Source organism: Moschus berezovskii, chromosome 23, assembly GCF_049115385.1.
Source record: "Moschus berezovskii isolate FMDL1 chromosome 23, NW_MosBer_1.0, whole genome shotgun sequence".
Taxonomy (NCBI): domain Eukaryota; kingdom Metazoa; phylum Chordata; class Mammalia; order Artiodactyla; family Moschidae; genus Moschus; species Moschus berezovskii.
In genome coordinates this window covers 2,742,043-2,813,738 of record NC_142482.1, presented here as the reverse complement: position 1 = coordinate 2,813,738, position 71,696 = coordinate 2,742,043, and the positions used below count along the sequence as shown (strand labels likewise).

Genomic DNA, 71,696 nt, shown 5'->3' with positions numbered 1-71,696 from the left:
TCAACAAGAGACTCTGAAATGCAGTACTTGGATGCAATCTTAAAAACGACAGAATGATTTCTGTTCGTTTCCAAGGCAAACCATTCAACATTACAGTAATCCAGGCCTATCCCCAAACCAGTAACACTGAAGAAGCCGAAGTTGAATGGTTCTATGAAGACCTACAAGACCTTTAAGAACTAACACCCAAAAAAGATGTCCTTTTCATTATAGGGGACTGGAATGCAAAAGTAGGAAGTCAAGAAACACCTGGAGTAACAGACAAATTTGGCCTGGGAGCACGGAATGAAGCAGGGCCAAGGCTAATAGAGTTTTGTCAAGAGATCGCACTGGCCATAGCAAACACCCTCTTCCAACAACACAAGAGAAGACTCTACACGTGGACATCACCAGATGGTCAACACCGAAATCAGATTGATTATATTCTCTGCAGCCAAAGATGGAGAAGCTCTATACAGTTAGCAAAAACAAGACCAGGAGCTGACTGTGGCTCAGATCATGAACTCCTTATTGCAAAATTCAGAATTAAATTGAAGAAAGTAGGGAAAACCCCTAGACCATTCAGATATGACCTAAATCAAATCCCTTATGATTATACAGTGGAAGTCAGAAATAGATGTAAGGGACTAGATCTGATAGATAGAGTGCCTGATGAACTATGGACGGAGGTTCGTGACATGGTACAGGAGACAGGGACCAAGAGCATCCCCATGGAAAAGAAATGCAAAAAAAGCAAAATGGCTGTCTGAGGTGGCCTTACAAATAGTTGTGAAAAGAAGAGAAGCGAAAAGCAAAGGAGAAAGGGAAAGATATAAGCATTAGAATGCAGAGTTCCAAAGAATAGCAAGGAGAGATAAGAAAGCCTTCCTCAGTGATCTATGTAAAGAAACAGAGGAAAACAACAGAACAGGAAAAACAAGAGATCTCTTCAAGAACATTAGAGGTTCCAAGGGAATATTTCATGCAAAGATGGGCTAGATAAAGGACAGAAATGGTATGGACCTAACAGAAGCAGAAGATATTAAGAAGATTTGGGAAGTATACACAGAAGAACTGTTCAAAAAAGTTCTTCCCGACCAGGATAGTCACGAAAACGGGATCACTGACCTAGAGCCAGACATCTTGGAATGTGAAGTCAAGTGGGCCTTAGAAAACATCACAACGAACAAAGCTAGTGGAAGTGATGGAATTCCAGTTGAGCTCTTTCAAATCTTGAAAGATGATGCTGTGAAAGTGCTGCACTCAATATGCCAACAAATTTGGAAAACTCAGCAGTGGCCACAGGACTGGAAAAGGTCAGTCTTCATTCCAATCCCAAAGAAAGGCAATGCCAAAGAATACTCAAACTACCATACAATTGCACTCATCTCACACGCTGGTAAAGTCATGCTCAAAATTCTCCAAGCCAGGCTTCAGCAATATGTAAACCGTGAACTCCCAGATGTTCAAGAAGGTTTTAGAAAAGGCAGAGGCACCAGAGATCAAATTTCCGACATCCGCTGGATCATTGAGAAAGGAAGAGAGTTCCAGAAAACCATCTATTTCTGCTTCATTGACTATGCCAAAGCCTTTGACTGTGTGGATCACAATAAACTGTGGAAGATTCTGAGAGAGAATGGAATCCCAGACCACCGGAGCTGCCTCTTGAGAAACCTGCATGCAGGTCAGGAAGAAACAGTCAGAACTGTACATGCAACAACAGACTGGTTCCAAATACGGAAAGGATTAAGTCAAGGCTGTATATTGTCACCTTGCTTATTTAACTTATATGCAGAGTACATCATGAGAAATGCTGGGCTGTAAGAAGAACAAGCTGGAATCAAGATTGCTGGAAGAAATATCAGTAACCTCAGATATGCAGATGACACCACCCTTAGGGCAGAAAGTGAAGAGGAACTCAAAAGCCTCTTGATGAAAGTGAAAGAGGAGAGTGAAAAGGTTGGCTTGAAGCTCAACATTCAGAAAACGAAAATCATGGCATCTGGTCCCAACACTTCACTATTAATAGATGGAAAAACAATGGAAACAGCGTGACACTTTATTTTTTTTTGGGCTCCAAAATCACTGTAGATGCTGATTGCAGCCATGAAATTAAAAGCGGCTTATTCCTAGGAAGGAAAGTTATGATCAACCTTGATAGTATATTAAAAAGCAGAGACATCACTTTGCCAACAATGCTATGTCTTGTCAAGGCTATGGTTTTTCCCGTGGTCATGTATAGATGTGAAAGTTGGACTGTGAAGAAAGCTGATCGCCGAAGAATTGATGCTTTTGAACTGTGGGGTTGGAGAAGACTCTTGAGAGTCCCTTGTACCGCAAGAAGATGCAACCAGTCCATTCTAAAGGAGATCAATCCTGGGTGTTCATTGGAAGGACTGATGCTAAAGCTGAAGCTGCGATACTTTGGCAACCTCAGGCGAAGAGTTGACTCACTGGAATAGATTCTGATGATAGGAAAGGTTGAGGGGGGGAGGAGAAGGGGACGACAGATAAATAGATGGCTGGATAGAATCAACGACTCTGTGGACATGAGTTTGAGTGAACTCCGGGAGTTGGTGAAGGACAGGGAAGCTTGGGGAACAGTGATTCATGGGGTCGCGGAGAGTCGGACACGACTGAGCGACTGAACTGAACTGAACAGACTAAAGTGTGTCGAGTACCCTTTTGCCTTTCAGACGGGAATTTGGAATTTCTCTTGATTGTGCAGTGCAAAATTTCCTCATCTCGCCTTGAGGGGATAATCTTGTGGTGTTTTTCGAGATGCGGCAGGAAGCTGGGTGTTCTTCTCGAGTTGCGACGGGGGCCTCAGGAACTAGCTCCAATTGGTACCGGGAAGTTAGGTCCCCTTTTCTGTTGGAAGTGGAACTTCTCGATTACTCTCGAGCCGTTAAAAAGAAATTGGCCTTTTCTGGAGTTGAGTCCATAAAGTGTGTTCACCTATCCGATGGGGACAGCTGTGTAGGGAATTTTCTGAGTCGCATAAAGGGTGTCAAGTAACTTTTTGCCTTTCAAGAGGGAATGTGGTATTTCTCTTGAGATTCTGCAGCGCAGAATTTCCTCATCTCGCATTGATGGGATAATTTTGTGGTGTTTCTCGGGTTGCGGCGGGAAGCTGGTGTACTTCTCGAGTTTCGACCGGGACCTCAGGAACTCGCTGTTGTTGCTTCAGGGAAGTCAGGTCCCCTTTGGTGTTGGAAGGGGAACTTCCAATTTTCTCTCGAGCCGTTAAATGGGCATAGGGGCTCATCTCGAATTGAGTCCATAAATTGTGTTATCCTCGACAATGGAAATTGATGATGTAAAATTTCTGAGTCACATAAAGGGTGTCAAGTACCCTTTTGCGTTTCAAGAGGGAATGTGGTATTTCTCTTGAGATTCTGCAGCGCAAAATTTCCTCATCTCGCATTGAGGGGATAATTTTGTGCTGTTTCTCGAGTTGCGGCGGGAAGTTCGGGGTACTTCTCGAGTTGCGACGGGGACCTCAGGAACTCGCTTGTGTTGCTTCAGGGAAGTCAGGTCCCCTTTGGTGCTGGAAGGGAAACTTCCGGTTTACTCTCGAGCCATTGAATGGGAATAGGGCCTCATCTCGAATTGAGTCCATAAAGTGTGTTCGCCTGTCCATTGAGAACGGCTGTGTGAGGGAACTTTCTGATTGGCATAAAGGGGGTCAAGTACCCTTTTGCCTTTCAAGAGGGAATGTGGTATTTCTCTTGAGATTCTGCAGCGCAAAACTTCCTCATCTCGCATTGAGGGGATAATTTTGTGGTGTTTCTCGAGTTGCAGCGGGAAGCTGCGGGTACTTCTCGAATTTGGATGGGGACCTAATGAACTTGCTCGTGTTGCTTCAGGGACATCAGGTCCCCTTTGGTGTTGGAAGGGGAACTTCCGGTATACTCTCGAGCCGTTAAATGGGAACAGGGGCTCATCTCGAATTGAGTCCATAAAGTGATTCTCTCGAATGGAGACTGATGTTACTGAAATTTCCGAGTCCATAAAGGGTTTCAAGTACCCTTTTGCGTTTCAAGAGGGAATGTGATATTTCTCTTGAGATTCTGCAGTGTAAAATGTCCTCATCTCGCGTTGAGGGTATAATTTTGTGGTGTTTCACGAGTTGCGTTGGGAAGCTGGGGGTACTTCTCGAATTGCGACGGGGACCTCAGGAACTCGCTCGTGTTGCTTCAGGGACATCAGGTCCCCTTTGGTGTTGGAAGGGGAACTTCCGGTATACTCTCGAGCCGTTAAATGGGAATAGGGCCTCATCTCGAATTGAGTCCATAAAGTGTGTTCGCCTGTCCATTGAGAACGGCTGTGTGAGGGAACTTTCTGAATGGCATAAAGGGGGTCAAGTACACTTTTGCCTTTCAAGAGGGAATGTGGAATGTCTCTTGATATTCTGCAGAGCAAAATTTCCTCATCTCTCATTGAGGGGATCATTTTGTTGTGTTTCTCGAGTTTTACTCGGAAAGCTGGGGTAATTCTCGTGTTGCGACGGGGACCTCAGCAACTCGCTCGGGTTGCTTCAGGGAATTCAGCTCCCCTTTTGTGTTGGAAAGGGAACTTCTGGTTTACTCTCGAGCCGTTAAATGGAAATAGGGCTCATCTCAAATTGAGTCCATAAAGTGTTTTCTTCTCTCCAATGGGGACTGATGTTAGTGAAATTTCTGAGCCGCATAAAGGGTGTCCAGTACCCTTTTGCCTGTCAAGAGGGAATGTGGTATTTCTCTTGAGATTCTGCAGCGCAAAATGTCCTCATCTCACATTGAGGGGATAATTTTATGGTGTTTCACGAGTTGCGGCGGGAATCTGGGGGTACTTCTCGAGTTGTGAAGGGTACCTCAGGAACTCGGTCGGGTTGCTTCAGGGAAGTCAGTTCCCGTTTTGTGTTGGAAGCGGGACTTCCGGTTTACTCTCGAGCTGTTAAATGGGAATAGGGCCTCATTTCGAATTCAGTCCATAAAGTGTGTTCCCCTGTCCATTGAGAACGGCTGTGTGAGGGAACTTCCTGACTGGCATAAAGGGGGTCAAGTACACTTTTGCCTTTCAAGAGGGAATGTGGAATGTCTCTTGAGATTCTGCAGCACAAAATTTCCTCATCTCGCATTGAGGGGATCATTTTGTGGTGTTTCTCGAGATTGCGGCCGAAAGCTGGGGTACTTCTCGAGTTGGGACGGGGACCTTTCGGAACTCGCTCGGGTTGCTTCAGGGAAGTCAGGTCCCCTTTGGTGTTGGAAGGGGAACTTCCGTTTTCCTCTCGAGCCCTTTAATGTGAACAGGGACTCATCTCAAATTGAGTCCATAAAGTGTGTTCTCCTCTCCAATGGGGACGGCTGTGTGAGGGAACTTTCTGAGTCGAATAAAGGGTGTCAAGTACCTTTTTGCCTTTCAAGAGGGAATGTGGTATTTCTCTTGAGATTCTGCATCGCAAAATTTCCTCATCTCGCAAATAGGGGATAATTTTGTGGTGTTTCTCGAATTGCGGCGGGAAGCTAAGGGTACTTCTAGAGGTGCGACGTGGACCTCAGAAATTCATTCGAATTACTTCAGGGAAGTCAGGTTCCCTTTTGTGCTGGAAGGGGAATTTTCGGATTACTCTCGAGCCCTTTAATGGGAATAGGGCCTCTTCTCGAGTTGAGTCCATAAAGTGTGTTGTCCTCTCCAATGGGGACAGATGTTAGGAAACTTTCTGAGTGGCATAAAGTGTGTCAAGTACCCTGTTGCCTTTCAAGTGGGAATGTGGGATTTCTCTTGAGATTCTGCAGTGCAAATTTACCTCATCTCTCATTGAGGGAATAATTTTGTCGTGTTTCTCGAGTTTCGGCGGGTAGCAGAGGGTACTTCACCAGTTGCGACGAGGATGTCAGGAAATCGCTCGGGTTGCTTCATAGAAATCAGGTCCCCTTTTGTGCTGGAAGGGGAACTACCGGATTACTCTCTAGCCCTTAAATGGGAATAGGGCCTATTCTCGAGTTGAGTCCATGAAGTGTTTTCTCCTCTCCAATGGGGATGGATGTTAGGGAAAATTCTGAGTGGCATGACGTGTGTCAAGTACACTTTTGCCTTTCAAGCGGGAATGTGGGATTTCATTGAGATTCTGCAGCACAAAATTACCTCATCTCGCATTGAGGGGATAATTTTGTGGTGTTTCTCGAATTGCGTTGGGAAGCTGGGGGTAGTTCTCGAGGTGTGATACGGACCTCAGGAACTCACTGGTGTTACATCAGGGAAGTCAGGTCCCCTTTTTTACTGGAAGGGGAACTTCCGGATTACTCTCGAGCCGTTAAATGGGAATATTGCCTCTTCTCGATTTTAGTCCATAATGTGTGTTCTCTCTCCAATGAGGGCGGATGTTAGGGACCATTCTGAGTCGCCTAAAGGGAGTCAAGTACCCTTTTGCCTTTCAAGCGGGTATGTGGGATTTTTCTCGACATTATGCAGTGCAAAATTTCCTCATGTCGCAATTAGGGGATAATTTTGTGGTGTTTCTTCAAATGCAGCGGGAAGCTTGGCGTAGTTCTCGAGGTGCCACGGGGACCTCAGGAACTCACTCGAGTTACTTCAGGGAAGTCAGGTCCCCTTTTGTGCTGGAAGAATAACTTCCGGATTACTCTCTAGCTTTTTAATGGGAATAGGGCAACTTCTCGAGTTGAGTCCATAAAGTGTGTTGTCCTCTCCAATGGGGACGGATGTGAGGGAACTTTCTGAGGGGCATAAAGTGTGTCAAGTGCCCTTTTGCCTTTCAAGCGGGAATGTGGGATTTCTCTTGAGATTCTCCAGTGCAAAATTTCCTCATCTTGCATTGAGATTATAATTTTATACTGTTTCTCGAATTGCGGCGATGAGCTGGGGGTACTTCTCGAGTTGCAACGGGGACCTCAGGAACTCACTTGAGTTACTTCAGGGAAGACAGGTCCCCTTTTGTGCTGGATGGGGAACTTCCTGATTACTCCTGAGCCCTTTAATGGGAATAGGGCCTCTTCTCGAGTTGAGTCCATAAAGTGTTTTCTCCTTTCCAATGGGGACGGATGTTAGGGAAAATTCTGAGTGGCATGAAGTGTTTCAAGAACACTTTTGCCTTTCAAGCGGTAATGTGGGATTTCACTGAGATTCCGCAGCGCAAAATTACCTCATCTCGCATTGAGGAGATAATTTTGTGGTGTTTCTCGAGTTTTGGCGGGAAGCAGGGGGTGCTTCTTGAGTTGCGACGGGGACCTCAGGAACTCGCTCCGGTTTCTTCAGGGAATCCAAGTCCCCTTTTGTGTTGAAAGGGGAACTTCCGGATTACTCTTGAGCCGTTAAATAGGAATAATGCCTCTTCTCTTTTTGAGTCCATAAAGTGTGTTCTCTTCTGCACTGAGGACGGAATTTAAGGTCCATTCTGAGTCGCCTAAACGGAGTCACGTAAACTTTTGCCTTTCAAGCGGGAATATGGGATTTGTATTGAGATACTGCAATGCAAAATTACCTCATCTCGCATTGAGGGGATAATTTGGTGGTGTTTCTGTAGTTGCGGCGGGAAGCAGGTGGTACTTCTAGAGTTGCAACGGGGACCTCAGGAACTCGCTCAGGTTGCTTCAGAGAAGTCTGGTCTCCTTTGGTGTTGAAAGCGGAACTTCCGGTTTACTCTCGAGCCATTAAATGGGAATAGGGCTCATCTCTATTTGAGTCCATAAAGTGTGTTCTCCTGTCCAATGGGAACGGCTGTGTGAGGTATCTTTCTGAGTGGCATAAAGGGTGTCAAGTACCCTTTAGCCTTTCAAGAGGGAATGTGGTGTTTCTCTTGAGATTCTGCAGCGCAAAATTTCCTCATCTCGCATTGAGGGGATAATTTGGTGGTGTTTCTCGAGTTGCGGCGGGAAGCAGGGGTAATTCTCGAGTTTCGACGGGGATCTCAGGAACTCGTTCGGGTTTCTTCAGGGAGTCAGGTGCCCTTTGGTTTTGGAAGGGGAGCTTCTGATTTACTCTCAAGCCGCTAAATGGGAATAGGGGCTCATCTCTAATTGAGTCCATAAAGTGTGTTCTCCTTCCAATGGGGACGGCTGTGTGAGGGAACTTTCTGAGTGCCATAAAGGGTGTCAAGTACCCTTTTGCCTTTCAAGTGGGATCTTGTTATTTCTCTGGAGATTCTGAAGCTCAAAATTTCCTCATCTCGCATTGAGAGGACAATTTTGTGTTGTTTCTCCAATTGTGGTGGGATGCTGGGGGTACTTCTCGAGTTGCGACATGGACTCAGGAACTCACTTCAGGGAGGTCAGGTCCTCTTTTGTACTGGAAGTTTAACTTCCGGATTACTGTCGAGCCCTTTAATGGGAATAGGACCTCGTCTCGATTTGAGTCCATAAATGTTTTCTCCTCTCCATTGGGGACGGATGTTAGGGAACTTTCTGAGTGGCATAAAGTATGTCAAGTACCCTTTTGCCTTTCAAGTGGGAATGTGGGTTTTCTCTTGAAATTCTGCAGCGCAAAATTTCCTCATCTCGAATTGAGGGGAAAATATTGTGGTGCTTCTTGAGTTGCATCGGAAAGCTGGGGGTACTTTTCGAGTTGCGACGGGGACCTCAAGAACTCGCTTGGGTTGCTTCAGGAAATTCAAGTCTCCTTTTGTTTTGGAAGGGGAACTTCCGGATTACTTTCAAGCCGTTAAATGTGAATATTGCCTCTTCTCTATTTGAGTCCATAAAATGTATTCTCCTCTCCACTGTGGAAGGATGTTAGGGAACATTCGGAGTTGCATAAAGGGAGTCAAGTACCCTTTTGCCTTTCAAGCAGGAATGTGGGATTACTCTTGAGATTATGCAGCGAAAATTTCCTCTTCTCGCATTGAGGGTATAATTTTGTGTTGTTTCTCGAGTTGTGGCCGGAAGCTCGAGGTACTTCTCGAGTCCCGACGGGGACCTCAGGAACTCACCTGTTTTGATTAAAGGTAGTCAGGTCCCATTTTTGTTGGAAGTGGAACTTCGGGATTACCCTTGAGCCGTTAAAAGGAAATTGGTCTCTTCTCGAGTTGAGTCCTTAAAGTGTGTTCTCCTCTCCAATGGGGACTGATGTTAGTGAAAATTCTGAGTCGCATAAAGGGTGTCAAGTACCCTTTTGCCTTTCAAGCAGGAATGTCGGTTTTCTCTTTAGATTCTGCAGTGCAAAATTTGCTCATTGAGGGGATAATTTTGTGGTGTTTCTCCAGTTGAGGCGGGAAGCTGGGGGTATTACTCTAGTTGCGAAGGGGACCTCTGGTAGTCGCTCAGGTTGCTTCAGGAAAGACAGGTCCACTTTTGCTTTGGAAATTTAACTTCTGGATTATTCTCGAACGTTAAATGGGAATAGGGCCTCATCTCGAGTTGAGTCCAAAAGGTTGTATTCATCTCCAATGGGGACGGCTGTGTGAGGGAGCTTTCTGAGTGGAATAAAGAGTGCCAAGTACCCTTTTTCCTTTCACATGGTAATGTGGGATTTCTCTTGACATACTGCAGCGCAAAATTTCTTCATCTCGCATTGAGGGGATTATTTTGTGCTGTTTCTCGTGTTGCAGCGGGAAGATGGGGTAATTAGTGATTTGCGTCGGGACCTCAGGAACTCACTCGGGTTGCTTCAGGGAAGTCAGGTCCGCTTTTGTCCTGGAGGCAGAACTTGCGGATTACTCTCGAGCCATTAAATGGGAATAGGGAATCTTCTCGATTTGAGTGCATAAAGTTTGTCCTCCTTTCCAATGGGGACGGCTTGTGTGAGGGAAATTTCTGAGTCGAAAAAAGGGTGTCAACTAACCTTTTGTCTTTCAAGCGGCATTGTGGGATTTCTCTTGAGATACTGCAGCGCAAAATTACCTCATATCGCATTGAGGGGATAATTTGGTGGTGTTTCTCAAGTTGCAGCGGGAAGCAAGAGGTACTTCTCGAGTTGCGACGGGGACCTTAGGCACTCGCTTGGGTTGCGTCAGGGAAGACAAGTCCCCTTTTGAGTTGGAAGGGGAACTTCCGGATTACTCTCGAGCCTTTAAATTGGAATATTGCCTATTCTCGAGTTGAGTCCATAAAGTGTGTTCTCCTCTACAATGGGGACGGAATGTAGGGACCTTTGAGTGGCATAAAGTCTGTCAAGTACCCTTCTGCCATTCAAGCGGGAATGTGGGATTTCTCTTGAGATTCTGCAGCGCAAAATTACCTCATCTCACATTGAGCGAATAATTTTGTGGTGTTTCTGGAGTTGCGGCAGGAAGCAGGGGGTACTTCTCGAGTTGTGACGGGGATCTAATTTACTCGCTCCAGTTACTTCAGGGAAGTCATGTCCCCTATTGTGTTGGAAGGGGAACTTCCAGATTACTCTCGAGCCGATAAATGGGAATATTTCCTCTTCTCGATTTGAGTCCATAAAATGTATTCTCTCCAATGAGAATGGATGTTAGGGACCATTCTCAGTTGCCTAAAGGGAGTCAAGTACACTTTTGCCTTTCAAGCGGGCTTGTGGGATTTCTCTTGAGATTCTGAGCACAAAATTACCTCATCTCGCATTGAGGGGATAATTTTGTGGTGTTTCTCGAGTTGCGGCCAGAAGCAGGGGGTACTTCTCGATTTGCGACGGGGAGCTCAGGAACTCGCTTGGGTTACCTCAGGGAAGTCAGGTCCCTTTTTGTGCTGGAAGGGGAATTTCCGGATTACTCTCGAGCCCTTTAATGGGAACCGGGCCTCTTCTGGTGTTGAGTCCATAAAGTGTGTTCACCTCACCGATGGGGACGGATTTTAGGGAACTTTCTGAGTGGCATAAAATATGTGAAGTACACTTTTGCCTTTGAAGCGGGAATGTGAGATTGCTCTTGAGTTTCTGCAGCACAAAATTACCTCATCTCACATTGAGGAGATAATTTTGTGGTGTTTCTCGAATTGCGGCGGGAAGCAGGGTGTACTTCTGGAGTTGGGACGGGGACCTCAGGAAATCGCTCGGGTTGTTTCAGGGAAGTCAAGACCTCTTTTGTGTTGGAAGGGGAACTTCTAGATTACTCTCGAGCCGTTAAACGTGAATATTGCCTCTTCTTGAATTGAGTCCAAAAAGTGTTTTCTCCTCTCCAACGGGGTCGGCTGTGTGAGGGGAATTTCTGAGTCGAATAAAGGTTGTCAAGTACCCTTTTGCCTTTCAAGAGGAATGTGGTATTTCTCTCGAGATTATGAAGCGCAAAATTCCCTATCACATATTGAGGGAATAATTGTGTGGTGTTTCTCGACTTGCGGCGGGAAGCTGAGGGTACTTCTCGAGTTGCGATGGGGACCTCAGGAACTCACTCGGGTTGCTTCAGGGAACTCAGGTCCCCTTTGGTGTTGCAATGGGAACTTCCGGTTTACTCTCGAGCCGTTTAATGGGAATAGGGGCTCATCTCGAAATGAGTTCATATAGTGTGTTCTCCTGTTCAATGGGGGCAGCTGTGTGAGGGAACTCTGAGTCGCATAAAGGGTGTCAAGTACACTTTTGCCTTTCAAGAGGGAATGTGGGATTTCTCTTGAGATTCTGGATCGCAAAATTTCCTCATCTCACATTTAGGGGATAATTTTGCTGTGTTTCTCGAATTTCAGCGGGAAGCTGGGGGTACTTCTCGAGTTGCAACGGGGACTACAGGAATATGCTCGGGTTGCTTCAGGGAATTCAGGTCCCCTTTTTGTGTTGGAAGGGTAAATTCAGGATTACTCTCGAGCCCTTAAATGGGAATAGAGCCTCTTCTACTTTTGAGTCCATAAAGTTTGTTCTCCTCTCCAATGGGGACAGCTGTTAGGGAACTTTCTGATATTCATAAAGGTGTCAAGTACCCTTTTGCCTTTCAAGCGGGAATGTGGGATTTCTCTTGAGATTCTGCAGCATAAAATTTCCTAATCTCGCATTGAGGTTATAATTTTGTGCTGTTTTTCGATTTGCATCAGGAAGCTGATGGTACATCTCGAGTTGCGACGGGGACCTCAGGAACTCGCTCGGGTTGCTTCAGGGAAGTAGCTCCCCTTTTGTGAAGGAAAGGGAACTTCATGATTACTCCCCAGCCGTTAAATGGAAAAGGGCCTATTCTCAACTTGAGTCCATAAAGTGTGTTCTCCTCTCCAATGGGGACGGCTGTGTGAGGAAATGTTCTGAGTCGCATAAATGGTGTCAAGTACCTTTTGCCTTTAAAGCAGGAACTTGGGATGTCCCTTGAGATTCTGCAGGGCAAAATTTACTCATCTCGCATTGAGGGGATAATTTTGTGCTGTTTTTCGAGTTGCGGCAGGAAGCTGGGAGTACTTCTCGAGTTGCGACAGGGACCTAAGGAACTCTCTCGGGTTGCTTCAGGGAAATCAGGTCCCCTTTTGTTAAGGAAAGGGAATTTCGGATTACTCTCGTGCCGTTAAATGGGAAAAGGGCCTCTTATCGAGTTGAGTCCATAAAGTGTGTTCTCCTCTCCAATGGGGATGGCTCTGTGAGGGAACTTTCTGAGTCGCATAAAGGGTGCCAAGTACCCTTTTGCCTTTCAAGCGGGAATGTCGGATTTCTCTTCAGATTCTGCAGCGCAAAATTTCCTCATCTCACATTTAGGGGATAATTTTGTTGTGTTTCTCGAGTTTCATCGGGAAGCTGGGGGTACTTCTCGAGTTGCCAAGGGGACTACAGGAACTTGCTTGGGTTGCTTCAAGGAATTCAGGTCCCCTTTTTGTGTTGGAAGGGTAACATCGGGATTACTCTAGAGCCCTTGAATGGGAATAGGGCCTCTTCTCGAGTTGAGTCCATAAAGTGTGTTCTCCTCTCCAATGCGGACGGCTCTGTGAGGGAACTTTCTGAGTCTCATAAATGGTGTCAAGTCCACTTTTGCCTTTCAAGCCGGAATGTGGGATTTCTCTTGAGATTCTGCAGCGCAAAATTTCCTCATCTAGCATTGAGGGGATAATTTTGTGCTGTTTCTCGAGTTGTGGCAGGAAGCTGGGGTACTTCTCGAGCTGCGACAGGGACCTCAGGAACTCGCTCGGGTTGCTTCAGGGAAGTCAGGTCCCCTTATTTGCTGGAAGAAGAACTTCCGGACTACTCTCCATCAGTTAAATGGGAATAGGCCCTCTTCTCGAATAAGTCCATAAATTGAGTTCTCCTCTCCAAAAGGGTCGGCTGAGTGAGGGAACTTTCTGAGGTGCATGAAGGGTGTCAAGTACCCTTTATCCAATCAAGCGTGTATATGGGATTTTTCCTGAGATTCTGCAGCTCAAATTTACCTCATCTCGCATTGAGGGGATAATTTCGTGGTGTTTCTGGAGTTTCGGCTTGAAGCTAGGGGTACTTTTCTAGTTATCATGGGGACCTCAGGAACTCGCTTGGGTTGCTTCAAGGAAGTAAGTTCCTCTTTTTTGAAGGAAGGGAAATCGGGATTATTCTCGAACCGTTAAATCGGAATAGGGCCTGTTCTCGAGTTGAGTCAAAAAGTGTATTCTCCTCCCCAAAGCCGACAGCTGTTTGAGGGAACTTTCTGAAGCGCATAAAGAATGTCAAGTACCGTTTTGCCTTTCAAGCGGGAATGTGGGATGTCTCTTGAGATTCTCCAGGGCAAAATTTCCTCATCTTGCATTGAGGGGATAATTTTGTGGTGTTTCTAGAGTGTAAGTGGGAAGCTGGGTCTACTTTCCGAATTGCGACGGGGACCTCAGGAACTCGCTCGGGTTGCTTCTGGGAAGTCATTTCCCCTTTTGTGAAGTATGGGGAAATTCGGGATTACTGTCAAGCTGTAAAATGTGAATACGGCCTCTTCTCCATTTGAGTCCATAAACTGTATTCCCCTCTCCAATGGGGACGGCTGTTTGAGGGAAATTTCTGAGTCACAAAAATGGTGTCAAGTACCCTTTTGCCTTTCAAGGGGAATTTGCGATTTCTCTCGTAATTCTTCAGTATAGATTTTCCTCATCTCCCATTGAGGGGATAATTTTGTGGTGTTTCTCGAGTTGCGGGGGGAAGCTGGGGTACTTCTCGAGTTGCGACAGGGACCTGAGGAACTTACTCTGGTTGCTTCAGGGAAGTCAGGTCCCCTTTTGGGTTGGAAAGGGAAACTCGGGATTACTTTTGAGCCATTAAATGGGAACAGGGCCTCTTTTCTGAATTGAGTCCATAAAGTGTGTTCTCCTCTCCAATGTGGACTGCTGTGTGAGGGAAACTCCTGAGTCGGGTAAAGGGTGTCAAGTACACTTTTGCCTTTCAAGCGGGAATGTGGAAATTCTCTTGAGGTACTGCAGTGCAGTATATCCTCATCTCGCATTGAGTGGATAATTTTGTGGCGTTTTTGGATTTGCGCCAGGAAGCTTGGGGTATTTCTCGATTTGGGACTGCGACATCAGGAACACTTCAAGTTGCTTCAGGGAAGTCAGGTCCCCTTTTGTGTTGAAAGGGGAAGTACCGGATTAATCTCTAGCTGTTATATGGGAATAGGGCCTCTTCTCGAGTTGAGTCCATAATGCGTGTTCTCCTCTCCAATGGGGACGGTTGTGTGACGGAACTTTGTGAGTCACAGAAAGGCTGTCAGTACCCTTTTGCCTTTCAAGCGGGAATGTGGGATTTCCCTTGAGTTACTGGAGTGCAGTATATCCTTATCTCGCATTGAGGGGATAATTTTGTGGTGTTTCTCGAGTTGTGGCGGGAAGCTCGGATACTTCTCGATTTTCGACGGGGACCTCAGGAACTCGCTCGGGTGCTTCAGGGTAGTCAGGTCCACTTTGGTGTTGGAAGGGGAAATTCGGGATTACTCTCGAGCTGTAAAATATGAATACGGCCTCTTTTAGACTTGAGTCCATAAAATGTGTTCCCTTCTCCAATGGAGACGTCTGTTTGAGGGAACTTTCTGAGTCACTTAAATGGTGTCAAGTACCCTTTTGCATTTCAAGGGGAATTTGGGATTTCTCTTGTAATTCTGCAGCGCCCATTTTCCTCATCTCTCATTGAGGGGATAATTTTCTGTTTTTTCTCGAGTTGCGGTGGGAAGCTGGTGGTTTTTGTTGAGTTACGACGGGGACCAATGGAACTCGCTCGGGTTGCTTCAGGGATGTCAGGTCCCCTTTAGTGTTGTATGCGGACCTTCGGAATTACTCTCGAAACTTTAAATAGGAATAAGGCCTCTTCTTGGGTTGAGTCCATAAAGTCTGTTCTCCTCTACAATGGGGATGGCTGTGTGAGGGAACTTTCTAAGTTTGAAAAAGGGTGTCAAGTACCCTTTGCCGTTGAAGCCGGAATGTGGGATTTCTCTTGAGATTCTGCAGCGCACAAGTTCCTCATCTCGCTTTGAGGGGATAGTTTTGTGGTGTTTCTCGAGTTGCGGCGGGAAGCTGGGGTTAATTCTCGAGTTGCAACTGGGACCTCAGAAACTCTCTGGTGTTGCTTCAGGTAGGTCAGGTCCCCTTTGTATTGGATGGGAAACTTCGGGATTACTCTCGAGCCGGTAATTGGGAATTGAGCCTCTTCTAGGTTTGAGTCCGTACCATGTGTTCTCCTCTCCAATGGGGACAGCTGTGTGAGGGAAATTTCTCAGTTGCATAAAGGGTGTCAAGTATCCTTTTGCCTTTCATGCGGAAATGTGGGATTTCTTTTCAGATTCTGCAGCGCACAATTTCCTCATCTCGCATTGAGTGGATTTTTTTGTGGTGCTCCTCGAGTTGCGGCGGGAAGATTGGGGTCCTTCTCAAGTGGCAACAGGGACTTCAGGTACTCGCTCGTGTAGTCCCTGGGAATTCAGGTCTCCTTTCATTTTAGTTGGGGAACATCGAGATTACTCTTGAGGCGTGGAATGCAAATAGGGCCTCATCTTAAGTTTAGTCCATAAATTATTTTCTCCTCTCAAATGGGGATAGCTATGACAGGGGATGTCTTGAGTCAAATAAAGTGTGTTAAGTACCTCTTCGCTTTTCGAGCGGGAATGTGGGATTTCTCTTGAGACTCTGCAGGGGAAACTTTCCTCATCTCATCTTGCGTGCACAATCTTGTGTTTCTTCAGAAGTAGCTTCAGGAAGCTTGGGGTCCAGCTAAGGGGCGACAGGGACCTCAGGAACTCGGTCGTGTAGTCCCTGGGAAATCAGGTCTCCTTTGGTTTGGTAGGGGAACATCGTTATTACTCTCGAGGGGAGGAGTGGTAAGAGGGCCTCTGCTAAAGTTGAGTCCATAAATTGTGTTCTCCCCTCAAGTGTGGACAGGTATGTCAGGGAATGTTTTGTGTCGCATAAAGTGTGTCGAGTACCGGTTCGACTTTCAACCAGAAATGTTGGGTTTCTCTTGAGACTATTCAGGGGAAATTTTCCTCATCTCACCTTGAGTGAAGAATCTTGTGGCTTTTGTCGAATTGCGGCCAGAAGCTTGGTGTCCTTCTCGAGTTGCGACAGGGACCTCAGGAACTCGTGCGTGTAGTCCCTGGGAAGTCAGATCTCCTTTCCTTCTGGTTGGGGAATATCGGGATTACTCTCGAGACGTGGAATGGGTATAGGGCTTCATCTAAAGTTGATTCCATAAATTGTGTTCTCCTCTCAAGTGGGGACTGCTATGTCAGGGAATGTTTTGAGTCGCATAAAGGGTGTCAAGTACTCGTTCGCGTTTCAAGCGGGATTGTGGAATTTCTCTGGGACTATGCAGGGGAAATATTCCTAATCTCATCTTGAGTGAAGAATCCTCTGGTTTTTGTCGAGTTTCTGCGGGATGTTGGGTTCCTTCTCGAGTTGCGACAGGGACCTCAGGATCTCGCTCGTATAGTCCGTGGGAAGTCACGTTTCCTTTCTTTTTGGGAGGGTACATCGTCATTACTCTCGAGGCGTGGAATGGGAATAGGGCTTCATCTTAAGTTGAGTCCATAAATTGTGTTCTCTTCTCAAGTGAGGAAAATTATGTCAGGGAATGTCTTGAATCGCATAAATAGTGTGAAGTACCCGTCCGAGTTTCAAGTGGGAACGTGTGATTTCTCTTGAGAATCTGCAGTGGAAAATTTCCTCATTTCACCTTGAGTGCAGAAAATTGTGGTTTTTCTCGAGTTGCAGCAGGAAGCTTCGTGTCCTTCTCGAGTTGCAACATGGACCTCAGTTACTCGCTCGTGTAGTCCCTGGGAATTTAGGTCTCCTTTCGTTTTAGTAGGGGAACATCAGGATTAATCTCGAGGCGTTTAAAGCGAATAGGGCCTCATCTAATGTTAAGTCCATAAATTGTGATCTCCTCTGAAGTGGGGACAATATTGTCAGGGAATATCTTCAGTCGCATAAAGGGTGTCAAGTACCCGTTCGCGTTTCAAGCAGGAATGTGAGATTTCTATTGGGACTCTGCAGGGGAAATTTTCCTCATCTATCCTTGAGTGCAGAATCTTGTGGTTTTTCTCAAGATGGGGCGGGAAGATTCGGGTCCTCCTAGAGTTGCGACCGGGACCTCACGACCTCGCTTGTGTAGTCCCTGGGAAGTCAGGTGTCCTTTCGTTTTGGTAGGGGAACATTGGGATTACTCTCGAGGCGAGGAAGGGGAATTGGGCCTCATCTAATTTTGAGTCCATTAATTTTGTTCTCCTCTCAAGTGGGGACAGCTATGACAGGGAATGTCTTGAGTCGCATAATGGATGTCAAGTACCCGTTCGAGTTTCAAGCAGGAATGTGGGATTTCGCCTGATACACTGCAGGGGAAATATGCCTGTTCTCACCTTGAGTGCAGAATCTTGTGGTTTTTTTCGAGTTGCAGCGGGAAGCTTGGGGTCCTTCTCAAGTTGCGACAGGGACCTCAGGAACTCCCTTGTTTAGTCCCTGGAAGTGAGGTCTCCCTATGTTTTAGTAGGGGAACATCGGGATTACTTTCGAGGCGTGGAATGGGAATAGGCCTTCATCTTAAGTTGAGTCCATAAATTGTGTTCTCCTCTCAAGTGGGGAGAGTTATGTCAGGGTTATGCGACTTGAATCGCATAAAGAGTGTGAAGTACCCGTCCGAGTTTCAAGGGTGTCTGTGGGATTTCTCTTGAGACTCGGCAGGGGAAATTTTCGTCATCTCACCTTGAGTGCACAATTTTGTGGTTTTTCTAGAGTTGCGGCGGGAAGCTTGGGGTCCTTCTTGAGTTGCGACAGGGACTTCGGGAACTCACTCATGTAGTCCCTGGGAAGTCAGGTCTCCTTTTGTTTTGGTAGGGGAACATTGGGATTACTCTCGAGGCGTGGATGGGAATAGGGCTTCATCTTAAGTTGAGTCCATAAATTGTGTTCTCCTCTCAAATGTTCAGAGCTATCTCAGGGAATGTTTTGAGTCGCATAAAGGGTGTGAGATACACGTTCGAGTTTCAAGCGGGAATGTGGAATTTCTCTTGAGACTCTGCAGGGGAAATTTTCCTCATTTCACCTTGAGTGCAGAATCTTGTGGTTTTTGTCGAGATGCAGCGGGAAGCGTGGGGTCCTTCTTGAGTTGCGATAGGGACCTCAGGAAGTCGTTCGTGTAGTGCCTGGGAATTAAGGTCTCCTTTCCTTTTGGCAGGGGAACATCGGGATTACTCTCAGGGCGTGTAATGGGAATAGGGTCTCATCTAAATTTGACTCAATAAATTGTGTTCTCCTCTCAAGAGGGGACAGCTATGTTAGGGAACGTCCTGTGTCGCTTAAAGGGTGTCAAGTACCCGTTCGCCTATCAAGCGGGAATGTGAGATTTCTCTTGGGACTCTGCAGGGATAAGTTCCCTCATCTCACCTTGAGTGAAGAATCTTGTGGTTTTTCTCGTGTTGCGGCGGGAAGCTTGGGGTCCTTCTCGAGTTGCGACAGGGACCTCAGGAACTTGCTCGTGTAGTCCCTGGGAAGTCAGATCTCCTGTCGTTTTGGTAGGAGAACATAGGGAATACTCTTGAAGCGTGGAATGGGAATAGGGTCTCATCTATAGTTTAGTCCAGAAATTGTGTTCTCCTCCAAATGGGGACAGCTATGGGAGGTTGTATCTTTTGTAGCATGAAGGGTCTCAAGTATCCGTTCACGTTTCATGGGGGAATGTGGGGTTTCTCTTGAGACTCTGCAGGGGAAATTTTCCTCATTTCACCTTGAGCGCAGAATCTTCTGGTTTTTCTCGAATTGCAGCGGGAAGCTTGGGGTCCTTCTCGAGTTGCGACAGGGACCTCAGGACCTCTCTCTTGTAATCCCTGGGAAGTCAGGTCTCCTTTCATTTTGGTAGGTGAACATCGGGATTACTCTCGAGGCGTGGAATGGGAATAGGGTATCATCTAAAGTTGAGTCCATAAAGTGTGTTCTCCTCTCAAGTGGGGAGAGTTATGTCAGGGAGTGTCTTGAATCACATAAAGAGTGTGAAGTACCCGTCTGAGTTTCAAGGGTGAATGTGGGATTTCTCTTGAGACTCGGCAGGGGAAATTTTCGTCATCTCACCTTGAGTGCACAATTTTGTGGTTTTTCTAGAGTTGCGGCGGGAAGCTTGGGGTCCTTCTCGAGTTCTGACAGGGACGTCGGGAACTCACTCATGTAGTCCCTGGGAAGTCAGGTCTCCTTTTGTTTTGGTAGGGGAACATTGGGATTACTCTCGAGGCGTGGATGGGAATAGGGCTTCATCTTAAGTTGAGTCCATAAATTGTGTTCTCCTCTCAAGTGTTCAGAGCTATCTCAGGGAATGTTTTGAGTCGCATAAAGGGTGTGAGGTACACGTTCGAGTTTCAAGCCGGAATGTGGAATTTCTCTTGAGACTCTGCAGGGGAAATTTTCCTCATCTCACCTTGAGTGCAGAATCTTGTGGTTTTCCTCGAGTTGCGACAGGAAGCTTGGGTTCCTTCTTGAGTTTCAACAGGGAAGTCAGGAACTCCCGCGTGTAGTCGCAGGGATATCAGGTCTCCTTTCGTTTTGGTCGGGCAACATCGGGATTACTCTCGAGGCGATGAGTGGGAATAGGGCATCATCTAAAGTTGAGTCCATAAATTGTGTTCTCCTCTCAAGTGTGGACAGCTATATCAGGGAATGTCTTGAGTTGCATAAAGGATGTCGAGTACCCGTTCGCGTTTCAAGCAGGAATGTGGGATTTCTCTTCAGACTCTGTAGGGGAAATTTTACTCATTTCACCTTGAGTGCAGAATCTTGTGGTTTTTGTCGAGATGCAGCGGGAAGCATGGGGTCCTTCTCGAGTTGCGATAGGGACCTCAGGAACTCGTTCATGTAGTGCCTGGGGATTAAGGTCCCCTTTCCTTTTGGCAGGGGAACATCGGTATTACTCTCAATGCGTGGAATGGGAATAGGGTCTCATATAAATTTGACTCATTAAATTGTTTTCTCCTCTCAAGAAGGGACAGCTATGTTAGGGAACGTCCTGTGTCGCTTAAAGGGTGTCAAGTACCCGTTCGCCTATCAAGCGGGAATGTGAGATTTCTCTTGGGACTCTGCAGGGCTAAGTTCCCTCATCTCACCTTGAGTGAAGAATCTTGTGGTTTTTCTCGTGTTGCGGCGGGAAGCTTGGGGTCCTTCTCGAGTTGCGACAGGGACCTCAGGAACTCGCTCGTGTAGTCCCTCTGAAGTCAGATCTCCTGTCATTTTGGTATGAGAACATCCGGATTTTTCTCGAGGGGTGGAATGGCAATAGTGTCTCATCTAAAGTTGAGTCCATAAACTGTGTTCTCCTCTGATGTCGGGAAAGGTATATCAGGAAATGTCTTGAGTCGTATAAAGGGTGTGAATTACCCATTCGAGTATCAAGAGGGAATGTGGGATTTCCCTTAAGACACTGCAGGGGAAATTTTCCTCATCTCACCTTGAGTGCAGAATTTTTTGCTTTTCTCGACTTGCGGCAAGAAGTTTGGTGTCCATCTCGAGTTGCGACAGGGACCTCCGTAACTCGCTCGTGTAGTCCCTGGGAAATCAGGTTTCCTTTCATTTTGGTAGGGGAATTTCGGAATTACTCTCTAGGCGTGGAATGTCTATAGGGCCTCATCTAAAGTTGAGTCCATAAATTGTGTTCTCCTCTCAAGTGGGGACAGCTATGTCAGGGAATGTCTTGAATCGCATAAAGTGTGTGAAGTTCGCGTTAGGGTTTCAAGCGGGAATGTGGGTTTTCTCTTGAGACTCTGCAGGGGAAATATTCGTCATCTCACCTTGAGTACAGAATCTTGTGCTTTTTGACGAGTTTCAGCGGTAAGCTTGGGGTCCTTCTCGAGTTGGAACAGGGTCTTCAGGAACTCGCTCATGTAGTCCTTGGTAAGTCAGGTCTCCTTTCATTTTGGTAATGGAACATCGGGATTACTCTCGAGTCGTGGAATGAGAATAGGGCTTCATCTTAAGTTGAGTCCATAAAGTATTTTCTCCTCTCAAGTGGGGAGAGCTATGTCAGGGAATGTCTTGAGTCGCATAAAGGGTGTGAAGTATGTGTTCGCGTTTCAAGTGGGAATGTGGGATTTCTCTTGAGACTGTGCAGCGGAAATTTTTCTCATCTCACCTGAGTGAGGAATCTTGTGGTTTTTGTCAAGTTGCGGTGGGAAGCTTGGGGTCTTTCTCAAGTTGCGACAGGACCTAAGGAAGTCGCTCGTGTAGTCCCTTGGAAGTCAGGTCACCTTTCGTTTTGGTAGGGGAGCATCGGGTTTACTCTCAAGGCGTGGAATGGGAATAGGGAATCATCTAAAATTAAGTCCATAAAGTGTGTTCTCCTCTCAAGTGGGGACAGCTATGTCAGGGAATGTCTTGACTCGCATAAAGGGTGTCAATTATCCGTTCGTGTTTGAAGCTGGAATGTGGGATTTCTCTTGAGACTCTGCAGTGGAAAATTCCTCACCTCCCATTGATGGAATAATTTTGTCGTGTTTTTCGATTTCTGGCGGGAAGCTTGGGGTTCTTCTCACGTTGCGACTGGGATCTCAGGAACTCGCTCGTGTTGCCCAAGGAAGTCAGGTCTCCTATCTTGTTCGAAGGGGAACTTCGGGATTACTCTCGAGCCATTAAATGGGAATAGGGCCTCATCTCGAGGTGAGTCCCTAAATTTTGTGCTCCTCTCCAGTGTGGACGGCCATGTTAGGGAACTTTTTGAGTCACATAAATGGTGTCATGTACCTGTTCAAGTTTCAAGCGGTAATGTGGGATTTCTCTTGAGATTCTGCAGAAGAAACGTTCCTCATCTCGTATTGATGGGGGAACATTTTCATTTTTCTCGAGTTGCAGCAGAAAGTTAGGGGATCCCCTCGAGTTGCGATGGGGACCTCAGGAACTCGCTCATGTTGCCCCAGGTAAGTCAGGTCTCCTGTCATGTTGGAAGGGGAACCTCGGGATTCCTTTCGAGGCGCAGCAGGGGAATAGGGCCGCATCTAGTGTTGAGTCGGTCAACTGTGTGTTCCTTGTTTGTGACGACAGGGATCTCGGGGTTGGTCTCAAAATTCACCTGGGAGGTCAGGCCTCATCTCATGTTAAGATATCGAACTGCGCTTTCTTCTCGAGTAGTAAAACGGGTGTTAGGTCACATTAGATTTGAATTTTTACCTGGAGATTTTATCGTGTATGCTCTGCGAGTCAGGTGTCCACTCATCCTGTGAATTGATACTCAAAAATACTTTTGAATCTGTGCAGTAGAATCAGACAATATCTCGAGTGGGTGTTGACATACATAACTTTTCCATTTCTGTTTTGAAAACCAGGGGATCCTCCTGAGTTTCAACGTGGTACACACCTCCTCATACTCTGTGACTGGAACACCTGAATTCCATTCCAGAGAAAGCAGAGGAATCGACTCTCATCTGGAAATGAGGACTGAAAAACAGGACAAGTTGTCAGTGTGGCAGGTAACTCGGTGTTCCTCTCGATTGGGCTGTGCATGTTGGTTTAATTTTTGAGTCGCTTAAAGGATGTTAAGTAGTAACCTGTCGAGTTTCAAGCGGGAATGTGGAATTTCTCTTGTGAATCTGTAACGGAAATGTTCTTCATCTCGCCTTGAGGGCCGAATCTTGTGGTTTTTCTCGAGTTGCCACGGGAAGCTTGGGTTCCAACTCGTGTTGGGCCATGGACGTCTGGGACTCACTCCAGTTGCTTCAGGGATGAGAGGTCTCCTTTGTGTTGGAAGGGGAACTTCAGGATTACTCTGGGGCCCTTAAATGGGAAAAGGACCTCATCTCACGTTGAATCCATAAACTGTGTGCTCCTCTCCAGTGGGGACATCTATGTTAGGGAACTTCTTGAGTCGCATAAAGGGTGTCAAGTACCCGTTCGAGTTTCAAGCGGGAATGTGTAATTTCTCTTCAGATTCTGCAGCAGAAATGTTCCTCATCTCCAATTAATGGGGTATTTCTCGCTTTCCTCGAGTGGCGGCAGAAAGCTTGGGGTTCCTCTCGAGTTGCGACAGGGACCTTAGTAACTTGCTCGCGTTGTCCCAGGGAAGTTAGCTGTCCTTTACTGTTGGAAGGGGAACCTCAGGATTCCTCACGAGGCGCCGGAGAGGAATAGGGCGGCATGTAGTGTTGTGTATGTAAATTGTGTGCTCCACTTCAATGTGGACAGCTATGTCGGGGAAGTTTCTGGGTCGCATAAAGTGTGTCTAGTACCCGTTCGAGTTTCCAGCGGAATGTGGGATTTCTCTTGAGACTCTGCAGCGGAAAAGATCTTCATCTCGCATTGAGGGGAAATTTTGTGGTGTTTCTCGATTTGTGGCGTGAAGCTTGGGGTTCTTCTCGAGTTGCGATCTCAGGAACTCACTTGTGTTCCCCCACAGAAGTCAGGTCTCCTATCCTGTCGGAAAGGGAACCCCGGGATTCCTCTTGAGGTGCAGCAGATGAATAGGGCCTCATCTAGCTTTAGGTCGGACAACTGTGTGTTCCTTGACAGAGGTGACAGGGATCTCGCGGTTGCTTTCAAAATTCACCTGGGGAGTCAGGCCTCGTCTTTTGTTCAGACATGTGACTACGCTTTTTCTCGAGTTGTAAAACGGGTGTTAGGCCACGTTAGAGTTGAATGTGTACCCAGAAATTATATGCTCGGCGTGTCAGGTCTCCACTCCTCTTGTGAGTTGATAATCGAGGACACATGTGAATCTGTGCAGGAGAATCAGACAATATCTCAAGTGGTTGGTGACATCCGTACCTTTTCCATTTGTGTTTTGAAAACCTGGGGATCCTGCCGAGTTTCAGCGTGGTACACGCTTCCTCGTACTTTGTGACTGGATCGTCCGGATTCCATTCCACAGAAAGCAGAGGAATCGACTCTCATCTGGAAAAGAGGACTGGAAAACGGGGTAATTTGTCAGTGTGGCAGGAAACTCTGGGTTCCTCTAAATTGGTACTGTGTATATCAGTTTAAATTTTGAGTCGCATAAAGGATGTTAAATAACCTGTTGAGATTCAAGAGTTAATGTGGAATTTCACTTGCGAATCTCTAAGAAATGTGCTGTGGTTTTTCTTGAGATGCGGCGAGAAGCTTGGGCTCCCTCTCGAGTTGAGCCTGGGACGTCAGGAACTCGTTCGTGTTGCTTCAGGGAAGTCAGGTCCACTTTGTGTTGGAAGGGGAACTTCTGGATTACTCTCTCGAGCCATTAAATGGGAATAAGACCTCATCTCGAGTTGAATCCATAAATGGTGTGCTCCTCTCCAGTGGGGACGGCTATGTTAGTGAACTTTTAGAGGCGCATAAAGAGTGTCAAGTACCCGTTCGAGTTTCAAGAGGGAATGTGGGATTTCTCTTGAGATTCTGCAGCATTATTGTTCCTCATCTCTCATTGATGGGGGAACATTATCATTTTTCTCGAATTGTGGCAGAAAGCTTGGGGTTCCTCTCGAGTTGCGTCGGGGATCTCAGGAACTCGTTTGCGTTGTGCCAGGGAAGTTAGGTCTCCTTTCGTGTTGGAAGGGAAACATCGGGATTCTTCTCAAGTCACGTTAGAGGAATAGGGCCACATCTAGTGTTGTGTACGTAAATGGTGTTCTCCTCTTCAATGTGGACAGCTATGTTGGGGAAGTTTATGGGTTGCATAATGGGTGTCAGGTACCTGTTCAACTTTCAAATGGGAATGTGGGATTTCTCTTGAGACTCTGTAGCGGAAATATTCCTCATCTTGCACTGAGGGGATAATTTTGTGGTGTTTCTCGAGTTGCGGCGGGAATCTTGGTGTTCTTCTCGAATTGCAACGGGGAACTCAGGAACTCGCTCTTGTTGCACTAGGGAAATCAGGTCCCCTATCTTCTTGGAAGGGGAACCTCGGGATTCCTCTATAAGGAGCAGCAGAGGAATAGGGACACATCTAGCATTGAGTCGGTCAACAGTTTGTTATTCTCCAGTTGCGACAGGGATCTTGCTGTTGTTGCGGGTGAAATGACACAAAGACAAGACACACAAAAGACAGACAAAGACACAATTCCAGCAAAAGGAAAAATTCTGCTCAAACCCCCTTGCGGTTTATTTTTATACCCCGGTAGCTGGACACATACCAAAATCTAAGCAATGCATTTTTCTACCAAATAAGGACAAAAAGCCAAGCACATTTCAAGGACGGGAGGAAGAAAGGGAGGAAGTGACAACATCATGTTTATTACAAAGCCTGCCGAGAACTCCAGCCTCTTCCTTATTTTTAAGGAGCTCATGTTCCCTCGTATGCAAGCGGACCATTAACCTTGGCTATTGTGTGCAGACTTCCTGGCAGAACATCCTGTTTCAAGCATGCTCTGCCCAAGCAGAGAGTCTTGTTTGCAGGCTTCCTTAACCAGTCTTTCTCGTGGTCACTGTCGGGCTCCTACATTTCCCCCTTCTTTCTGAGAGGCAGAAGCAAACTGCAAGACGGCAATAATGCATTGTCTGTCCTTTTATAGTTGTTGCCTTCTCCACCAGCACCAGAAGACTAGAATAATAACACAGCATAATAGTATTAAGAACAAAGTATTCCCAAAGTAGTTCCAATTAGAGTAGAAACATGCCCAAAATGATTCAAATTTTTCATCCCTTCCTGCAAATCCTTTAACAGATTGGACCCAGTAATATCAGGTAGCGTTTTGCTAAATGTATACAAAATTTGTTGCTCTAATTCCATAATTTCCCTGGTTAGGTTTTGATGCCCTGTTAAAGACCGTTTCACATTTTCCCAACCCTCACTCATGTTGAAAGGCACAGGTGTTATACATAATTGAGAGGAGTTCCAATCACATTTCAACACATTTCTTGTGGATAAGACAGTTAATTGATCCCCAAGCCCCAAGCCAAGAAACAATATGTTGTATATTGTGCACATAATTTGCAAGTTGGTTATCCAAATCTCGTTGTTTTTGCCATAATAAATGAGAGTCATTATGCCATTGCCGCACAAAGTCTGCTGTTTGGATTCCTTGATGCAAAGCAAGTCCAGTCATGGCAGCGGTTTTAGTAACTGAAGCCACTGCAAGAACTGAAGCTATGATTACTCCAAGCATGCGTCAGGATCAATGAAGCAAAGTCTGTACAGCAGTCACCAAATGAGATACAGCAAAAGAGTCTGACCAAGGCCTTTTCAAACTTACAGGTAGCCATATTTCGGTTTGAGTTTTAACTACCACCATAGAAAACTTAGAATTGCGATTTTGTATGTCAAAATTTTCCCACCATGATTGATTTACACATTGTGTTAAATTACAATGATTACACGATATAGATCCCTCAGTTGCATTTCAAGTCCAATTCCCATACAACAATGCAAAGGTGTATTTTAAACAAGCCGTAGCAGAATAAGATTTATTAATGTGCAAGTTAACATGTAAGGGACCTGAACTGTCACTTGTATCCAAAGTATAGTTTTCCGACAGTATAGTGAGATTCCCGGAAACTGCCCACAATTTCCAAATATTCCCTTGGAAGTGAGGATACCCTAACAATTGCAACTGAGGGGGAATGAGTGCAAACTGCTGCCATTTTACGGTTTCATTACTGTTACCCATTAAAGTACCAATAATTCGATGCCATTTGAGAGTTTTTTTAGACCATTTTCCCAAAATTTGGCTATGATCAGGGCTCTTATCTACAATAACAAATCCAGAATAGGTCATGACTTTGAAACGCCAATGACCTTGGCAACTTTCCCATTCCAAAGATTCTAGAGAAGAAATAAATATTTAGAAGGGCATAATGGTATAAAGGTATCAGAATGATGACTCATTGGTGTCTTAGAGGTTTTGAATCCCCTGGTGGAAACAAGCACAGTAAAGACAGCAGGATGATAATTATTATATTATACCCCGCAGGTATTATAAGAGTGATGATTGTGCTTTTCTGTCGAAAGGAAAAGGGTTGTCCTCTAATGCACAAGGGGAGGCCCTCCACTGCAACAGTAACATTCTTTATGTGTTATTGCTTATTATGGTGATACAAATGCTCAATTTCTCCACACGCGGGTGGTGGGAAGAATACAGTTTCATTGGTGCATACCTATACTTCAGGTTCACCCCAAGAGACAGCTCTCACAAGAGGAAGATTAGGAACATAAGCCCAATAAGTATATTCTATCGCTTGCGCATACATTACCTGACAGGTAACCACAGCCATCATAGCCAACAGCCAATTAGTAGGATTGAAAGGTTGACCAGCATTACCGAGGGTTTTTTCAGCCTCCTGTGTAAGCTTCTTCAGTTGCCCCCATGTTGGAAGGGACGCAGATAGGGTAGGGAAAGTAAAGCTCCGCTGTGCAGAAAGCTCTTCAAATTTTCTCACAAAGTGGTCATCCATGATGAATCTTGATCAACCGAGTTGGTGTCCAAAACCAAAAATTATCAACAGATGTGAAAGCATAACCTCGTCCTAAATATATCAGTGATGCTGGAACCCAACCTTTTTATCTTTATACCGAAGGAGTGTATTCAAGATCTTCTTATCCTCATCTTTTCTTCGAAAATGCAATTCTGCTGCTGATAGAATTTCTTTGTGTCAAATATTCAAAAAAATTAAAGTAAGTAAGGTTTTATTCAAGATATCTTTTGGTTTCATAAATCTCTCCTGTTCCCCCTTTTTTTTATTTTTTCAATATATTTACGTAAAGTACGATTAGCTCTTTCAATGGTACCTTGTCCTTGACTATTATAAGGGATGTCAAAAGTATGAGTTATATGATATTGGGATAAAAAGTGAGCTAATTTAGCCGATTGGTAAGCAGGTGCATTATCAGTTTTTAATTCAATTGGTATTCCCATAATTGCAAAACAAGATAATAAATGAGTAATAGCAGCGTCATCTTTTTCAGAATGTAATGCAGTAGCCCATTGGAAATGTGTGCATGTATCTATAGTATGATGGACACATTTTTGTTGCCCAAAAGATGAAATAAAAATAAGATCCATTTGCCATATCTGATTTGCTTGTAGTCTTCTTATGTTGACACCTGGTTGGATAAATGGTAAAGTAAAAGGCGCACATTTGGGACATGAGCGAACAATATTTTCAGCTTGTTTTTGAGCAATATCATAAGATATTTTTAATCCTTTAGAGTTAGTGTGTGGCAGATGATGCTTTTGTTTTGCTACTTTTATATGATAAAATATTGCATGAATTGCAGCATTTCTGAAGGACAAGGGTCCAGGAAGGGCGGGATGAGAATGGGTATGGGTAAAGAAAATTGATTTTGAATGTTGTAGAAGCAATTGCTGCACCTGATAAAACAATTTATCAATATCTGTCTTAAGAGGTATAGGCAGGGAGACTTGAGGAAGTTGAAGACAAGAGAGAACAGCATATCGAGAATTTGAAAAAATGTTAACAGGAAGGTGATGAAAATCTTGCAAAACTAAATAAATAACCCACAACTCAGCAGGCTGTGCAGAGGAGAATGAATGGGGAAGAACTTTAGAACGTTCAAAAGTAAAATGTCCAGCGGTGTTTTTATTTGCATCAGTAAAAACAGTGGGTCTTTTAACTGGAACATCTGAAATCGTAGATTTCATGGCGTTGGCTCGAAGAAAATCAATCAATTTAGATGACGGATAATGATTCGAAAATGAACCAGGAAATGAAGCAAGGGAGATTTGCCAATTTTTATTAAATTGTAAACATAAAGATATCTGAGCATTTGTTAATTGAGTGAAAATTTGGTGTGTTTTTTTTTCTGATAATTGTAAAATACGATTGTGACCCATTTGTATAAGAAAGGCTAATTTATCCATATATATATATATAGTTAATTTTTTAGACAAACTATTAGGTAAAAAAAAACCATTTTATTAATCCTTTTCCTTGAGCAATTGCACCAGATGGAGAATGAAGGGTATGAAATATTACGAATGCAATAGGTTGAGACGCAGAAATATATGTTAAAAAGCCATCATTTAATCTTTGTTCAACAAACTGAAGCTCTTGCAAAGCCAAGGGTGTTAAGATTCGGGGACTATCGAAAGCTGTGTCTCCTTTTAAAGTAGAAAATAAGTGTTGAAATTGATAAGTAGGAATTCAAAGTACCGAGTGAAGCCAATTAATATCTCCTCATAATTTCTGGAGTCATTTAAAGTTTTTAAATGGTATCTTTTAATTTGCAAATTTTGAGGCCAAATTTGGTGTTGTTCTAATATGGTCCTTAAATAAGAAATGGGAAAATCCTTTTCAATTTTCTCTGTCGCTATCAGCAAGTTATATTATTTCAAAGCCTCCTGTACTTTTCAGAAGAATTTATCACGTTCAGCGATACCGGGAGCTGCCAATAAGTGATCATCCATATGATGATAGAGAATATAATTAGGATATTCTTGAGGGATAGATTGTAAGGAACGAGCTACAAACTCTTGATATAAGGTAGGACTATATATCATTCCCTGTGGCAAGACTGTCCAATGGTAGTGCTTAATGGGCTGAGCGTGATTAAGAACAGGAACCGTGAAAGGAAATTTATCTCTATCTTGTAATTGTAAGGGAATAGTAAAAGAAAAAAAACAATCTTTAAGATCTAATACCATTAAAGACCAATTTTGTGGAAAAAGAGCAGGAGAAGGAAGGCCCAACTGTAAGGCTCCCATGGGTTCAATACATTTATTAACTTCTCTTTAATCAGTCAACATTTTCCATTTTTCAGATTTCTTTTTTTATAACAAATACAGGAGAATTCCAAGGGGAGTAGAAGGCTCTGTATGGCCAAGTTGATGTTGTTTATTATTAATTACTCTAAGGCCTCGATCATCATTTTTGATAATGGCCACTGCTCAACGCATTTAGGAGTATTAATTATCCATTTTAATGAGAGTGCTCGAGGAGTTTGAGCAGTGGCGATTAGTTTCCCAACGGAATGCTTACAGAGGCTCCCATGGGAGAGAGAATATCTCTTCCCCATATATTAATAGGTATACTAACAATATAAAAAGTGACAAAAACTGTTTTTCCATTATGGAACTGGCATTGTAAAGGACGAGTACTTTTTCAAACATCTGCAATGGAGACTATTCCGGTCAACATTAGAGGACTCTTTTCTTTGCTCCAGTCTTGGGGCCGTTGTTGGGAGGATATGACTGAAACATCTGCCCTGGTGTCTATTAACCCTTCAAAGTTCTTTCCTTGTATGGTCAAGGAAAGGACAGGACTAGAATCCTTGATGAGCATCTCCCAAAATATATGTTGCCCAGTACTTTTAAAACCTCCTGACCTTTCATAAGGAAGAACAGAAAATGGTAGATAAGATAAAAGAAGTACTTGTGCTATACGTTCTCCAGCCAATAGTGTAACTGTAACAGAAGTAGAGACCAAATTATAATTTCTCCAACAAAATCAGAGTCTATTACTCAAGGAATTATGGTTAGGCCTCTTAGAGCGGCACTATTGCGGCCCAATGTTAAGCCAAAAGTGCCTTTAGACAATGGGCCAAATACGTTTGTTCTTAATTTATAAATTCCACAGCCCGGAGACAAAAGAATATTTTCAGCGAGAGGCAAATCAGCAGCAGCTCTTCTTGAAGTTGCAGAGCGTAAATCTGACACCATTAGAAGTTTGGTTTTTCCTGTTGTAGTGGTCATCTCTAAGGGTTGTTGGGAAACAAAGGAGCTACTTGAGGAGCAGGAGGCATGGTTAATTGCATCCCCGGCATTGATCCTGGGACCCAGTGACTGAGGCACGCTAAGTTTTTCCGAATGTGGGTTACCAATAGGATTGCCATATTTATTAGTTTTAGAGAGGCATTCATTGGTCCAATGAAGCCCTTTACCACATTGGCGGCAAAGCCCATGGGGCTTATTTTGTTTTGTATATCCTTGCTTTGCCTTTATTTTTTTGCTATCCTCTTTCATATGTCCAGGTTTCCCACAATGGTAACAATTTTTGCCCTGAGAGGGCTTCATAGCTTGAGCCAAGGCAGTAGCAAAAACAGTACCACTATGTTCAGTTCCTCCCACTCCCGAACAAGCTCTAATATATTTAGCTATAGAAGCCCACTGTCCCCTTAAAGGACCTAAAACACGTTTACATTCCGGGTTTGCATTTTCGAAAGCAAGTGTTTGTAAAAGTATCTGTGAAATTTCATCACGTCCAACAGCCCCTCAACAGCCACCCACATTCAAGCAAGAAAATCAGTATAAAGTTCATTGGGTCCTTGTAAAGTTTTTGAGAAAGAAGGCTGAGCGTGGCCAGTAGGTACAATATGGCGCCAAGCCCTAAGAAATACTTGGCACACCTGTTGTAAATCCTGGTCAGAATATTCAGCCTGATCTCTTAAGGCTCGAAATTGTCGTTCTCCCATCAATTTATCTTCTAAAGGACCAGGAGGGTTCTGTCCCTCATTATTTTGAGCCTGTGTTTGGGCTTTTTCTTCTCCCCAACTCTTTAATTGCAACCACTGGGATCCTTTAAGCAGAACCTGGGCTATGGACTCCAAATCGAAGGGAAGAATCAATTTTGTCTTCTCTACAGAATCTAACATAGCTAATACAAAAGGGGATTGGGGACCATATTGAGCAAAAGCAGCTTCAAGATCCTTGAAAAATTTATATTTAAAAGGTGAATATTGAACATTAATCATATTGTTGGGAGCTGCTTGCCGTTGAATTGGAAATAACTGTGGAGGATCTGTAAAACCACCAGAGGGCACAGGGATATCATCATCATAAAACACGGACTCGGGAAATCAGAAAGAGGGCCCCTCTTGGCCTACATCTGGAGAACTCTGCGATACCGGAAAAGAGAAGCATAGGGAGGGGCTGTAGGAGTAGGAACCCTCTTTGTTCCTTCATTCTGTGTTTTCCACCATTGTTGAAAATTTCGGGTCACTTTATCAACATCGTCGTTCCCTTCGGACGACGAGGAGATATCACTAGCATTATCAGATTTGGTGTCTGATTCCCCATCCCTGGAATGCAAAGCAGTGGCCACGGAAGTGTCATTTAAAGCGACACCATTTGATTTTTTGTTTGTTTGTTTCTCAATAGGACTTCCTCATAAATTACCTCAGATTTTGTAGATTTAGTTTCACTATCGGAGGAAAGCAATGCAAGTGCTTGAGTGATAGCACTACATAGAGTCCACAATTTCAAAAGAATTATGTTACCCTTCTAATGCTGTTGCCGAAATTCTTTCTGTATTAATTTCCATTACTTTAAGTTTAATTGTACTTTAGGTTGGCACTTAAGCCAATAACAATGCTGCTCCACAAGGGGAAATAACTCTGATAAACGACGACTAGATGCCTTTACCCCAATGGAGTGGAGAAGTCCTTTGACTAGCTCCATGTATTGTGCCTGTGCTGATGGGGAATTCCACATAATTTTCCCGAAAGTTCCCCTGCCTTGGACCTACAATGCCCGAGGGGGTACTCACCCTTTTGGTTTCGCTTGGGCCCCACGTTGGGTGCCAGATGTTGTGGGCTAAATGACACAAAGACAAGACACACAAAAGACAGACAAAGACACAACTCCGGCCAGAGGTAAAATTCTGCGCAAGCCCCCTTGCGGTTTAATTTTATACCCCGGTAGCCGGGCACATACCAAAATCTAATCAATACATTCTTCTACCAAATAAGGACAAAAAACTAAGCACATTTCAAGGACAGGAGGAACAAAGGGAGGAAGTGACCACATCATGTTTACTGCAAAGCCTGCCCAGAACTCCAGCCTCTTCCTTTTTTTTTAAGGAGGGCATGTTCCCTTGTATGCGAGAGGAACATTAACCTTGGATATTGTGTGCAGGCTTCCTGGAAGAACATCCTGTTTGCAAGCATGCTCTGCCCAAGCAGAGAGTCTTGTTTGCAGGCACATCTCTGCTTCCTTAACCATTCTCTCTCGTGGTCACTGTCAGGCTCCTCAACGTGGTTGCTCTCAAATTTTTCCAGGGGATTCAGCCCTCGTCTCTTGTTCGGACATGGAACTGCTCTTTCTTCTCGAGTTGTAAAACGGGTGTTAGGCCCCATGAGAGTTGATTTAGTAACTGAAGATTGTATCGAGTATGCTCACGGAGTCAGGTCTCCACTTGTCTTCTGAGTTGATACTCAAGCCTACATTTGAATCTGTACAGTAGAATCAGACAATATTTCCAGTGGGTGGTGACATCCGTACCTTTTCCATTTGTGTGTTGAAAACCTGGGAATCCTCCCGAGTTTCAAATTGGTACCCGCCTCCTCGTACTGTGCGACCAGAACATCCGGATTCCATTCCAGAGAAAGCAGAGGAATCGACTCTCTCCTCTGGAAAAGAGGACTGGAAAATGGGGTAATTTGTCACTGTGGCAGGAAACTCGGTATTCCGCTGGATTGGGGCTGTGTATGTCAGATTAATTTTTGAATCGCATAAAGGATGTTCAGTAACCTGTCGAATTTCAAGTGGGAATGTGGAATTTCTCTTGCGAAGCTGCAACGGAAATGTTCCTCATCTTGCCTTGAGGGCAGAATCTTGTGGTTTTTCTTGAGATGTGGCAGGAAGCTTGGGGTCCCTCTCGAGTTGGGCTGGGGACCTCAGGAACTCTCTTGTGTTTCTTCAGGGAAGTCTGGTCCCCTTTTGTGTTGGAAGGGGAACTTTGGGATTACTCTCGAGCCGTTAAATGGGCTTTAGTCCTCATCTTGAGTTGAGTCCGTAAATTGTGTGCTCCTCTCCAGTGGGGACGGCTATGTAAGGGAGATTTTTGAGTCGCATAAAGGGTGTCAAATACCTCTTCGAGTTTCAACTGGAAATGTGGGATTTCTCTTGAGATTCTGCAGCAGAAAATTTCCTCATCTCGCATCGATAGGGGAACTTTGTCGTTTTTCACGAGTTGAGGCGGAAAGCTTTGGGTTCCTCTCAAATTGCTATGGGAACGTCAGGAACTCACTCGCATTGTCCCAGGGAAGTTGGGTCTCCTTGCTGTTGGAAGGGGAACCTCAGGATTCACCTAGAGGCGCGGGAGAAGAATAGGGTCGTTATCTAGTGTTGTGTAGAAAAATTGTGTGCTCCACATCAATGTGGATGGCTATGTTGGGGAATTTTTTGAGTCGCATAAAGGGTTTCAAGTACCCGTTCGAATTTCAAGTGGGAATGTGGGATTTCTCTTGAGATTCTGCAGCGGAAAATTTCCTCATCTCGCATTGAGGGCATAATTTTTTGTTGTTTCACGAGAGCGGTGGGAAGCATTGGGTTCTTCTCGAGTTGTGATGGGGACCTCAGGAAATCCCTCGTCTTGCCCCAGGGAAGTCAGGTTTCCTATCGTGTTCGAAAGTGAACCTCCGGATTCCTCTCGAGGTGCAGCAGAGGAATAGGGCGGCATTTAGTGTTGATTCGTTCAACTGTGTGTTCTTTGCCAGTGGCAACAAGTATCTCGGGGTTGCTCTCAAAATTCACCTGGGGAATCAGGCCTCGTCTATTGTTCAGAGATTGAACTGCAATTTCTTCTCGAGTTGTAAAATGGGTGTTCGGCCACATTAGAGTTGAATTTGTACCTGTAAATTGTATCGAGTATGGTCGGGGAGTCAAGTCTCCACTTGTCTTATGAGTTGATACTCGAGGATACATTTGAATCTGTGCAGTAGAATCAGACAATATCTCAAGTGGGTTTTGACATCCGTACCTTTTCCATTTGTGTGTTGAAAACCTGGGGATCCTCCTGAGTTTCAAGGCGGTACCTACCTCCTCGTACAGTGCGACCTGAAGGTCCGGATTCCATTCCAGAGAAAGAAGAGGAATCTACACTAATCTGGAAAAGATGATTGGAAAACGGGACAATTTGTCAATGTGGCACAAAACTCGGTGTTCCTCTGGACTGGGGCTGTGTATGTCGGTTTAATTTTTGAGTCGCATAAAGGATGTTCAGTAACCTGTCGAGTTTAAAGTGGGAATGTTGATTTCTCTGGTGAATCTGCTACGGAAATATTCCTCATCTTGCCTTGAGGGCAGAATCTTGGTTTTTCTCCAGTTGAGGCGGGAAGCTTGGGTTCCCTCTCGAGTTGCGCCGTGGACCTCAGGAACTCGCTCGTGTTGCTTCAGGGAAGTCTTGTCCCCTTTTGGGTTGGAAGGGGAATTTCGGGGTTACTCTTGAGCCGTTAAATGGGAATAGGCCCTCATCTCGTGTTGAGTCCATTAATTGTGTACTCCTCTCCAGTGGGGAACTTTTTGAGTTCCATAAATTGTGTCAAGTACCCTTTCGAATTTCAAGCGGGAATTTGGGATTTCTCTCAATATTCTGCAGCAGAAAATTTCCTCATCTCACATTGATGGGGGAACGTTGTCGTTTTTCTTGAGTTGCGGCGGAAAGCTAGGGGTTCCCTGCGAGTTGCGATGGGGAACTCAGGAACTTGTTCGCGTTGTCCCAGGGAAGTTAGTGCTCATTTGCTGTTGGAAGGGGAACCTCAGTATTCCTCTCGAGGCGCGTGGGAGGAAAAGGGCCGCATCCAGTGTTGTGTACATAAATTGTGTGTTCCGGTTCAATGTGGACGGCTATGTCCGGGAAGTTTTTGGGTCGCATAAAGGGTATCAACTACCCGTTCGAATTTCAACCAGGAATGTGGGATTTCTCTTGAGACTCTGCAGTGGAAATATTCCTCATCTCTCCTTGAGGGCAAATTTTTATGGTTATTCTCTAGTTGTGGCAAGAAGCTTGGGCTCCCTCTCGATTTGCGACGGGTCCTGTGGAACTTGATGGTGTTGCTTCAGGGAAGTCAGGTCTCCTTTCGTGTTGAAGGGGAACCTCGGGATTCCCCTCGAGGTGCGGCAGAGAAATAGGGCCTCATCTAGCGTTGTGTACCTAAACTGTGTGCTCCTTTTCAGTGGGGACAGCTCTGTCGGAGAAGTTTTGATTCGCATAAAGGGTGTCAAATACTTGTTCAAATTTCAAGCGGGAATGAAGGATTTCTCTTGAGACCCTGAAGCGGAAAAATTTCTCATCTCGCATTGAGGGGAAAATCTGATGGTTTTTCTCTAGTTGCAGCGGTAAGCTTGGGGTTCTTCTCCAGTTGTGACGAAGACCATATGAAATCGCTCGTGTTGCCCCAGGGAAGTCAGGTCTCCTTTCGTGTTGGAAGGGGAATCTCGGGATTTCTCTCGAGGTGCAGCAGAGGAATAGGGCCACATCTAGCGTTGAGTCTGTCAACTCTGTGTTCTTTTCCAGTGGCGACAGGGATCTCGGGGCTGCTATGAAGGTTCTACTGGGGAGTCAGTCTTCATCTCGATTTGAAGCATGGAATTCTGCTTTCCTTTCTAGTTGTAAAAGGGGAATCATTCTTCGTGTCTTGATCAAGAGGTTCATTAGGGCTTTTTCTCTCGGCTGAGCATGGGTGTCATATTTCTCATCATGTTGTGAGGGGATAGTCGGTGTTCCATTGGAGCTTTGCTAGATCATCAGGACTTACCTCGATTGGAGGTGGAACTCAGAGTCCTCAGCAGCTTCCACGGGAGGGCACTTGAGTTTCAATAGGAGACAGAGGCCTCCTCTTGTGGTGGGAGAAGAAGAAAGGATACATCTAGAGTTGAAGCAGGGTTTGAATGCTCATATCGTGAGGACGTGGGGAATACAGAGCTCTTCTAGAGCTGTGCACGGAAACTGGGCTTTTCTCTCAATTGAAGATGGATATCTGGGAGCCCCTTCAATTGTAAAAAGAGATTCAAGTCTCCTGTGGTATCTTGAGAGAGAACTCGGGATTGCTCTCCAGGCACTGTAGGAAAAAAGGGCCTCAAGTGCGTTGCCTGGGGCTTCTCGTGGTATATGGCGATTGCAAAGGGAAGTGTGGCTTTCATTTCGAGTTATGCCAGGGAACTCAGGGAGACACTCATATTGCCTCAGGGAAGAAAAGTTGTGAGGGGAAGTTCGTGATTGATCTCGAGTCAATGCAGAGGAATCGGGCTTCAATTCACATTGAAAGTGGGTAATCCCAAAGTGTTTCTCGAATTTGGGCAGGAATCTTTCGGATCCCTCGAGTTGCAAAAGGGGCCTCACGGATCCTCTCAAGTTGTCTCTGGGAAGTCCAGAAACCTTTTGTAGTGTGGAGAGCCTTTGGGATGCCTTTCGAGACAGTGCAGGGGAATAGGGTCTCATCTGGAGTTGAGGCGCTAACCTCAGTGTGCCTCTCCAGTTCTTACATGGATCACAGTGTTCCTACGAAGTTTCAAAAGGGGAGTCATGCCAAGTCTCTTGTTGAGGCATGGAACTCCACTAACTTTTCGAGTTGTAAAAGGGGTGGTCGGCCTCCTGTTGAGTTGATTTTCTGTCCTGGGGCTTTTTCTCTATGATGCACCTGGGAAATCAGGCCTCCCTGAGTGGTGTTACTTGATCCTGGGAGTTCCCTTTGAATTGGGATGGTGGAATCAGTCCTTATATTGAGCGGATGGTTAAATTGGTGTCTTTTTGAATTGTGGCACGACTCTCCAGGGTCCTCTCGAGTTTTAAGAGGGCATAGGCCTCCTCTTCAGATTTGACAGAAACATCGGGATTGATTTCCATACGAAGCAGGACAATCGATCCTCACCTTGATATGACGAGTGGAAAACGGGTCTCTTCTTGAGCTGTGGCAGGAACCTCGCTGCTCCTCTTGAGTTTAGCCGGGTATCTCGGGGAAACTCTTCAGTTACCTGTAGTGTGCCAAGTATCCTTTCGAGTTTGAAGAGGGAATGTGGGACTTCTCTTAAGACGCTGCAGCAGAAAAGGGCGTCCTGTCGCGTGGAGTGGAGAATTTCATGGTTTATCTGGAGTTGCGGCTTGAAGCTTGGAGGTATTCTTGCATTATGACGGGAACCACTTGGACTTGCTAGTTTTGCCTCAGGGAAGTCAGGTCTCCTTTCCTGTTGAAAGTGGAACTTTGCGATTCCGTTGGAGTCGCTGCAGGGCATGAGGGCCACATTTAGACTTGATTGGGTAAACTCAGTATTCATTTCAAGTGACCACATGGATCTTGGTGTTGCTCTGATGGTTGCACTGGGGAATCAAGCCTAGTCTTTGTTGAGGAGGGAGCTCTATTTTACCCCCGAGTTGTAAAAGGACTATCAGGTCTGCTTTCTCTTTTAGCAGGAAATTTGCGCTTTTTCAAGAGTCTCAGCAGGGAACTCATGCCTCCGATCATGTTGCGAGTTGATACTCCGTGTTCCACTGGAGCTGCTGCAAACACAACACGACTCATCTCTAGTTGAGTGTGAACTCGGAGTCCTTTGAACATGCTGCAGTATCTACAGTGTTGCCCTCAAGTGTAAATAGATGTGACAGGACTCATCCTGTGGTACGAGGTGAAATTGGGATTCGTCTTCAGTTGAATGTGGAACGCTCATTATCTTCACCTGAGGTGTGATCACTGGCCTTTTCTTAAATTGTGGTGGGGAAAATCGGTTTTCTTCTCTCATTGGGACTGGTAGCTCTGGGAGACCCTTAAGTGGCATCAAGGAACTCAAGCCTAATCGAATTTGGAGAAGGAACTTGGAACTTTTGTCTACGTGCTGTAGGAAAAAAAAGGGGGGGCATCATTTTGCTTTGAAAGAGGAATTTCGAGGTTATTCTCTAGTTGGGGCGGGAAATGTGGTGATCCTCTCGAGTGAAGATGGATATATCAGGGAGCCTCCTGTGTTGTTTCTGGGAAGTCAGAACGCCTTTCCATTTCCAAGGGGAACCTCGGGATTCCTTTGGAGTCACTGCAGAGAAGTAGGTCTGCGTCTAGATTTGAGTCCGTTTAACTCAGAATTCCTCTCCAGTAGCGAAAGGGTTGCTCTCAAAATTGTCTTGGGGAGTCAGGCCTCGTCTCGTGTTCAGACATGGTACTCCACTTTCTTCTCGAGTTGTAAAAGGAGTGTTAGGCAACAATTGAGTTAAATTTTACCTGGAGATTTTGTTGAAAATCCTCAGGAGACAGGTTTCCACTCATCTTGTGAGTTGATATTCCAGGATATATTTGAATCTGTGCAGTGGAATCAGACAATATCTGGAGTGGGTGGGGACATTGGTACCTTTTCCAATTGTGTTTTAAAACCCGGAATGCTCCGAGTTTCAAGGTGTTACCGGTCTCCTCGTACTGTGCGACGGGAACGTCCGGATTCCATTCCAGACAAAGCGGGGGAATCGACTTTCATCTGGAAAAGAGAACTGGAAAACGGGACACTTTGTCAGTTGTGGCAGGAAATTCGGTGTTCCTCTCGGTTCAGTTCAGTTCAGTCGCTCAGTCCTCTCCCACTCTTTGCGACCCCATGATTCACAGCACGCCAGTCCTCTCTGTCCATCACCCTTTCCCACAGTTCATTCAATCTCATGTCCATCTAGTCGGTGATGCCATCCAGCCATCTCATTCTCCGTCGTCTACGTCTCCTCCCACCCACAATCCCTCCCAGCATCAGACTCTTTTCCACTGAGTCAACTCGTCACATGAGGTGGCCAAAGTATTGGAGTTTCGGCTTTAGCATCAGTCCTTCAAATGAACACCCAGGATTGATTTCCTTTAGAATGGACTGGATCGATCTCCCTGCAGTCCGAGGGACTCTCAAGAGTCTTCTCCAGCACCACAGTTCAAAAGCATCAATTCTTCGGCGATCAGCTTTCTTCACAGTCCAAATCTCTCATCCCTACATGACCCCGGGAAAAATCATAACCTTGACTAGACTAGACGGAACTTGGTTGGCAAAGTAATGTCTCTGCTTTTTAATATGCTATCTAGGTTGGTTATAAATTTCCTTCCAAGGAGTAAGCGTCTTTTAATTTCCTGGATGCAATCAGCATCTGCAGTTTTTTTGGAGCCCACCAAAAATGAAAGTCCGACGGTTTGCAAGGATTCCTCATCTATTTCCCATGAAGTGATGGGACCAGATGCCATGATCTTCGTTTTCTGAATGTTGAGCTTCAAGCCAAATTTTCACTCTCCTCTTTCACTTTCATCAAGAGGCCTTTGAATTCCTCTTTACTTTCTGCCATAAGGGTGGCGTCATCTGCATATCTGAGGTTATTTATATTTCTCCCAGCAATCTTGATTCCAGCTTGTGCTTCTTCCAGTCCAGCGTTCCTCATGAGGTCCTCTGCATATAAATTAAATAAGCAGGGTGACAATATACAACCTTGACGTACTCCTTTTCCTATTTGGAACCAGTCTGTTGTTCCATGTCCAGTTCTAACTGTTGCTTCCTGACCTGCATAAAGGTTTCTCAAGAGGCAGGTCAGGTGGTCTGGTATTCCCATCTCTTTCAGAATGTTCCACAGTTTATTGTGACCCACACAGTCAAAGGCTTTGGCATAGTCAGTGAAGCAGAAATAGATGGTTTTCTGGAACTCTCTTGCTTTCTCCATGATCCAGCGGAAGTTGGCAATTTTATCTCTGGTGCCTCTGCCTTTTCTAAAACCTGCTTGAACATCTGGGAGTTCACGGTTCACATATTGCTGAAGCCTGTCTTGGAGAATTTTGAGCATGACTTTAGTAGCGTGTGAGATGAGTGCGATTGTGCGGTAGTTTGGGCATTTTTTGGCATTGCCTTTCTTTGGGATTGGAATGAAGACTGAACTTTTCCAGTCCTGTGGCCACTGCTGAGTTTTCCAAATTTGCTGGCATATTATGTGAAGCACTTTCACAGCATCATTTTTCAGGATTTGAAATAGCTCAATTGGAATTCCATCACCTCCACTAGCTTTGTTCATAGTGATGCTCTCTAAGGCCCACTTGACTTCACATTTCAAGATGTCTGGTTCCAGGTGAGTGATAATGTCATCGTGATTATCTTTGTCCTGAAGATCATTTTTTACAATTCCTCTGTGTATTCTTTCCACCTCTTCTTAATATCTTCTGCTTCTGTTAGGTCCATACCATTTATGTCCTTTATCGAGCCCATCTTTGCATGAAATGTTCCCTTGATATCTCTAATTTCATGGAATGTTTATGTCAGTGTCACTTTTGAGTCGCCTAAAGGATGTTAAGTAACCTGTCGAGTTTTAAGCGGGAATGTGGGATTTCTCCTGAGAGTCGGCAACGGAAAAGTTGAACATCTCGCCTTGAGGGCAGAATCTTGTGATTTTTCTCGAGTTGTGGCGGGAAGCTTTGGGTTCCTCTTGAGCTGCGACGGGGAATTCAGGAACTCGCTTGTGTCGTTCCAGGGAAGTCAGGTCTCATTTTGTGTTGGAAGGGAAACCTCGGGATTTCTCTCGAGGTGTGGCAGAGGAATAGGGCCGCATCTAGCGTTGTGTACATAAACTGTGTGCTCCTTTTCAGTGGGGATGACTATGTCTGGGAAGTTTTGAGTTGTATAAAGGGTGTAAAGTACCCATTCAAATTTCAAGTGGGAATTTGGGATTTTTCTTGAGACTCTGCAGTGGAAATATTCATCATCACGCATTGCGTGGAGAATCAGGTTGTTTTTCTCGAGTTGCCGCGGGAAGATTGGTATTCTTCTCAAATTGTGACGGGGACCTTATGAACTCGCTGGTGTTGCCCCAGGGAAGTCAGGATTCCTCTCGTGTTGAAAGAGGAACCTCGGGATTTCCCTCGAGGCACAGTAGAGCAATAGGGCCCCATCTTGCGTTGAGTCGGTCAACTGTGTTTTCCTCTCCAGTGGCGACAGGGATCTTGGGGTTGCTATGAAGGTTCTGCTGGGGAGTCAGGTTTCGTCTCGATTTGAGGCATAGAATTCTGTTTTCCTTTCAAGTTGTAAAATGGGAACCAGTACTCTTGTCGTGATCAGGCTCTTCATTAGGGCTTTTTTTATAGGCTCAGCATGGGTGTCAGGATTCCCATCACATTGTGAGGGGATCGTCGGTTTTCCATTGGAACTTTGCTAGATCATCAGGACCTACTTTGATTGGAGGTGGAACACAGAGTCCTTTATCCTTGCATCAGGAACCTCGGGAGTGCCCTCGAGTTTCAATAGGAGACAGAGGCCTTATCTTGTGGTGGGAGAGGAAGAAAGGATTCCTCTAAATTTGAAACAGGGTTTTAACGATCATATCGTGAGGAGGTGGGGAATACAGAGCTCTTCTTGAACAGTGGATGGAAACGCAGGGTTTCACTCGACTGAAGATGGGTATTCTGTGAGCCACTTGAATTGTAAATAGGGATTCAAGCCTCCTAGGTTATCTTGATAGTCAACTCGGGATTGCTCTCCAGGCACTGAAGGAAAAAAAGGGCCTCATGTGAAGTTGCCTGGGGCTTCTCGTGGTTTTTGGCGAGTTGCCAAGGGAAGTTTGGATTTCCTTTCGAGTTACGCCAGGAACTCAGGGAGACACTCGTGTTGCCTCAAGGAAGTCAATTTGCAAGGGGAAGGTCGTGATTGTTCTCGAGTCAATGCAGAGGAATCGGGCTTCAATTCACATTGAAAGGGGTAATGCCTCAGTGTTTCTAGGTTGGGGGCAGGAAACTTTGGGATCCCTCGAGTTGCAAAAGAGGCCTCACGGAGCATCTCAAGTTGTCTCTGAGAAGTCCGGAATCCTTTTGAGCTGTGAGAAGCCTTTGGGATGTCTTTCGAGTCAGTGCAGGGGAATAGGGTCTGATCTGGGGTTGAGGCGCTAACCTCAGGGTGTCTCTCCAGTTCTGACATGGGTCTCAGTCTTCCTATGAAGTTTCAACAGGGGAGTCATGCCACGTCTCTTGTTGAGGCTTGAAATTCCGCTATCTTTTCGAGTTGTCCAAGGGGTGGGAGGCCCCCTGTTGAGTTCAATTTCTGTCCTGGGGCTTTTCCTCCATGATGCACCTGCGAAGTCAGGCCTCCCTTATTGGTGTTACTTGATCCCGGGAGTTCTCTTTGAATCAGCACAGTGGAATCAGTCCTTATTCGAGCGGATGGGATAATCCGTGTCTTTTTGAATTGCGACACGACTCCCCAGGGTCCTCTCGAGTTTCAAGGGGACATAGGCCTCCTCTTCACATTCAACAGGAACATCGGGATTAATTTCCAGACAAAGAAGGGGAATCGATCCTCACCTCGACATGACGAGTGGAAAACTGGTCTCTTCTTGAGTTGTGGCAGGAACCTCGCTGCTCCTCTCGAGGTTGGTTGGGTATCTCGGGGAACTCTTTGAGTTGCATATAGGGTGCTGAGTATTCTTTCGAGTTTGAAGAGGGAATGTGGGATTTCTCTTAAGATGTTAAGCAATTAGACTATCCCTGCTGTTAGAGCTGCTGCATCCATTCAACTGTGGAAATGCAGGCTAAAAAAAACCCCGCATCTTTCCGAGAAATTCTCCAAATGGGTTTAGGAACAACACGTTTGCAAACCAGAGTTGATGACATGCATGTCCATGGAAACTTGACACCTCTCAACAAATGCACTACAAATGATTCCTAGACATACATTCCATGCAAAACGGATCACAAATCCAGAAGGAAATGGAGCAGACATTAGACATGAGCTCTGAGTCTTCACACACAATACAGAATGGCACTACACAAAGAGTAACCAGGGAACAGTGAACTTTGTCAAATCCAAGATTTGGACTCTGGGAAAGACCTTCTAAAAAATGCAAACGAGACATCCCACGTTGGGAGGCAACTGTTTGCATACACAGAACTTAGGTAGGATTTGGTTCTTAATACACAAAACACATGATCACAAACGAGCCTGAAGGAAGGGTCTGAAGGGACACCAGGTGAAGGAATGGATACGGAGAGTACACCGAATGATGCCCAGCACTGAGGGCCTGAGAAATAAGATCTAGCTGCCCTTCCCGAGACGCGTTTTACCGTGGACTAGGCCTGTTCTACCTGGAGGCTCAGAGATATGGACAGTGAGGAAGAGGAAGAGAAATCCTTGGCATTTCCATCACTCACAGCAAACACTTATAAGTAGAAGGCAAGTATCAACCCCACTGACGGTGACATTCCTTGAAAGGCAATAGCTAGGAGTCCATCTAACCCAGGAGAAAAGCCCCTGTTCTTAGAGAACTGCAAGAGATGGATGAAAGAAGGTGAAGCCCACCAATCCAGTGGAAAATAAGCTGTGCTCAAGGATCAAAATAATTTCTCCTGGTAAGATGATGTCGGTTCCCCCTCCCCCCGACCCCCACCATGGGGCAATCCAGAGTTTCCACGCTATTCCTCTCAAAATACCAACAGCTTTTATCAGGGTAATATAACCAAAGAATTCCAAAATGTCTATGGAAATATTAGGAGTCAAAGGAGTCAATGCAATCTGCCGCAAAGTCGTGAAATGGACATCACAGCCTGCCTGATAGCCAGTTAGACTATCACACTAGGATCATCAGGACAGGATGGTACTGGGAAGAAATGAAACAGGCAGAACCAGATCCATGGAATGGAATTGAGGGTCCAGAAAGAAACCCCAAGCTTCTATGGTCAATTCCTCAATGCCAAAGGAGAGTACAGGTTAAGGATGCGAACAAGAGCCTCTGCAACGAAAGACAATGGGAATTGGAGATGGTTCCATCTGAAAAATCACATTGGCTTTTGGTCTCATAATACCTCAGATTCAGTGAAACACATCAACGCAAAACTGAAGAGATGAAAATCCTGGAAATAAACAAGGGACATTGGCTCCTTAATGTCAGGGACTTCTCAACATGTGTGGGGGGTGAAGCAAAATTGGGTGTCTTCAAGTCAAGGAAACAGGAAACCAAAGGACACCAATGGGCTTGCAACCATTTGAACAGCTATGCAACAGAAAAGCTAAGCATTCACAAATCAAAATGGTAACAAACTGAACACAAAAGAATATTTGCAAGCAGAACATCGGCGAAGGGGTTCCTTCGTAAAAGAGAGTGAGAAATCCCACCACTAAGTCTCCCAGAAGTGACCACAGACGAATCCCTTCCCCTCACACAAACTCCAGTCCCAAATCATTACCTCACTCGAAAGGAAAAACTATAGCCTCACCCTAGGTCAGTATTATACATGTGTACATGCATTCACAGTTTGTGAGCATCCACAGGAGAGACAGAGAAGAAGAGACAGACTGAAATTGGACAGGTCATAAAAGAGACTGAACGAAGGACAGAGACTGAACAATGGAGAGAGGAAATGAGTCAATTTCACAGAATTTGCATGAATCTCTCTTGAGGATGGAAAAAATGACAGTGCCTATTCCCCCTCGATGATTAGACTCACAGACAAGGATGTGGGGAGCCACTGTTGGAACAGCCTCCCCCACCCCTCGAGGCTGAGTGGGACACTTGAGTAGGACGAGGAAGGTTGATATCAGAAGGGGCGATGTCTGAATATGACCTTCCAATCGTCCCAATGCGGGGGTCAAGAAATAGGCAGGAAGGGGACTGCCTTCGCCCAAATCCCAGAGCCCACCCTGGCCTGATTCTGCCCCATTCTGTGCTAGGTCAGCCCTGTGTGGAATCCTTCCTTTGGGAAGTCTGTGTCCAAGCTCCTTTTGATGGAGGCCCAAAGTTTGAACAGGCACTGGAGCTCTTCGTAAGCTGACAGACCTAGGCAGGAGATGGGAGAGGGACCCCCACTCTGCACACGGAGAGACTGGGGAAACCCTGCGGGGCACATGTCTTGCCCAGGGCCACAACACTCCTGAGAAGAAGGAGCCTGGGTTGAAAGCAGCTCTGTCCTCAGAGCTCAGGCTCTGGCTGCACCAAGTTCTCCCCAAGCCTGTTGAATGGGGTGTGTAGGTGTCACTTTGCCTGCACGTGGACTAAGGGCGTTGGGGAACAGCCAGAAACCAGAGGTTCCCTTTGGGAGCTTGTGGAAGGGACCTCAGCCACGAACCCAGGAAATGATGTCATTTCCTGGCAACAGAACCCAACAGAACCTGAAACCCATATATCCAGGCCTCCCCAGGGGAAAGGAGCCCCAGGCCAGATCACTTGCTGTCAAGATGTTCTGCTGCTTGCCCCTGCTAAGAGGCCGGGGCCTCAGGAGAGCTCACAGGCAGAGTGTGTGGGAATGCGGTCAACGCTGGCTCAGGCACCCCCCTCCTCGAGAGGCCTCTGACCTTTTGCCCGAAGGAACAGAAAGGTACCAGGGGAGCCCCAGACCGGGTCCAGCCACATCTCCCGTCCCACGCGGGGAAGACTGAGTCCTTTTGCTGTGTGTGGATGGGGGTTTCTCCGGGTGTGTCGAACTCAAGCAAGCCCAGCCACATGAGGGTCAGGAGTCCATGGGCTGCTTGTGGCCACACCCCAGGGGAGAGCAGGCTGGGTGGCATGAGGAGAGTCCGGGCAGTGCCAGCTGCCCATGCTGGCCGCACACCCTCATGAGGTTCTTCGTCCTTCCGGGTGGGTATCTGAGCAGACACTTTTGTCTCTGGTCTTTCGTGGAGCAGAAGGGCAGGCAGGCAGAAGCAGCAGCCATCCTGGCCAGGCACAGCTCAGAAATATTGAAGCAGGGCTGACTGATGGTCACTATCATTGCAGATCGTCCCAACAGAGGTGCCCCTGACGGGCACACCCTATCCACCTCCCACAGGGAGGGCTCAGCGCACCAGCCCCCTGCCCTGGAGGCTAAGTACAGGCTCCAGGTGAGAGTGGCCTCGGAGGGCTCAGCCCAAATGGCGTTGAAGAGGAAGAGGGCAAGGCCTGCTGCTCAGACACCACCCAGCACACAACCCGGGGCCCATTCTCAGGCTGCCACAAACTCAGAACAGCTGGCTCTGACCCAGAGCTCTGAGAAGCCCTGCCTCAGAGGCAGTTGGAGGACCTAGAGCCAAGCAGGGCAGAGCACAGAGGTGAGGCGGCTGGGGCTGCTCCACGTGAGTGTGGGGAGGCGGTGCTGAGCCACAGAGAGAGGAGTCTCCCAGAGCTGGGGCTGGGCCTGGACCAAAGGCTGGCCTCACACCACCCATCTTGGAGACTGCAGAGAAGACTCTGATGGTGGGCCTTCTTAGCAAATCTCTAGGAAGCTTTCTGGCCCACTTAGGCACATGGCAAGGCTGGCCTGTGGAAAACTCTTCTTCTCCCACAGCTCTAGCTCTGGCCGTCAAACTCAGCCAGCCTCCAAGTCCAAGACCCGTCACTAAGGAGGAGGAGAGAGGTCCAAGTGCAGGACCCAGGGATCCAGGGAAGGGAGACCGAGACCTGAGACGTCCCCTCCCCATGACACGGGGCCAGGCGGGTACTGGCCAGCACCCTCAGCACATTGGATTTCTGTGCCAGGATGACCCCCAGCCCCAGGCCCCGATGTCCCACCCGGCCTTCCAGAAACTCCACCTCCACGTGCACTTGCTCCTACTCAGGCTTTGGCAGCAGAACCCCAGTCAAGGCCTGAGTGACCACATGTGCAGAGGCAGCCTGCCCTGGCTCCTGCAATGGACTCAGACGCCCACCATGACTGTCCCACCCAACAGGGAGAACAGGCCCCTGCTCTGGACAGAGACCAAGTGCCCTTCGGCAACCAAATCATCCAGGGGCGCGGTTGGCGCTGCAGGCTCCATCCCTGTATGTTCTCCATGGATGCTGTCCACTTCCTCCCCACCCAGGGGGGAGACTGACTTTCCTTAACCTGAGCTGATTTTCATCAGGGTCCTAGGGATTTTTCTCCTCCTCTTTATTTTCTTTTATAGCTTTCTGTATATTTTGCTCCTAAGTGTGTGTCAAGAAAGCTTCCTTCGTTGATGCCAGTTGGGAATATGGAGGCCTTCACAATGCTGTGTAAGCATCACCACTGTCTACATAGGGACGCCCTCATTCTATCCACGCTCACTTCAAAGAAAAAAAAAAAGCCTCGATTCATGGCAAGCAGTCCCCATCCAACTCTCCTCCGACTGACAACATTGAGTGGTCTTCTCTCTGCATTTCTTCCCATCCTTTCGGGGTTCCCAGTCAATGCCAATCACTAAAATGAGAGGAAACTGGATTTTGCTGTGACTAAAGGTGAATGTTATAGTCTCTGAGTATGGTTAGTCTTGGCATTCCCGTGAATTCTACAGTCCATGGAATTCTCTAGGTCAGAATCCTGGAGTCGGAAGCTTTTCCTTTCTCCAGGGAATTGTGCTGATTCCCCACATATTGGAAGACCAAACTGGAGAATTCTGGTTTCTATGTCATTTGAAGGATCCTTTGGGTATCTGATAGGACCAGGTAGATCTTTTCAAGATGTCATCTGCCAAACGAAGCCCGCTCGGCAAATGTGTTCAGAATCTCCAGGTAGCATTGCTGTTGCAAGTGGGACACCTCAGGCACAAGAGAAAGGCTGAGTTCTTCCGCCGGCACAAACAAACTCACAGCAATAAACCAGGCAGGAGAAATGGAAAGATTAACCCACACCAACAAAGGGACAAATATTCCTCAGAACACAAGGCCAGAGAAAGACCCACCATTCTTGTGGCCCCCACACCCTGGAGAAAATCAGTGATCGGGAAGGAAACAGAAGAAACATGTGCAGGTCCAATGAGAGGCAATGCACATGGCTAGTGTAGCTCAGAGACAGCCTGACGCTTCGCATGGACATGCGGGCAAAGGGAAACACAGTGCAAGTGGTGCTGGTCACCATCTCAGAGCTAGGTGCTCAGGATGGTGACAACCAAGCTTCAGGACCACGAGAGGGAGTGGAGGGCCTAGCAGAGCCCATAGACATTTCTCTCGCTCTCTGGCAGAAGAGTGTGACAGACCCATCAAAGTCCCACAGGAGCATCTCTTGACGATAAGTTCCCACCCTCAGGGTGGATCCCACTCCACTTCTGGCACGGTTGTTCCTCTCCTCTGAAATGCTCACCTCTGGCGGTCCGAAACCGCAGGCCTGCTGGGCGCCTGTGGAGTCGAAACTCACTTCAACTACTCACACAGCCAAGGATACTCAAGGATGCTTGTGGCCTCTGGCTCAAAGATGGAAGATCAGCACCCTGTCAACCCGATCTGGGGATCGGTGCTGAAAGGGAGGCCGCACCCGACTCCCTTTTCACTGGACACAGCGTCCCTGCTGCTAGAGCTGCTGAATCCATTTATCTGCCGAAATGCAAGCTGAAAAAAACCCCATCTTTCCAAGAAGGTCTACAAAAGAGTTTATGAGCAACGCATTTCGAAACCAGAGGGGATGACATGCATGTCCATGGAAATTTGACACCTATCAACAAATGCACTTCAAATGATTCCTAGATATACATTCCATGCAAAACGGTTCACAAATCCAGAAGGAAATGGAGCAGACATTAGACATGAGCTCTTAGTCTCCACACACAATACAGTAAGGCACTACACAAAGATTAACCAGGGAACACAGTGAACGTTGTCTAACCAAGGTTTGGACTCTGGGAAATACGGTCTGTAAAACAAAAACGACACCTCCCAAGCTGGGAGACAACTGTTTACAGACACAGAACTTAGGCAGGATTTGGCTCCTAATACACAAATGACATGAACACAAACGAGCCTGAAGGAGAGGACTGTGAGGGGACACCAGGCGAAGGAAAGGACACAGAGAGTACACCGAGTGATGCCTAGCATTGAGGGCCTGAGAAACACGGTCTAGCTGCACTCCCCGAGACTCGTGGGACCCTGGACTTGGCATGTTCTACAAAGAAGCTCAGAGAGATGGACAGTGAGGATGGGGAAGAGAAATCCTTGGCATTTCTAACAGTCACTGCAAACGTTTAGAAGGACAAGGCAAGGATCAACCCCACCGACAGTGATATTCCCTGAAAGGCAATAGCTAGGAGTCCATCTAACCCAGGAGGGAAGTCCCTCTTCTCAGAGAACTGCAAGAGATGGATGAAAGAAGGTGAAGCCCACCAATCCAATGGAAAATAAGCTGTGCTCACGGAGCAGAAGAATTCCTCCTGGAAAGATGATGTCAGTTCCCCATCCCCCCGATCCCCACAGTGGGGCATTACAGAGGTTCCACGCTATTCCTCTCAAAATACCAACTGCTGCTCTCAGGCCATTATAACCAAAGAATTCCAAAATGTCTATGGAAACACAAAGGAGACAAAAGGGTCAATGCGATCTGCCGCAAAGCCCAGAAATGGACATAGCAGGCTGCCTGATAGCCAATTTGAGTATCACACCAGGATAACAGAACAGTATGGTACTGGGAAGAAACGAAACACGCAGAACCAGATCCATGGAATGGAATTGAGGGTCCAGAACTAAAACCAAGCTTCTATGGTCAATTCATTGACGCCAAAGGAAGGGAGGCGATAAGAATGGAAACAAGAGCCTCTGCAACGAAAGGACGTGGGAAATGGAGATGGTTCCATCTAAACAATCACATTGGCTGTTGGTCTCAGAACACGTCAGATTCAGTGAAACACATCAACGCAAAGCCTGAAGTGATGAAACTCCTGGAAATAAGCAGGGACCATAGGGTCCTCCTTTTCAGGGATTTCTCAACATGTGTGTATGTGGGGGGAAGCAAAATTGGGTCTCTTCAATTCAAGGAAACAGGAAACCAAGGGACACCCACCAGCTTCCATCCACTTGAACAGCTTTGCAACAGAAAAGCTAAGCATTCACAAATCAAAATGGTAACAAAGTGAACACACAAGCATATTTGCAAGCAGAATATTGGAAAAGGGTTATTATGTAAGAGAATGAGAACTCACACCACTAAGTCTCCCAGAACAAACCCCAGACATAACCCTTCCCCTAACACCAACTCCAACCCCAAACCTTTAACTCACTCAAAATGAAACCCTAAAGCCTCAGCCTAGGCCAAAAATATACATGCGTACATGCCTTCACAGGCATGCGAGCATCCACAGGAGAGACACAGAGTGGAAGAGACAGACTGAATTTGGAAAGGTCAAGAAAGAGAGGAAACGAGGCAGAGAGACTGAACAATGCAGAGAGGAAATGAGTCGATTTCACAGAATTTGTATGAATCTGTCTTGAATTTGGAAAAAATGACTGTGCCTATTCTCTTGCAAGTGGTAAAATGACCCACGATGATAGGACTCAAAGACAAGGATGTGGGGAGCCAGAGTTGGAGAGGCCTCCCCTCCCCTCGAGGCTGAGTGGGACACTTGGGTAGGACGAGGAAGATTGATATCAGAGGGGACGGTTTCTGAATATGACTTTCTGGTCCTCCCAATCCGGGGTCAAGAAATAGGCAGGAAGAGAACTGCCTTTTCCCAGGTAACATAGGCCATCCAGGCCTGATTCTGCCCTTTGCTGTGTTAGGTCAGCCCTGTGTTGAATCCATCTTTTGGGAAGTCTCAGTGTCCAAGCTCCATGTGAGAGCAGCCCAAAGTTTGAACAGGCACTGAAGCTGTTCGTAGGTTGACAGACCTAGGCAGGAAATGGGAGAGTGAGCCCCACTCTGCAGATGGAGAGACAGGAAACCCTGCAGGGCACATGGCTTGCCCAAGGCCACATCACTTCTGAGAAGAAGATGCCTGGGCTGAAAGCAGCTGTGTCCTCAGAGCTCAGGCCCTGGCTGCACCCAGGTCTCCCCAAGGCTGTGGGGTGGGCTGTGTGGGTGTCACTGTGCGTGCACGTGGCCTAAGGAAGTGGGGGAACAGCCAGAAACACAGAGGTTCCCTTGGGGAGCTTTGTGGAAGGGACCTCAGCCACGAACCAGGAAATGATGTCATTTCCTGGCAACAGAACCCAACAGAACCCGCAACCCGTGTATCCAGGCCTGGCCAGCGGAGAGGAGCCCCTGGCCACATCGCTTGCTGTCAAGATGTTTTGCTGTTTGCCCCTGCCCAGAGGCCGGGTCCTCAGGCGAGCTCCCAGGCCGAGTGTGTGGGAATGCAGTCGACGCTGGCTCAGGGGTCCCCCGAGAGGCCTCTGGGCCTTTGCCCGAAGGGAGAGAAAGGTAACAGAGGAGGCCCAGCCTGGGTCCGGCCACCTCACCCATCCCACCCGGGGAAGCCTGAGGCCTTTCCCTGTGTTTGGATGGGGGTTTCTTGGGGTGTGTCTGCCCCAAGCACTCCCAGCGGCATGTGGGTAAGGAGCCCGTGGGATGCTTGTGTCCACACCCCAGGGGAGAGCAGGCTGGGTGGCATGGGCAGAGCTGGCTGCCCAGGCTGACCTCACGCCCTCATGGGGTCTCCGACTTCCCGGGTGGGTATCTGAGACACACGTCTCTCTGGTCTTTCTGGGAGTAGAAGGGCAGGCGGGCAAAAGCAGCAGCCATTCTGGCCAGGCTCAGCTCAGAAATATTGAAGAGGGCTGGCTGATGGTTACTGTAATTGCACATCGTTCGAGGGGCACACCACATCCACCTCACAGAGGGAGGGCTCAGAGCACCAGCCCCCTGCCTGGGAGGCCCAGTGCAGGCCCCAGGTGAGCGTGGTCATGGAGGGCTCAGCCCACATGGCGATTAGAAGGAGGCGGGCAAGACTTGCTGCCCAGACGCCACCCAGTACACACCCCAGGGCCCAGTCTCAGGCTGCCATGGAGCTCAGCACAGCCGGCTGTGACCCAGAGCTCCGAAATGCCCTGCCTCGGATGCAGCAGGAAGACCAGGAACTCAGTACGGCAGAGCATGGAGGTAAGTTGGCTGGGGCTAATGCCTGTGAGCGTGGGGACGCGGTGCTAAGCCACACAGGGAGGAATCCCACAGAGCTGGGGCTGGGCCTGGATCAAAGGCTGGTCTCACACCACTCATCTTGGAGACTTCAGAGAAAACTCCGATGCTGTAATTTCTTAGCGAATCTCTAGGAAGCTTTCGTGCCCACTTAGGCAAATGGCAAGGCTGGCCTGTGGCAAATTTTTCTTCTCCCACAGCTCTAGCTCTGGACATCAAACTCAGCCAGCCTCCACGTCCAAGACCTGTCCCTAAGGAGGTGGGAACTCAAGGAGCAGGACCCAGGGATCCACTGAGGGGAGATCGAGACCTGAGACGTCCCCTCCCAATGTCATGGGGCCAGTCGGGTACTGGCCAGCACCCTCAGCACATCCGAAATCTGTGCCTGCACGACCGCCAACCACAGGCTCCGATGTCCCACCCCACCATCCAGAAACTTCACCTCCATGTGCACTTGCACCTGCTCGGGCTTTGGTGGCAGAACTCGAGTCAGGGACTGAGTGACTACTTTCGCAGTGGCAGCCTGACCTGCCTCCTACCAAGGAATGAGACGCCCACCATGACTGTCCCAACCTTGCAGGGAGAACAGAACCCTGCTCTGGACAGAAGCCCAGAGCCCTTTGGCAACCACATCATCCAGGGGCGAGGTTGGCTCTGCAAGCTCCATCCCTGTGTGTTCCCCATGGACGCCGTCCACTCCCTCCCCACCCAGGGGAGATTTACATTCCTTACCCTGAGCTGATTTTCATCAGGGTCCTAGGCATTTTTGTCCTCGTCCGAAATGCAGTATTTGGATGCAATCTTAAAAAAGACAGAATGATTTCTGTTCGTTTCCAAGGCAAACCATTCAATATTACAGTAATCCAGGTCTATGCCCCAACCAGAAACGCTGAACAAGCCGAAGTTGAATGGTTCTATGTAGACCTTCAAGACCTTTTAGAACTAACACCCAAAAAAGATGTCCTTTTCATTACAGGGGACTGGGATGCAAAAGTAGGAAGTCAAGAAACACCTGGAGTAACAGGCAAATTTGGCCTTGGAGAATGGAATGAAGCAGGGCAAAGGCTAATAGAGTCTTGTCAAGAGAACGCACTGGTCATAGCAAACACCCTCTTCCAACAACACCAGAGAAGACTCTACACGGGGACATCACCAGATGGTCAACACCGAAATCAGTTTGATTATATTCTTTGCAGCCAAAGATGGAGAAGCTCTATACAGTTAGCAAAAACAAGAACAGGAGCTGACTGTGGCTCAGATCATGAACTCCTTATTGCCAAATTCAGACTTAAATTGAAGAAAGTAGGGAAAACCACTAGACCATTCAGGTATGACTTAAATCAAATCCCTTATGATTATACAGTGGAAGTGAGAAATAGATACAAGGACTAGATCTGACAGATAGAGTGCCTGATAAACTCTGGACGGAGGTTCGTGACATTGTACAGGAGACAGGTACCAAGACGATCCCCATGGAAAAGAAATGCAAAAAAGCCAAATGGATTTTTTAGGAGGCCTTACAAATAGCTGTCAAAAGAAGAGAAGCAAAAAGCAAAGGAGAAAAGGAAAGAAATAAGCATCTGAATGCAGAGTTCCAAAGAATAACAAGGAGAGATAAGAAAGCCTTCCTCAGTGATCAATGCAAAGAAATAGAGGAAAACAACAGAATAGGAAAAACAAGAGATCTCTTCAAGAAAATTAGAGATTCCAAGGGAACATTTCATGCAAAGATGGGTTCGATAAAGGACAGAAATGGTAGGGACCTAACAGAAGCAGAAGATATTAAGAAGAGGTGGCAAGAATACACAGAAGAACTGTACAAAAAAGATCTTCACGAGCAACATAGTCATGATAACGTGATCACTGACCTAGAGCCAGATATCTTGGAATGTGAAGTCAAGTGGGTCTTAGAAAGCATCACTACGAGCAAAGCTAGTGGTGGTGATGGAATTCCAGTTGAGCTCTTTCAAATCTTGAAAGATGATGCTGTGAAAGCGCTGCACTCAATATGCCAGAACATTTGGAAAACTCAGCAGTGGCCACTGGAAAAGGTCAGTCTTCATTTCAATCCCAAAGAAAGGCAATGCCAAGGAATGCTCATACTACCGCACAATTGCACTCATCTCACTCGCTACTAAAGTCATGCTCAAAATTCTCCAAGCCAGGCTTCAACAATATGTGAACTGTGAACTCCCAGATGTTCAAGCGGGTTTTAGAAAAGGCAGAGGCACCAGAGATCAAATTGACAACATCCGCTGGATTATGGAGAAAGCAACAGAGTTCCAGAAAAACATCTATTTCTGCTTCATTGACTATGCCAAAACCTTTGACTGTGTGGATCATAATAAACTGTGGAAAATTTTGAAAGAGATGGGAATACCAGACCAACTGACCTGCCTCTTGAGAAACCTGTATGCAGGTCAGGAAGCAACAGTCAGAACTGTACATGGAACAACAGACTGGTTCCAAATAGGAAAAGGAGTACGTCAAGGCTGTATATTGTCACCTTGTTTATTTAACTTATATGCAGAGTACATCATGAGGAACACTGGGCTGGAAGAAGCACAAGCTGGATTAAAGATTGCTGGGAAAAATATCAGTAATCTCAGATATGCAGATGACACTACCCTTATGGCAGAAAATGAAGAGGAACTCAAAAGTCTCTTGATGAAAGTGAAAGAGGAGAGTGAAAAGGTTGGCTTGAAGCTCAACATTCAGAGAACAAAGATCATGGCATCTGGTCCCATCAATTCATGGGAAATAGATGGAAAAACAGTGGAAACAGTGTCAGACTTTATTTTTTTGGGCTCCAAAATCACTGCAGATGCTGATTGCAGCCATGAAATTAAAAGACGCTTACTACTTTGAAGGAAAGTTATGACCAACCTTGATAGTATATTGAAAAGCAGAGACATTACTTTGCCAACAAAGGTCCGTCTAGTCAAGGCTATGGTTTTTCCCGTGGTCATGTATGGATGTGAGAGTTGGACTGTGAAGAAAGCTGATCGCCGAAGAATTGATGCTTTTGAACTGTGGTGTTGGAGAAGACTATTGAGAGTACCTTATACCGCACGGAGATCCATCCAGTCCATTCTAAGGGAGATTGATCCTGGGTGTTCATTGGAAGGACTGATGCTAAAGCTGAAACTGCAATACTTTGGCCACCTCATGCGACGAGTTGACTCACTGGAAAAGACTCTGATGCTGGGAAAGTTTGGGGGCAGGAGGAGAAGGGGACGACCGAGAATGAGATGGCTGTATGGCATCACCGACTCTTTGGACATGAGTTTGAGTGTACTCCGGGTGTTGCTGATGGATAGGGAGGCCTGGCGTGCTGTGATTCATGAGGTTGCAGGGAGTCGGACACCACTGAGCGACTGAACTGAACTGAACTGACTGATAGCTTTCTGTATATTTTGCTCGTAAGTGTGTGTCAATAAAATTTTCTTCCTTGATGCCAGTTGGGAATATGAAGCCCTTCACAATGATTTGTAAGCATCAACACTGTCTACATTTGGACACCCTCATTCTACCCCCCCCCCACTTCCAGCAAAGCCTATATTCATTGCAAGCTGTCCCCGTTCCAATCTCCACCGCCTGACAACATTGAGTCTTCTTCTCTCTGCATTTCTTCCCATTTTGTGGGGTTCAACAATCAATGCCAATCACTAAAATGAGAGGAAACTGGATTTTGCTCTGACTGAAGATGAACGTTATAGTCTCTCAGTATTGTTAGTCTTGGCATCCCCATGAATTTTACCATCCATGGAATTCTCTAGGCCAGAATCCGTGAGTTGGTAGCTTTTCCCTCCTCCAGGGGATTGTGCTGACTCCCCACATATTGGAAGACCAAACTGGAGAATTCTGGTTTTTATGTCATTTGAAGGATACATTGGGTATCTGAAAGAACCGTGTAGGTCCTGTCAAAATGTCATCGGCCAAACGAAGGCTTCTCAGAAAATGTGTTCAGAATCTCCAGGTAGGTATTGCTGTTGTAAGTGGGACACCTCAGGCACTAGAGAAAGGCTGAGTTCTTCCGCCAGCACAAACAAACTCACAGCAATAAAACAGGCAGGAGAAATGGAAAGATAATCCCACACCAACAAAGCGAAAAATGTTCCTCAGAACAAAAGGCCAAAGAAAGACCCACCATCCTTGTGGCCCCCACATGCTCAAGAAAATCAGTGCTTGGGAAGGAAACAGAAGAAACATGCACAAGTCCAATGAGAGGCAATGCGCATGGCTATTGTAGCTCAGAGACATCCTGACGCTTCGCATGTATACGCGGGCAAAGGGAAACACAGTGCAGGTGGCGGTGGTCATCATCTCAGAGATAGGTGCTCAGGATAAACAGCCTTTGGGACCCAAAGAGGGAGCGGAGGGCCTAGCAGAGCCCACAGACATCTCTCTCACTCTCTAGCAGAAGAGTGTGCCAGACCCATCAAAGTCCCACAGAAGCATCTCTTGATGATCAGTGCCCAACCTCAGGGTGGATCCCACGCCCCTTTTGGCATGGTTGTTCCTCTCCTTTGAGATGCTCACCTCTGTCGTTCCGAAGATGCAGGCAAGTTGGGCGCCTGTGGAGATGAAACTCCCTTCAGTTGCTCACACAGGCAAGGGCACACAAGGATGCCTGTGGCCTCTGGATCACGGATGGAAGATCAGTGCCCTGTCAACCGGAAATGGGGATCAGTGCTGAAAGGGAGGCCGCACCTGACTCCCCTTTCACTGGACACAGCGTCCCTGCTGCTAGAGCTGCTGAATCCAATCATCTGTGGAAATGCAAGCTGAAAAACACCCATCTTTCCGAGAAGGTCTCCAAAAGAGTTTAGGAACAATGCATTTGGAAACCAGAGGGGATGACATGCATGTCCATGAAAACTTGACACCTCTCAATAATTGCACTTCAAATGATTCCTAGACATATGTTCCATTCCAAACGGTTCACAAATCCAGAAGGAAATGGAGCAGACATTAGACATGAGCTCTTAGTTCTCACACACAATACAGAAAGCCACTACACAAAGAGTAACCGGGGAACACAGTGAAATTTTTAAAATCCAAGATTTGGCCCATTTTTTGATTGGGTCACTTATTTTTCTGGAATTGAGCTGCAGGAGATGCTTGTATATTTTGGAGATTAATCCTTTATCAGTTGCTTCATTTGCTATTATTTTCTCCCATTTTAAAGGCTGTCTTTTCACCTTGCTTATAGTTTCCTTTGCTGTACAGAAACTTTTGATTTTATTTAAGTCCCATTTGTTTATTTTTGCTTTTATTTCCAGTATTCTGGGAGGTGGGTCATGGAGGATCCTGCTGTGATTTATGTCGGAGAGTGTTTTGCCTACGTTCTCCTCTAAGAGTTTTATAGAATCTGGTCTTACATTTAGCTCTCTAATCTATTTTGAGTTTATTTTGTTGTGTGGTGTTAGGAAGTGTTTTAGTTTAATTCTTTTACAAGTGGCTGACCTGTTTTCCCAGCACCATTTGTTAAAGAGACTGTCTTTTCTCCATTTAATATTCTTGCCTCCTTTGTCAAAGATAAGGTGTCCATAGGTGCGTGGATTTATCTCTGGGCTTTCTATTTTATTCCATTGATCAATGTTTCTGTCTTTATGCCAGTACCATACTGTCTTGATGACTGTGGCTTTGTAGTAGAGCCTGAAGTCCAGCAGGCTAATTCCTCCAGTTCCATTCTTCTTCTTCAAGATTGCTTTGGCTATTCGAGGTTTTTTGTATTTCCATACATATTGTGAGATTATTTGTTCTAGTTCTGTGAAAAATATCATTGGTAGCTTGATAGGGATTGCATTGAAAGTATAAATTACTTTGGATATTATACTTATTTTCACAATATTTATTCTTCCAATCCACGAACACGGTATATTTCTCCATCTATTAGTGTCCTCTTTGGTTACTTTCACTAGTGTTTTATAGTTTTCTATGTACAAGTCTTTTGTATCCTTAGGTAGATATATACCTAAGTATTTAATTCTTTTCGTTGCAACAGTGAATGGAATAGTTTCCTTAATTTCTCTTTCTATTTTCTCATTATTAGAGTATAGGAATGCCATGGATTTCTGTGTGTTTTTATATCCTGCAACGTTACTGTATTCATTGATTAGCTCTAGTAGTTTTCTGGTAGAGTCTTTAGGGTTTTCTGTGTAGAGGATCATGTCATCAGCGAACAGTGAAAATTTTACTTCTTCTTTTCCAATTTGTATTCTTTTATGTCTTTTTCTGCTCTGATTGCTGTAGCCAAAACTTCCAGAACTATGTTGAATAGTAGTGGTGAGAGTGGGCACCCTTGTCTTGTTCCTGACTTTAGGGGAAATATTTTCAGTTTTTCACCGTTGAAGATAATGTTTGCTGTGCGTTTGTCATACATAGATTTTATTATGCTGAGATATGTCCATTCTATTCCCACTTTCTGGAGGGTTTTTATCATAAATGGATGTTGTATTTTGTCAAAGGCTTTCTCTGCATCTATTGAGATAATCATATGATTTTTATTTTTCAGTTTGTTAATGTGGTGTATTACATTGATTGATTTGCGGATATTGAAGAATCCTTGCATTCCTGGGATAAAGCCCACTTGGTCATGATGTATGATCTTCTTAATGTGTTGTTGGATTCTGATTGTTAGAATTTTGTTAAGGATTTTTGCATCTATGTTCATCAGTGATATTGGCCTGTAGTTTTCTTTTTTTGTGGGATCTTTAGCAGGTTTTGGGATTAGGGTGATTGTGGCCTCATAGAATGAGTTTGGAAGTTTCCCTTCCTCAGCAATTTTCTGGAAGAGTTTGATTAGAATAGGTGTTAGCTCTTCTCTAAATTTTTGGTAGAACTCTGCCGTGAAGCCGTCTGGACCTGGGCTTTTGTTTGCTGGAAGATTTCCGATTACTTCCTCTAGATCCGTGCTTGTGATGGGTCTGTGCCGATTTGCTATTTCTTCCTGGTTCAGTTTTGGCAAGGTGTACTTTTCGAGGAATTTGTCCGTTACTTACAGGTCATTCATTTTATTGCCATATAATTGCTAATAGTATTCTCTAATAATCCTTGTATTTCTGTGCTGTCGGTTGTGATCTCTTCATTTTCATTTCTAATTTTATTGATTTGGTTCTTCCTCCTTTGTTTCTTGATGAGTCTGGCTAGTGGTTTGTCAATTTTATTTACCTTCTCAAAGAACCAGCTTTTGGCTTTGTTGATTTTTGCTATGGTCTCTTTTGTTTCTTTTGCATTTATCTCTGCCCTAATTTTTACGATTTCTTTTCTTGTACTAACCCTGGGGTTCTTCATTTCTTCCTTTTCTAGTTGCTTTATATGTAGAGTTAGGTTATTTAGTTGACTTTTTTCTTGTTTCTTGACGTGTGCCTCTATTACTGTGAACTTCCCCCTTAGCACTGCTTTTGCAGTGTCCCAGAGGTTTGGAGTTGTTGTGTTTTCATTTTCATTCATTTCTATGCATATTTTGATTTCTCTTTTGATTTCTTCTATGATTTGTTCATTATTCAGCAGCGTGTTGTTCAGCCTCCATATGTTGGCATTTTTACTAGTTTTTCTCCCGTAATTGTGATCTAATCTTACTGCCTTGTGGTCAGAAAAGATGCTTGGAATGATTTCAATTTTTTTGAATTTACCAAGGCTAGATTTATGGTCCAGGATGTGATCTATCCTGGAAAAGGTTGCGTGTGTGCTTGAGAAAAAGATGAAATTCATTGTTTTGTGGTGAAATGTCCTATAGAGACCTATTAGGTCTAACTGGTCTATTGTATCATTTAAAGTTTGTGTTTCCTTGTTAATTTTCTGTTTAGTTGATCTATCCATAGATGTAAGTGGGGTATTAAAGTCTCCCACTCTTATTGTGTTATTGTTAATTTCCCCTTTCATACCTGTTAGTAATTGTCTTACATATTGTGGTGCTCTTATGTTGGGTGCATAAATATTTATAATTGTTATATCTTCTTCTTGGATTGATCCTTTGATCATTATGTAGTTTCCTTCTTTGTCTCTTTTCACAGTCTTTGTTTTAAAATCTATTTTATCTGATGTGAGCATTGCAACTCCTGCTTTATTTTGGTCTCTATTTGTGTGGAATATCTTCCTCCAGCCCTTCACTTTCAGTCTGTATGTGTCCCTCGTTTTGAGGTGGGTCTCTTGTAGACAACATATATGGGGGTCTTGTTTTTGTATCCATTCAGCCAACCTTTGTCTTTTGGTTGGGGCATTCAACCCATTTATGTTTAAGGTGATTATTGATAAGTATGATCCCGTTGCCATTTTCTTTATTGTTTTGGATTCTAGTTCGTATACCCTTTCTTTGTTTCCTGTCTAGAGAAGATCCTTTAGTAATTGTTGGAGAGCTGGTTTGGTGATGCTGAATTCTCTCAGCTTTTGCTTGTCTGTAAAGCTTTTGATTTCTCCTTCATATTTGAATGAGATCCTTGCTGGGTATAGTAATCTAGGCTGTAAGTTACTTTCTTTCATCACTTTAAGTATGTCTTGCCATTCCCTCCTGGCCTGAAGGGTTTCTGCTGAGAGATCAGCGGTTATCCTTATGGGGATCAACTTGTGTGCAATTTGTTGTTTTTCCCTTGCTGCTTTTAATATTTGTTCAAAGACATAAAGATGACTAAGAAACACATGAAAAAATGCTCAACATCCCTCATAATCAGAGAAATGCAAATCAAAACCACAAGGAGATACCATTTCACACCAGTCAGAATGGCTGCTATCCAAAAGTCTACATGCAATAAATGCTGGTGAGGGTGTGGAGAAAAGGGAACCCTCTTACACTGTTGGTGGGAATGCAAACTAGTACAGCCACTATGGAGAACAGTGTGGAGATTCCTCAAAAAACTGGAAATAGAACTACCATATGATCCAGCAATTGCACTCCTGGGCATACACATGGAGGAAACCAGAATTGAAAGAAACACATGTACTCCAATTTTCATCGCTGCACTGTTTATAATAGCCAGGACATGGAAGCAACCTAGATGTCCATCTGCAGATGAATGGATAAGAAAGCTTTGGTACATATACACAATGGAATATTTTTCAGCCATCAAAAAGAATGCATTTGAATCAGTTTTAATGAGGTGGATGAAATTGGAGCCTATTATACAGAGTGAAGTAAGCCAGAAAGAAAAACACTAATAGAGTATACTAACACATATATATGGAATTTAGAAAGATGGTAATATTAACCCTGTATACGACACTGGAAAAGCGACCTAGGTATATAAAACAGTCTTTGGGACTCTATGGGAGAGGGTGAGGTGGGATGATTGGAGAGAACGACATGGCAGCACATATATTATCATATGTGAAATGAATCACCAGTCCAGATTCGACACATGATACAGGATGCTTGGGGCTGGTGCATGGGGATGATCTGGAGGGAGGATATGGGGAAGAGGGAAGTGGGAAGGGCTTTCAAGAAAGGGAAAACATGTACACCCGGAGCAGATTCGTCTCAATATATGGTGAAACCAACCAATATATTAATGTAAGGTAATTTGCCTACAATAAAATAAATTAAAAAAAATAAAATCCAAGATTTGGACTCTGGGAAAGTCCTTCTGAAAAACGCAAATGACACATCCCAAGCTGGGAGACAACAGTTTACAGAAACAGAGCTTTGGCAGGATTTGGCTCCTAATACACAAACGACATAAACAAAATGAGCCTGAAGGAGAGGTCTGAACGGACACCAAGCGAAGGTAGGGACACGGAGATTACACTGAATGATGCCCAACACTGAGGGCCTTAGAAACACTGTCTAGCTGCACTCCCCGTGCCCCATGGGTCCCTGAACTAGGCCTCTTCTACCTGGAGGATCAGAGAGATGGACAGTGAGGAAGGGGAAGAGAAATCTTTGGCATTTCTTACACTCAGAGCAAATGCTTTGAAGGAGAAGTCAAGGAACAACCCCACCGACAGTGACATACCCAGAAAGACAATAGCTAGGAGTCCATCTAACACAGGAAGGAAGTCCCTCGTCTCAGAGAACTGCAAGAGATGGATGAAAGAAAGTGAAGCCCACAAATCCAATGGAAATTAAGCTGTGCTCACGGAGCAGAAGAATTCCTCCTGGTAAAATGATGTCAGTACCCCATCCCCCTTATCCCCACCGTGGGTCAATCCAGAGTTTCCACGCTATTCCTCTCAAAATACCAACTGCTGCTCTCAGGACATTATAACCAAAGAAATCCAAAATGTCTATGGAAACACAAAGGAGACAAAAGGGTCAATGCGATCTGCTGCAAATCCCTGAAATGGACATAGCAGGCTGCCTGATAGACAATTTTATTATCACACCAGGATAACAGGACCGCATGGTACTGGGAAGAAATCAAATATGCAGAACCAGATCCATGGAATGGAATTGAGGGTCCAGAACTAAACCCAAGCTTCTATGGTCAATTCATTGACGCCAAAGGAGGGGAGGCGATAAGAATTGGAACAAGAGCCTCTGCAACGAAAGGACGTGGGAAATGGAGATGGTTCCATCTAAACAATCACATTGGCTGTTGGTCTCAGAACACGTCAGATTCAGTGAAACACATCAACGCAAAGCCTGAAGTGATGAAACTCCTGGAAATAAGCAGGGGCCATAGGGTCCTCCTTGTCAGGGATTTCTCAACATGTGTGTGTGGGGGGGAAGCAAAATTGGGTCTCTTCAATTCAAGGAAACAGGAAACCAAGGGACACCCACCAGCTTCCATCCACTTGAACAGCTTTGCAACAGAAAAGCTAAGCATTCACAAATCAAAATGGTAACAAAGTGAACACAAAAGCATATTTGCAAGCAGAATATTGGAGAAGGGTTATTATGTAAGAGAATGAGAACTCACACCACTAAGTCTCCCAGAACAAACCCCAGACATAACCCTTCCCCTAACACCAACTCCAACCCCAAACCTTTAACTCACTCAAAATGAAACCCTAAAGCCTCAGCCTAGGCCAAAAATATACATGCGTACATGCCTTCACAGGCATGCGAGCATCCACAGGAGAGACACAGAGTGGAAGAGACAGACTGAATTTGGAAAGGTCAAGAAAGAGAGGAAACGAGGGAGAGAGACTGAACAATGCAGAGAGGAAATGAGTCGATTTCACAGAATTTGCATGAATCTCTCTTGAGGTTGGAAACAGTGACAGTGAATATTCCCCTGCCAGGGGGAAAATGACCCACGATGATGAGACTCAAAGACAAGATTGCGGATAGCCACTGTTGGGGCAGACTCCCCCAACCCTCGAGGCTGAGTGGGACATTTGAGTAGGACAGGAAGATTGATATCAGAGCGGGGTGTGTGTGAATATGACCTTCCGGTCCTCCCAAATCGGAGACCATAAATAGGCAGGAAGGGGCCTGCCTTTTTCCAGGTCCCAGAGCAAATCCAGGCCTGATTCTGCCATTGTGTGCTAGGTCAGCCCTGTGTGGAATCCATCCTTTCGGAAGTTTGTGTCCAAGCTCCAAGTGAAAGCGGCCCAAATTTTGAACAGGCACTGGAGCTCCTCGTAGGCTGACAGACCTAGTCAGGAGATGGGAGATTGTGACCCACTCTGCAGATGGAGAGACGGGAAACCCTGTGGTGCACATGGCTTGCCCAGGGCCACAACACTTCTGAGAAGAAGGAGCCTGTTCTGAAAGGAGCTGTGTCCTCAGAACTCAGGCTCTGGCTGCACCCAGATCTCCCCAAGGCTGTGGGATGGGCTCTGTGGGTGTCACTGTGCCTGCACGTGGTCTAAGGGCATGGGGAAACAGCCAGAAAACCAGAAGTTCCGTTTGGGAGCTTTGTGGAGGGGACCTCAGCCACGAACCAGGAAATGATGTCACTTCCTGGCAACAGAACCCAACAGAACCCGCAACCTGTGTATCCAGGCCTGGCCAGCAGAGAGGAGACCCTGGCCAGATCGCTAGCTGTGAAGATATTCTGCTGTTTGCCCCTGCCCAGAGGACGGGGTCTCAGGCTAGCTAACAGGCAGAATGCGTGGGAACGCGGTCGACACTGGCTCAGGGCCCCCGCCGAGAGCCCTCTGGCCCTTTGCTGAAGGAAAAGAAAGGTAACAGGGGAGCCCCAGACTGGGTCTGGCCACCTCTCCTGTCCCACATGGGGAAGCCTGAGGCCTTTCCCTGTGTGTGGATGGGGGTTTCTTGGGGTGTGTCTTCCTCAGGCAAGCCCAGCCGCATTTCAGTCAGGAGCCCATGTGCTTTGTGTCCACACCCCAGGGGAGAGCAGGCTGTGTGGCATGGGGAGTGTCCGGGCAGAGCCAGATGCCCAGGCTGACCTCATGCCCTCAGGGGATTCTCCATCCTCCTGGGTGGGTATCTGAGCAGACACTCGTGTCTCTGGTGCTTTTTGGAGCAGAAGGGCAGGCAGGCAGAAGCAGCAACCATCCTTGCAAAGCTAACCTCAGAAATATCGAAGCAGGGCTGGCTGATGGTCACTGACATTGCAGACGGTCCCACCCGAGGTGGCCTCTGAGGGGCACACCCCATCCACCTCCCAAAGGAAGGGTTCAGAGCACCAGCCCCCTGCTCGGGAGGCCCAGAGCAGGCTCCAGGTGAGGGTGGCCGTGGAGGGCTCAGCCCAACTGGCGATGAAGAGGAAGTGGGCAAGGTCTGCTGTCCAGACTCCACCCAGCACACACCCTGGGACCCAGTCTCAGGCTGCCACGGAGCTCAGCACAGCCGGCTCTGATGTAGAACTCTGAGAAGCCCTGCCTTGGAGGCAGCAGGAAGACCTGGAGCCCAACACGGAAGAGCACAGAGGTGAGTTGGCTGGGGCTACAGCCTGTGAGTGTGGGGAGGCGGTGCTGAGCCACAAAGGGAGGTGTCCCCCAGAGCTGGGGCTGGGCCTGGAACGAAGGCTAGCCTCACACCACCCATCTTGGAGACTGCAGAGAAGACTCTGATGCTGGGCCTTCTTAGCAAATCTCTAGGAAGCTTTCTTGCCCACTTAGGCACATGGCAAGGCTGACTATCGCAAACTTTTCTTCTCCCCCAGCTCTAGCTCTGGCCGTCAAACTCAGCCAGCCTCCATGTCTAAGACCTGTCCCTACGGAGGCAGGAGCTCCTGGTGCAGGACTCATGGATCCACTGAGGGGAGATCGAGACCTGAGATGTCCCCTCCCAATGACACGGGACCAGCCGGGTATTGGCCACCTCCCTCAACACATCAGATCTCTGTGCCTGCACAACACCCAGCGCCAGGCCAAGATGTCCCACCCCGCCTTCGAGAAACTCCACCTCCATGTGCACTTGCACCTGCTCAGGCTTTGGCGGCAGAAACCGAGTCAGGGCCTGAGTGACCAACTTTGGAGCAGCAGCCTGCCCTGCCTCCTACCAAGGACTCAGACTCCCACCATGACTATCCAACACTTGAAGGGAGAACAGGACCCTGCTCTGGATACAAGCCCAGAACCCTTTGGCAACCACATCATCCAGGGGTGCAGTTGGCTCTGCAGCCTCCATCCCTGTGTGTTCCCCGTGGACACTGTCTACTCCCTGCACACCCAGGGGAGATTGACTTTCCTTTCCCAGAGCTCATTTTCATCAGGCTCCTAGGCATCTTTCTTCTCATCTTTTATGGCTTTCTGTATATTTTGCTCTCAAATGTGTGTCAGTAAATTTTCCTTCCTTGGGAATATGGAGGCCTTTACAATGCTGTGTAAGCGTCACCACTGTCTACATTCAGACACCCTCATTCTACCCCCCCCCACTTCTCAGCAAAGCCTGGATTCATGGCAAGCATTCCCCGTTCCGCTCTCCCCCGCCTCTCAACATTGAGTCCACTTCTCTCTGCATTTCTTCCCATCCTTTCAGGGTTCCCAATCAACGCTATTCACTGAAATGATAGGAAACTGGATTTTGCTCTTATTGAAGGCGAAAGTTATAGTCTCTAAGTATCGTTAGAGTCTTGGCATCCCTATGAATTCTAGATTCCATGGAATTCTCTAGGCCAGAATCTTGGGTGGGTAACTGTTCCCTTCTCCAGAGGATTGTTCTAACGCCCCACATATTGGAAGACCAAAGTGTGAAGTAGCCTTTGGGGATCTGAAAGGACTTGTATGTCCTTTTATAATGTTATCTTCCAAATGAAGCCCTCTCGGCTAATATGCTCAGAATCTCCAGGTAGGCAGTGCTGTTGTAAGTTGGACACCTCAGGCACAAGGGAAAGTCTGAGTTCTTCCGTGCTCACAAACAAACTCACAAGAATAAAGCAGGCAGGAGAAATGGAAAGATATACCCACACCAACAAAGGAACAAGTGTTCCTCAGAACACAAGGCCAGAGAAAGACCCACCATCCTTGTGGCCCCCACATGCTTGAGAAAATCAGTGAACAGGAATTAAAAAGAAGAAACATGTGCAGATCCAATGAGAGGCAATGCACATGGCTAGTGTAGCTCAGAGATGTTCTGACTCTTCGCATGGTCACATGGGCAAAGGGAAACACAGTGCAGGTGGCGGTGGTCATCATCTCACAGCTAGGTGTACAGGATGATGACAACCAGCCTTCGGGACCCAAAGAGGGAGTGGAGGGCCTAGCAGAGCCCATAGATATCTCTCTCGCTCTCTGGCAGAAGAGAATGCCGGACCAATCAAAGTCCCACAGTAGCATCACTTAATGATCAATGCCAACCCTCAAGGTGAATTCCACTTACTTCTGGCACGGTTGCTCCTGTCCTCTTAGATGTTCACCTGTAGCGATCCAAAGCTGCAGACCTGCTGGGCGCCTGTGAATTAGAACCTCACTTCAGCTGCTCACACAGACAAGGACACACAAGGATGTCTGTGGCCTCTGGCTCACAGATGGAAGATCAAAGCCCTGTCAACCTGAACTGGGGACCAGTGTTGAAAGGGAGGACGCACCCGACTCCCATTTCACTGGACACAGCGTCCCTGATGCTAGAGCTGCTGAATCCATTCAACTGTGGAAATTCATGCTGAAAAACACCCATCTTTTGGGCAAGGTCTTTAAAAGGGTTTATGAGCAACGCATTTGGAAACCAGAGGGGATGACATGATGTCCATGAAAATTGACACTTCTCAACAAATGCACTTCAAATGATTCCTAGACATACGTACCATGCAAAACGGTTCATAAATCCAGAAGTAAATGGAGCATACATTAGACATGAACTCTGAGTCTTCACACACAATACAGAAAGGCACTACACAAAGAGTAACCAGAGAACACAGTGAACTTTGTCAAATCCAAGATTGGGACTCTGGGAAAGACCGTCTGAAAAACGCATAAGACACCTCCCACGCTGGGAGACAACTCTTTGCATACACAGAGTTTAGGGAAGATTTGGCTCCTAATATGCAAACGACATGAACACAAACTAGCCTGAAGGAGAAGACTGAAGGGACACCAGGCGAAGGAAGGGACACAGAGAGTATACCGAATGATGCCCAGCACTGAGGTCCTGAGAAACACGGTCTAGCTGCACTCCCCAAACCCCGTGGGACCCTGGACTAGGCCTCTTCCACCTGGAGGCTCAGAGAGATGGACAGTGAGGAAGGGGAAGAGAAATCCTCGGCATTTCTAACACTCACAGCAAACGCTTAGAAGGAGAAGACAAATATCAACCCCACCGACAGTAAATTCCCTGAAAGGCAATAGCTAAGAATCCATCTAACACAGGAGGGGTGCCCCTCTTCTCAGAGAATGGCAAGAGATGGATGAAAGAAGGTGAAGCCCACCAATCGAATGGAAAATAAGCTGTGCTCATGGATCAGAAGAATTACTCATGATAAGATGATGTTACTTTCCCCTCCCCCGGACCCACACCGTGGGGCAATCCAGAGGTTCCACGCTATTCCTCTCAAAATTAAAACGGCTGCTCTCAGGGCATAATAGACAAAGAATTCCAAAATGTCTATGGAAACACTACGGTGTCAAAAGAGTCAATGCAATCGGCCGCAAAAACCTGAAATGTATATAGCAGGCTGCTGATAGCCAAATAGATTATCACACTAGGATCATCAGGACAGCATGGTACTGGGAAGAAATCAAACTTGCAGAACCAGATCCATGGAATGGAATTGAGGGTCCAGACATAAACCCAAGCTTCTACGGTCAATTCCTCGACGCCAAAGGAGGGGAGGCGATAAGAATGGGAACAAGAGTCTGTGCAACGAAGACTGTGGGAATTGCAGATGGTTCCACCTGAGCAATCACGTTGGCTTTTGGTCTCAGAACAAGTCAGATTCAGTGAAACACATCAAAGCAAAGCCTGAAGTGAAGAAACTCCTGGAAAAAAGCACAGGACATAGGCTTTTAATGTCAGGGACTTCCCAACATATGTGGGTGGAAAAGCAAAATAGGGTCTCTTCAAGTCAAGGAAACAGGAAACGAAAGGACACCCACGAGTTTCCGTCCACTTGAACAGCTTTGCAACAGAAAACCTAAGCATTCACAAATCAAAATGGTAACAAACTGAACACAAAATGATATTTGCAAACAGAATATCGGAGAAGGGGTTCCTACGTAAAAGAGACTGAGAACTCACACAACTAAGTCTCCCAGAAAAAAACCCAGACCTATCCCTTCCCCTAACACCAACTCCAACCCGATACCATTATCTCACTCGACAGGAAACCATAAAGCCTCACCCTAGGCCAACACTATACATGTTTATATGCATTCACAGACATGCGAGCATCCACAGGAGAGACACAGAAAGGAAGATACAGAATGAATTTGGAAAGATCAAGAAAGAGACGGAACGAGGGAGAGAGACTGAACAATAGAGAGAGGAAATGAGTCAATTTCACAGAACTTGCATGAATCTCTCTTGAGGATGGAAACAATGACAGTGCCTATTCCCCCTGCAAGGGGGGAAATGACCCAAGTTGATGAGTCTCAAAGACAAGGATTCGGGGAGCCACTGTTGGGGCAGCCTCCCCCAGGCCTCGAGGCTGAGTGGGACTCTTGAATAGGACGAGGAAGGTTGATATCAGAGGTCGCGATGTGTGAATATGATTTTCCGGTCCTCCCAATGCAGGGGTCAAGAAATAGGCAGAAAGGGGACTGACTTTTCCCAGGTCCCAGAGCCCATCCAGGCCTGATTCTGCCCATTCTGTGCTAGGTCAGCCCTGTGTTGAATCCGTCCTTTGGGAAGTCTCAGTGTCTAAGTTCCATGTGATAGCAGCCGAAAGTCTGAACAGGCACTGGAGCTGTTTGTAGGATGACAGGCCTAGGGAGGAGATGGAAGAGTGACCCCCACTCTGCAGATGGAGAGACTGGGGAAACCAAGGGGGGCACATGTCTTGCCCAGGACCACATCACTTCTGAGAAGAGGGAACCTGGGCTGAAAGCAGCTGTGTCCTCAGAGCTCAGACCCTGGCTGCACCCAGGTCTCCCAAAGGCTGTGGGATGGGCTGAATGTGTGTCACTGTGCCTGCACGTGGCATAAGGGCATGGGAGAACAGCCAGAAACCCAGAGGTTCCCTTGGGGAACTTTGTGGAAGGGACCTAGGCCACGAACCAGGAAATGATGTCATTTCCTGGCAACAGAACCCAACAGAACCCACAACCCGTGTATCTAGGCCTCCCCAGCGGAGAGGAGCCCCCAGCCAGATCGCTTGCTGTCAAGATGTTCTGCTATTTGCCCCTGCACAGAGGTCGGGTCCTCAGGCTAGCTCACAGGCAGAAAGTGTGGGAAGGCAGTCGACGCTGGCCCAGGGCCCCTCCGAGTGTCCTCTGGCTCTTTGCCCGAAGGAATAGAAAGGTAACAGGGGAGCCCCAGGCCGGGTCTGCCCACCTCTCCCATCCCACCCGTGGAAGCCTGAGGCATTTCGCTGTGTGTGGATGGGGGTTTCTCAGGCTGTGTCTGCCTCAAGCATGCCCAGCCACACGTGGGTCAGGAGCCCGTGGACCGCTTGTGTCCAAACCCCAGGGGAGAGCACGCTTGGTGGTATGGTGAGCGTCCAGGCAGAGCCGTGTGCCCAGCCTGACCTCAAGCCCTTGGCGGGGGGGGTCTCCATCCTCCCTGGTGGGTATCTCAGCAGGCATTTATCTCTGTTCTTTCTGAGAGCAGAAGGGCAGACGGGCAGAAACATTAGATATCCTATCCAGGCTCAGCTCAGAAATATCGAAGCAGGGCTGGCTGATGGTCACTATCATTGCATAGCGTCCCACCCGAGGTGGCCTCTGAGGGTCACACCACATGCACCTCCCAGAGGTAGGGTTCAGAGCACCACCCCGTTACCAGGAGGCCCAGTGCAGGTTCTAGGTGAGCATGGCCACGGAGGCCTCAGCCCAACTGGCAATGAAGAGGAGGCGGTCAAGTCCTGCTGTGAGACACCACCCAGCTCACAAACCGGGGCCCAGTCTAAGGCTGTCACGGAGCTCAACACAGCTGGCTCTGACACAGAGCTCCAAGAACCCCTGCCTCAGAGGCAACAGTAGGACCTGGGGCCCAGCACGGCAGAGCTCAGAGGTGAGGCGGCTGGGCTTCTGCATGTGAGTGTGGGGAGGCGGTGCTGAGCCACACAGGGAGGAGTCCTACAGAGCTGGGGCTGGACTTGGACCAAAGGCTGGCCTCAAACTACCCATCTTGGAGACTGCAGAGAAAACTCCGATCCTGGGCCTTCTTAGAGAATCTCTAGGAGGCTTTCGTGCCCACTTAGGCACATGGCAAGGCTGGCCTGTGGCAAACTTTTCTTCTCCCCCAGCTCTAGCTCTGGCCGTCAAACTCAGCCAGCCTCCCTGTCTAAGACTTGTCCCTACAGAGGTGGGAACTCCAAGTGCAGGACCCAGGGATCCACTGAGGGGAGATCGAGACCTGAGACGTCCCCACCCAAAGAAATGGGGCCAGCCATGTACTGGCCAGCACCCTCAGCACATCGGACCTCTGCATGCATGACGCCCAGCCCCAGGCCCTGATGTCGCACCACGCCTTCCAGAGCCTCTACCTCCACAGGCACTTGCACCTGCTCGGGCTTTGGCGGCAGGACTAAAGTCAGGGACTGATTGACCACCTGCACAGAGGGAGCCTGTCCTGGCTCCTGCCCAGGACTCAGATGACCACCATGACTGTCCAACCCCTGCAGGGAGAACAGGCCCCT

At 46.5% G+C, this 71,696-nt stretch overlaps 1 protein-coding gene across 1 annotated transcript in view; it reads left to right on the top strand.

The window, feature by feature from the left end:
* Positions 1-70,120: 70,120 nt before the first annotated feature.
* LOC148774089 (uncharacterized) overlaps positions 70,121-71,696 on the top strand; it is a 22,806-nt gene continuing 21,230 nt past the window's right edge. The window contains exon 1 of the mRNA XM_088831524.1: positions 70,121-70,357. Within this exon, the coding sequence (XP_088687650.1) occupies positions 70,121-70,357 (237 nt within the window). The remainder of the gene's footprint in view (positions 70,358-71,696) is intronic.